The sequence below is a fragment of the Anguilla anguilla genome, chromosome 14 (assembly GCF_013347855.1).
Source record: "Anguilla anguilla isolate fAngAng1 chromosome 14, fAngAng1.pri, whole genome shotgun sequence".
Taxonomy (NCBI): Eukaryota; Metazoa; Chordata; class Actinopteri; order Anguilliformes; family Anguillidae; genus Anguilla; species Anguilla anguilla.
This window is the reverse complement of record NC_049214.1, coordinates 29,730,115-29,800,202: the sequence shown is the minus strand read 5'-3', so window position 1 is coordinate 29,800,202 and position 70,088 is coordinate 29,730,115. Positions and strand designations below refer to the sequence as shown.

Below are 70,088 nucleotides of genomic sequence, written 5' to 3'. Positions count from 1 at the left end.
TGGTATTAGATAGGTGTATTTATTAAAGTGGCCACTGACTGTATACATGTATACACACACACTTCCCATAAGGAACCCCCTCACTGGGCTGGTTCTAGGCATAGTTGACAATGGTAGTTGCAAGGGGCACCATCCGTCTGGGAGAGAAGCCCCCCCCCCCCCCGGCGCTTTAAAAAAAGGTTGGGGTACCAAACAAAGGGGGGGAAATACACAAAACTCCTCCGGTGTTTTTAGATTCGAAGTACTGCGTGGAACCCCCAGTGCCAGGTAGCGTACGCACCACATAGCAGAAAACGTGCATAGCTTATGAATGGCTGTGGTTTGATCTAACAAGCTATTACGAAAACCAATGCGAATCCAGGTTGTTGAAATTCAGAACATGTTCTAGATTGGTTGCGTTAGTTTTCTCACATCACCTGGCCTGTAAATTATTCGTTGCTATTCGTTCCAGCGACGAGGCAAGTTGCTGCACTGCTTTTTTTAACGGCCAACACTGTACAGCCCAAGAACGTCAATATTTAAATAAATGCAGTGCGCATTATTCGTCCCATTATTTCCACATGGACACTATCGGCTCGAGCGATTTCAAAATTCATCTAAAGAACTGATGTTCTTTTTCTTATTCCTGGAAGGGTTGGGCTTTTCGTGATTATTTCATTGACATCATTATATTTTTGTCATCCACATGCTACGTTCTAACGCCTTCCTTCGGTGAAAATGACAACTATCTTTTGTCCACAATTGTAATCCACTTTTAGGTAACAACGAAGCTCCTTCACCTCTGGCTGAAGTGAGTTTGACGCCTATTGAATGAGTCGGGATCATCACAAACAAACAAACGAACGAAAAAAGAAATAAACATTCGGAAACACTAAAATCATGGAGTGATTTTTGGTGAGGCCAAATCCTTCACACAGGCTATGTTAAATCTGTAGGACATGTATAGGCTAGTGAAAATGATAGCTGATCTGTCTACTATGCAGGTTTTTTATCCGGTTTTTAACCGGAGCAAGAAACTCCCCATGTACAAGCATTGGGACTGATCAAGCATGTAGTGCATGCGCGCGTATTCCTTGCTTGCCATACTTTGTGCTGTCCTCATCTGGGCTCAGGCGCCAAAGTGCGTGGCCTCCTGCCCCGATTCCGGGCGGCGTCGCTACTTTTTTTTTTCTCCAACGCTGAAGCCACCTGATGAGTCACTGCATTCGTTTTCAGTTGCAGTAAAATTTGCAATGCTCGCGCTCAAGCAAGTAGCCTAGAAACGTGCAGCAATGAGTCGTGAATGCAAACTAGCTCGCCCTCAGTTTAGCCACTAACAGACCAAAACCATGGCAATTTCCGCATGATTATAGCCACCTCAATACCTTTATGACAGTATTATAATCCCTAAACTATAATAGTTTCGTATATTCTTGAATTTATCGTCTCCAAAATATAATCGTGGTCGGCATTTTTTTATTTTTAGAAATTATCATTATTATGTATATTAGACCTCAGAGGCTTTATCTTAATTGTCTCAACTTGTCAATGGTCTTTCGTAATGTACCTGCATGAAACAAACTGAGACTCCCACAAACGTATGCGATAATGTTACATCACGCAGGAAAGTTTATATCTTTAAAATGCATTCTAAACTGCCTATTTATATTTTTTTAAACTAAACTTCTAAAAGCACAACAGTACCACCCTGTGGTATTTTGACGCATTGCACGTATTACTAAAATAAGTTCTTGCGGCTTACCTGGACACTTTTCCATTTACTTTTTTGTTATAGCATAAAAGAGACATGATCCAACACTGCCCATGTAAGCTAAAAAAATATATATATATATTTGCACACCTGTTTCCTTATATCACTCCCCCGAGACAGACAGACAGAATATTTGCTTCTAATTTAAATTTCTCTGCTATATAATGATTATATTCGGGAAACGTCAAATTAATGTAAATGTGTTAAAACTGTCTGTATATTGTAAATATTTACTGAAATATTAGTGTAAAAACATGGACTAATGGTGAAATTCTGTAAAAAATGATTTTTAAAATGAATTTTTCAGATATACAGTATGTTAAAATAACATAATTTATTGTGATTTTTATATCTTATCTTTATATATTCATATCGACTTTACAAATGTATTTTGAAGTTATTTATTTTTATTTGATACACTTATTTTAGTGTGTAGTTCCACAGCAATAGCAGTTATACGTCCAGAGCATCTTTGCCATGTACAATCGTTAGCCAGACAGGCGATAGCCTGCTTGATCGTAGTGTACAGCTTTGCAGAGTCCCAGTTAACGCGTTGATCGCTTCACGGAGGTTAAAAAACTGGATGTATGTATATAACTGATCAGCAAAGGTCCTGCTGCCAATTCATCAGATTTTTCGCATATCATATTGTCACGTAGGTATCTTCAAAAAGAGAAATACGTGACGGCGCATATAGTTTCAATTTATTATGAGGATAAGGATATTTTTTTTCAGCTAATTAGAAAGTCAGATTATGCAGAAGTTCCCTACACGTCATCACTTAATTGTCATTCTACTATAGTCCCTTGATCAACTGTAATACTTAGGATCACTCGTGCAGAATTTCCCCATAGCCGCCGCTAAATGCTTATGGCTGAAAAAACGTCCGATGCTTTGACCTGCAGTAATTCTCCCCGAAATCTAGGTCTGTACGTAGCCGTATAATCGTTTGCTCAACTTTTAAGGTAATACGTGAGATTTGACTTCATTTGGGTCATATGTGTATGGTGCAGAAAAACCTGGGTCTGTCTTTCCTGGGGTATAGTACAGAACAGAGGTATCCACTGGCTCTGCTTAAGACACAAAATAAAATTTCAGAAATACTCATACTCTAAATTTAAAACTGGGCTGCTCTGTATTCTGGTGCTTTCAGTGCTTGCCTAGAACTGCTCCATCCTCCAGCTGACTGAAAATGCACCTGAACAAATTGCATCTTAGTTGAACAAAATCTAGCCCTGTACTATCCTACGCTGGGGAGAATACCTCTGGAAATATTTGTGCTACATTGAACACAGTGACCTACCCTCAAAGCCTCGTCACCATGTCCTCAACCTCCTTATTGCATCTACAGCACTTAAAAGTGTAGGCAAATTTAGTGATCTCAGTTTTCAGAATAAATACCTCAGATCAAAGGAGGGAACCCATTAGCAAGCAGCATTCACTGCTTGTTTATCTTCATTTGTTGTTTGTGTAAGGGAGCGTGGGGTGAGGCGGTCGAGCGGTAGGCCGTGTGAAGGAGCAAGGCAGGAGGCAGTCTGGTTGGTTTGGTTATTGCTTTGATTCCCCCAGGTGTAGAACTGTAGTTTGGCTCCCTTGAATAAGGTGCCTTACCGGAATTAATTCAGCAAATTTACAGTTAGATTAATCTTATGTTCGACATTTTAAACCCTTGCCAACTCCGAAGGCAGCCCGACTAAGAAAACAAATGGCTACGAGAATCCAGTGTTTATTGCCACGCACACCTCAGTGAGTACAGCACCCCATGCTGATACACAAGCACCACGTGGTTGATTTTGCAGACATGGTGCATAGCTCTGCTACAAGCTACCACAACCTGACATGCTATTCTCGACTACCTTTTACGCTGTTCTGCAGAGTTCCAAAAAAATGTACAATATTTAATGCTAAGTCAGTGGAGAGCAGCTGGCTGGGAACAACTATCTGAGTCTTATTTTATGTGAGCAGGATAAAAGCTGCAAGAATGGAATTTAAGAAAAAAGAAGTATTAAATTAATAGTAATCTACTAGACAGCTCGCAAACTGATAATTGCCTGGGCTTCGTACCAACTGGCTGGGGTGCAACACAGAACATTTGCCAAAAAACACAAAAAACAAAAACATTATTCTTTGTTCCTTTAGTATGTAGATTGCTGATGCTGTTAGTTCATTCAGCTGGCACACCTGCATAGTTTGGCCTGAAATCCCAGCACATTATCATGAACTGTGGAGCTACCAGGTAAAGAGGATGAGGTAAAGTTGACAAGTTTTTTCAAACCTCTCTCTCTCTCACTTTCTGTTCCTTGGCATTTGATGATAACTAGAATTCTTCAATATCTCCAGGTTTCTTGGAAGTCTTGGAGGTAATCCCCAGTCAGGCTTAAAATATGCTTGTCTGTAGGCAGGCAGAATTTGGAAGTCCCAATTTCTTTACCTTTGTCCCAAACATTTTGGAGCTCACTGTATATATGTAAGAAACAAGAATTACTATCACTGTTGTTGATAAAGCGGTTGATACACACTTGATGTGTATTTTATGGTGCAATAATTGGTGAGTAAACTAACAGGTTGGCATTGCATTTTTATGAATATTAAGATGTAAAGTGTGTAATTCATTTGAGACACTTCTGTTATCCCCACTTTCATACAGTGGTAATTTCTCATGTCACATAAAATTGTGCAATTTAACATTTGGCTAAAATAATAGTTCATATGGTTTGGCTATGTGATCCTGCCCAGTATACATTTTCATATTAAAAAAATATAAATTCATGAATATTTTTTAAAGGGTTAAATTAAACATATATCTACACAACATCCTGTGTCTGAATGACCCATTATGGTTATGGTGCCATGTCATCCCATGGACGTATATGATATGCAGGCGTGTCCTTGTGTTGGTGTCACAGAGATGAAGGTCATGATGTGATTACTATGTGGAGAGACTCAGGCCGACCCCACCCCACTCCAGCCCCCCTGTTTGTGTTGCTGGACCTCAGTTGATGGCAGACCTGCTGTAGGTAAATGTATGAATTTTAAACACTTTAACCCATTATATGCCAGCCAAATTTACAAACCCTCCTGCAGAATCCCTGAGAATGTTCAGCAAAACATGTTAATAATGAAAACATACAATCAACTGAAAGAAGAACTTTCAGAATATTGATGAAAAAAAAAGATGTTTTGGTTAAAATTGTTGATGTTCTGAGTAGATTTTACTGGTGGTCCCTGTAATCAGTTGAATCATGCTTGTCAAACAGGCCAGTTGCTTGGACAGGGGGTGGAGAGGTGGGGGGGTGGGACATTCAAAAACACTCCAGTTCCCTTGAACACAATGGGCTGAAGGTGCATTTTCCAGTCTTGTCAAACAGTACAGGCCAAAGGTATTAAGCCACCGAGGAGGCTATTTTGAGGAAAGTCATGTCTAAGATTATTTTTTAAGTAACTCATCATTTTGTGTTATTGTAGGTAGAAATGAAAACTAAATGCTTATACATGAATGTGGACACTAGATAGAAACTATAGATTTGATCTGATATTTTATTGTAATTCAGTGTAATTCAATCCCGAGGTAGGTGTTTTTAATCACGTTTCTCCTACAATTTGTAATAATGTTGTAGGAAAAAGAAACTTTTCACTTTTAATATACAAGAAGTGCTTAAGCACAGCCCACGATGCACTGCAGAAAGACATTTTAAAAGAGGTTCTTTTGCCGGGTGTGGGATGAGGGGATCCAATGTTGAGCAGGTTGAAGGTCTTGCAGCTGAGAGGTAAATGTGCTCACCCCGCCCCCACACCCACACCCCAGCACCGCAAACATCCCCTTCCCCCGGCCCACACTGAAAACAGGCTTATAGGGAATCAGTCATCATCAGTCAGTGGCAGGTTGTCTGAGCAGAAAGGAAAATAAGCTACTTTATTACAATAGTCATACAGCTAATTTTATTATACTCACAGAGTTCAGCTCTCCTGTTCATTCGTTGAAGTGACTTTATACTGACACTGCTTGTGCATATGAGCGACAGGCAAGAAATGCACAGAGCGAGATCGATCAGGAAACTCTTGCTGCAGCCGATCATTAGTCAGCCTCAAATACCACATGTTCTCATACTCAACCAATCACAAACACACATCACTAATGGAGCACCTTTTTTAAACCGACGCTCAGACCTCTCGGATGCTGCTCGATGCCTGCGCTGCTTTTTGCACACTACGCTTGTTGCAGCTCACATAATTGCGCTCACCCTCCACCACCCCAGCTTCCACCTGCTCTTTGGATCAGCTTGTAGGTCTGGGGGGTTTTGGTATTTCTCCTTTTTAGCAGTGCATGCTGGTACGTGCAGAGACATATCTAAAGCACATCCATTCAGCACCAAACCAAAAATAATTACTTTGCATATTTGTTTATATATTTAATGTAAATACGTGAGTTGTCCTGACTGAAGTGCTATGTTATGACAGAGAGAGAGAGGGGGGGGGGGGGGAGGGAGGGGGGGTTGAACCAGAGCAGAAATGAGGCAAGTGACACTTCAGGAGCAGAATGAGAGAGCGAGAGAAGAAGAGAAGAAGGGGAGGTGGGGTTGGTTTGTGGCTGGTGCTGAGTAAGGGTTATTTGAAAAGTGTTGATTTCCACTCCATTTCTTTGGCTGTTTTGTAATTCTAATGAGCGGGAGAGTGTCAGTAGCAGGGGGAGGACTGGGGGAGTGCAGATCAGATTAGATATCGACTGGCTTCAGACCGTATGACACCGACAAGCATTGGACTGAGTCATCGCTAAGCTCTGTGCTCCGCCTGCAGTTCTGAAGGGAACAGAGGGAGGGAGGGAGGGAGGGTGGGAGGGTGAGAGAAAGAGACGGAGAGAACTAACTGAACAAAAACTCTGAGCATTACAACATCACACAGAAGTAGGGAACAAGAGAAAAGGAAGAAGAAAACAAGAGGAACTAGAGAGTGAGAGATTACTGACTCTTATACAGGACGACGTTAAAAAACCGTGCTGATGACTTGCATCATTGGTTCTCTTCACTAGCGAAATGCAACATTTCTTTTAAAACAAGTAAAAACAAAAATACAAAGACTATGTTGAAAAGACGTTTATGTTTCTACATTCACACTTGATTCACCAAGGATTTTATGCACACCCTGTCACAGAGATGATAATAGAAACTAGTGTACCGCATGCAGCATTTGTAAGAAACAACAAACAACAGACTCTCATTAGGACATATGGCACCCATTTACATATGAAAATATATTCTCTGCATCTGCTCATTCATATTTTAGCATGCTTTACTTTTCCTATTATGAATATGTCAACTTAGTTATGCATTATTCTGTGGTGTTTCTGCTTGCTTGAGCATTTGTTAAGCTGCTGTTTCATTCTTAGATATCAATCAAATAGCAGCAGCCGTAATGTGAATGGCAATGGTGGTCGACCACAGTATGTCCAAAGACATGCAGGTTAGGTTAATTGGAGAGTCTAAAATTGCCCCTAGGTGTACTCCTGCCGTTGCCCTTGACCAAGGCACTGGCCTCGGAACTGGAGTTGGTCCCCAGGCGCTGCACTGTGGCTGCCCGCTGCTCCTAAGTAACTAGGCTGGGTTAAATGCAGAGGATGCATTCCACTGTATGTACGTGCATATGCACGTGACAAATAAAAGCCGCCTTCTTCTTATTCTTCTTCTTCTTCTTCCTCCCTTACTCCTGCTGAGATTTGTGGTGGAGTCCATAGGGCAGCTGGCTCTCAAGACATCAATGAACCCCCCTTGTGCAGATGGGGGTTTGATAATCCAGGGCTTCCATGGCACCTTCTGAGTTAGAATATTTTCTCTATACGTTACTCTTTCTGCTTTCTGCATCCATCCATCCATCCATCCATCAATCCATCCATTATCTATACCTGCTTATCCTGGTCAAGGGGGGTGCTGGAGCCTAAACTAGCGTGCATTGGGCGAGAGGCAGGAACTTCCTGCTCTCTCCCTGTCTGAATAAAGACTGCTCTTATTTTCTTTTAAAAAAAAAAAGGTTATATATGTTGTGGTTATATATCTCTTCGATTCTCAGTATCCTTCAGGCATTTCAAGAGAAGTAAACCTGTTTGGTTTGGAACAGTTCATATTTATAACCATGCTGTGGGCAGTTACTGATTCATTTGAACTCAATCCCACGGCTTAACGGTTGTAAAACATCTACTGTAAAATCATTTTGTGTGTTTGATGTGTTTAATTACTCTTCCTGTTGTAATTAGCTCGCAAAATCAAAGAGCCATTTTGATCATTATTGCAGTTAATTCAGCTGCTGTGCCTGGCGATGACTGTGATAGATAATGAAGCTGCAGTAAATGACCAGCTACATGCAATTTGTGCACAGCTGGGACTACTGGAAATGTTAATGATAAAAAATTATTTTGTCAAACAAATAAATAAAAACACAATAAAACATCACAACAATGGAAAACCATATGATTTCATTCTTACAAATTATCAATTCATTATCAATGTGAGCTTCATTCATTGGGTTGATTACTAGAATTAAAGTACCCCTTGCAGATGTAATTTAAAACCTTTAAAAATATTCGATATTGAATAATAATTTGTTTAATATGTTTTGATGTCACAGTGCAAGTTTACAACTCAGATTTCAAGGACGTGTGGAGAAAATCAGTCTACTGTGTAAGATTGTGGGCACTCTGGTGGCAAGTTCTGCACAAAAATCTATCTTTATGGTGAATGTCATGCTTCCGAGAGTTAACCCTAAAAAAAGCACGTTTTTTAGTGGAGAAGGTCTTTAAGAAAGTCTTCAGGGCAGAAAATAAGGCAAGTACTGCCACATTGTGGTCACATTAGGTATGACGTCCAAAGGCAATGTCCCAAAAGAAAAAGACGCGTTGCTCTAAGGGAGGAGCTATGCTTTTTAAAAATGAAAATCAGCGGAACTTTAGGCTCTCCAAGACCGGGTAGAGGACCCCCTATTCTAAAACTGTGATTTGGACATATGCCATCTTAGCTCACGTCCCAAATGAAAGATTATATGAAATCTGGCCCTTCTAAGGTTTTATTATTATTGCTTAGTCTTTACTTAACCAGGTAGGCCAATGAAGAACTCAATTATGTTTTGCACTGATTACCTCAAGAACCAGAAAGAGGACTGCTGTGTTATGGCTCATTATGTTAAGGCACTTCTCCAGTCCAAGGCCCTTCACGGTCTGATATCAAATCCATGCAAAGCTAGTACCAACTGTTGCTATTAGCCACACAGAATGATGCTAAGATGCCTTTAGAATCGCCTCAGGGATGGGAAGGTTTCAATCAGCTGGAATGACTGCATCTCACTGTTCATCACTGACACCTGCTGGCCAATTGGGTGCCTGCAAGTCTGCATTTTAAGGAGGAAGTTCAGCCTAAAAATAGATATATATTCTACTAATCAAACACTAGAGTCTTTGCTAAGCACCTTGATTAGTATAATCAGGTGTGTGCACCCACACTGGCCCTGTCTGGATAAGACTGGGGACCCCAGCTCTAAAACATGAAAAGCACCTAATTAAGAAAAATTAACAGCTTGTTAAAATTCTGGGATAGCAGTTGAGGTCAGAATGAAAACCAGCATACACAGTGGTCCCCCAGGACCAAGTTTGAGAACCACTAGACATCCGTTTCAGCTCAGCTTGTCTCAAGGGGGCCAACGTGTGTCCCGCACAAGCACCAAAGATTTACATTAGAAAAGCTTAATAGCACAATCACTCTCCAAATATAATAACATCCACAGACCTTGTTGTGTATGGTTTAATCGGGAAAACTACTTTCTAATGAAGTAGGGTACTCCAATCCGCAAAAAGTCTCAACCTAATACTGGGGCGCAATGTCAACCTTGTTTGAAAACATTGTTGTATCCGCCCGGTTCAGCGGCAGCAGAAGATATCCAATAAAACTCGTTGAACCTCAGCAAAACTATCTGGATGGATATATAGTGAAAATATAGCTTTATTTTATTTTGAGGCGAACTGCCCCATTAGGCTACGTAAGTCGCACATCACAAGGTGCCTTCGTCCAACTCGTGTCAATCTGAGCCTAACTTGCAAGCTGTTGGCGGTAAGAAGCGGCGGCAGGCAGCGTGTTCTTCTGAGAAGAGCGCACGGTTGTCTGCGCTATCGTAAATATACGGAGGTTGTAATGCGTGTTGCAGTGTGAGGGTGGTTGGGCATTCTAAATTGGTTAGAAAAAATAATAAATTTGGGAGGGGGGATAATCACTGCATTTTAAAATCAAAGTATGTGAGATAGGAGCATGGTCCCACACCCAGTAAAAGCTACATTCGGACACACTCACAGATACGTATGCTTTCACAGCAAGAATGCACTTACCTCTCGCTGGTCCTCAGAATTAATCTCTCATTTTGTCTGCCACCAAGCCGCTATCTGTCTTTGTTTCCATGGTAACAGTACATTACGTTCACTAAGATTCACTTAGCAGACCCTGCTATCCAGAACATCAGTGTCACTCTCAGAAATACGAGTGTGATATCACCAAGGCACAGAAGGCCAATTTATAATATCTCTGTAACAAACACTATACAAATAATATTCAATTGACTTGAAAAGACAATACAATAACCACAGACGTGTTTATAAAACCCATGTGTTACAATCTGCTAAACCACAGCCTATATACACGCTTAAGTTTTGCAAATGCGTACGTGACCCTGATCTGACACACACGGAAACTTTTTGGCAACGGTCTCTGCTGCCTGGACTCAAAAGCGCACCCTTGAGCATACTCGTTCGGTCAGAGACTGCACGGCACGGCACATGCGCAAACTAAATAAGGAAATGACGTCGTTGGAGAAACATTCGGCAGCGGTCTCTGGCCAGATATACGTTAAGCGGTTAAAAAAGGTACAGTGCTTCGCAGCTGGTCGGTGTCATGATTGGGAGGCTGTAGGGACTGGGAAGGAACAGTAGCTAACCAACTCTGTGAGGTGAGTTGGTAACTTTTTGATTTATACAGATTAAGGATGTCTGTGAGTTTAATAATTGCTGGAAGTAGTCAAAAGCTGTACACAGCATGGCACTACGTTATGGGGGTCATTTTATTTAGAGGTGGTGTCAACACGTGCTGCTGTTCATCACTTCTATAACGCATGGGTAGCTGGTTACTGTGGAGTAGCCTACATCCCCCGTTGTCTTAGAAAACCATTCAGTCGGCTATAAATAAAGCGAGTTGGGCAACATTATCTGAACTGTTGCAAATCCCGCGTAGCTATAGCTAGTTAGTTCATCCTCTTTCGACGGACCTTTCATGATTAGTTACGGACCGACTCGCTTGTTGATACAATTATGTGTCTACCAGAATCTGTGACTTTCTCATTAATCAGTGCATGTTTGAATGTTTCGCTAGTCGTGAGATCTTGTAGTTTAGCTACGACTATCCTGCAACATTTATGTTCTGTTGTTTTATGCTCTAATGCTTGCCTGTTATTAATACCAACTAGGCTGGACAGACCCCGCTTGGTATTTTTAATTGTAAGTGGAGGTTACTCTCTTGGGTGAGGTGGATAACTTTGTCAGATTGTCAGTTTGAGTGTACAGCGACAGATACACAGCAACCTGGCAAGCAATCATCCAATTACTAAAATAACTTACAGTAAGCTCGTCACATAAGTTTCTCGTGTGACTAGCTAAATGAAATATGTCCTAGCCAGCGATCACACGTCGTGCCCCGTTTTGACCCGTTGTCACAAGATTCACGCTGACGACTGACAGCTGTGACAGGGCCAGATTTGGCTTCTGTTGAAAACGAGACTGGAATGCCACAGCGGGTGATAGGGCATACGTTTCAGCTCCTTCCACGCCACTACTAGGGATAGGTGTTACGTTACAGTATGTTTACCCCACTGAATAATTTTAACTCACCAACGACCGATCAGTGTCCTTGCCAGCCCTAATCCCACACTCAATCTTGTGTCAGATCAGTCAGTTGATTTAAGATAAATGAGAGATGGAGTATGTTTGGATTGACAGTTGATGAAACTGGAATGGAATTGATAACAGTGCATCATTGTTTTTTCCAATATTAAAATCATCAAAACTGCATGGATACAGCCCAATTAAGGAGGAATTTGCATACTGAAGGCCTTAATATGCTAACAGAAACTAGATAATTGATGCCTATACTGCAGATTAGGTGTGGAAAGAGCTATAAACTATCTTTACACAGTTATACATAGAGCATTATCCCAAAAGGAAATCTAAAGAAAGAAAGAATGTCCAAAGAAAGAACTAAAAAGAAAGGAAATCTCCCAGGGGTCAGGGGAGCCATGGTACAAACTGAAGAGTGCAATGTGGCAAGTCTTCAGAGGATGGGCAGGGTTAGGGTTAGGGTTAGGGTCCTGGCTGTAGTGGGACGCTCGTTTCACCAGCGGGGTGTGGGGGGCAGGCAGAGGGCAGAACGGACAGGAGGTGTGTGACCTGGAACTGAAGGTATGCGAGGGGAGGAGGGGGGTTGGGGGACGAAGGGGCAGAGGCAGCACGACAGACAAGTCTGGTTGGTGTGAATTCAATAGGCAGAACTGTTACATTTCAAAAGTTCCGTCTACCGAACAGGAAGTTCACAGCAGTTTGCTGTGTTTTGCTATGTTTCCTGGGCTACCGTGAGGGTGGGAAGGTGGGCTCATCAAGGTTGGTGGTGGGATAACGTATTGTAAAACTCCAATGTTATTGGCACAGGAGGGGAGGGGGATTCATGAAAGGTTGAATAAACTGGCTAACCTTTAAATAAAGCATGGCAGCTGACAAAAATTGCAAAGTGAAAAGGTTTTTGAAATGGTTGTTATTATGACCAAATATATAATTTCATCAGTCACAGTGTGAAATATCATTTTTCCATTTCAAAATTGCCATTATGTGAACAATGGGCAACAGCAAATCAAATAAAAAATAAATTTGTTTAGGTGAATAGTGGCAGTGTTATAGCTTTAAGTTCACCTGTGTTCAATGCAATGAACAGACAACTGTCTGTTATAGCTTGTCACTGTGTAGTTACGGTACGTGAGGTGAATTAGTGCGCTATTCGAAAATCAGGCACATTTGAGAAGTTCCTTGTTACCTTGCCTCAAGCTCCCATAGTTACTTGTGAAGTCTATCAGATGCTGAAGAAAGGCTTGATGGGAAATGTATTGCAGTTCCAAATAGGGGGACCAGTATATACTGACCGCGACAGAAATATAAAAAGCTTTAGGCTATATTTAAAGCTTATGAAAATTCATCAAGGTATTTGGTATACGTTACTACTACTGTAAATATTCTTGTGTTTGCATTGTGAGTCGCTCTGGATAAGAGCATCTGTAAATGCAAGCACAGTAAAGCCAGCCCTGGGGCTCGGGGGTGGGTCTTTTCCCCACCGCACTGCAGACAGGATGGTGGACACGGTGGAGGACAAGACTACCTTCTACTCCAAAGCGGAGCGCTACTGGCAGGAAGTCCCGCCCACGGTGGACGGAATGCTGGGGGGCTACGGCAGCATCTCCAGCGTCGACATCAACGGGTCCAGGAAGTTCCTGCAGAAGTTCCTGGGGGTGAGTCACGCACGCGCACCCCTCACCTGCAGTAGGGTGGCCGTGCTTGTAGTTTGGGGAGAGGCGTATTGTAGGTGCTGACGCTCGCTCCCGCTCCCCTCAGGAGGGCAAGGGGAAGACGGGCACGGGGTGCGCCCTGGACTGCGGGGCGGGGATCGGACGCATCACCAAGCGCCTGCTGCTGCCGCTCTTCCGCACCGTGGACCTGGTGGACGTCACCCAGGAGTTCCTGGACAAGGCCAAGTCCTACCTGGGCGAGGAGGCCCAGCGGGTGGAGAACTACTTCTGCTGCGGCCTGCAGGACTTCAAGCCCGAGCCCGGCCGCTATGACGTCATCTGGATCCAGTGGGTCATCGGTGAGTGCTGCGGAGGGAGAGAGGGAGGTAGGGAGAGAAAGAGAGAGAGGCGGTAAACTGCTCTGTTCTGCCACAGATTTTCTATACGATAGTCCAGATCATCAACTCCATGTTCTTTAAGTGAGGCACCATGTACTCCTATATAAATACAGGTGCAAGGTAAAAACAGAGTAAACAATGAGGAAATACGGCACTTGCATCCTCTGCTGCAGTAACTGCTAACTTGAGTAGTGCGTTCGAACACGGTTTACAAAATATAGAAATGGTAAAAGGACAAAAAAAGAAGGGCATTCAATGAAATAAACAGTGGCTTCAGTCTTTTCCTTTGCTGACTTTATTTGAGGTAGGTAGGTCACTTGGTTTATAAAAACGGCCATTAAAATGGCTAATTAAATGTTTGTGACCCAATTATTATTATTTGACCCACTGTTAGTTTGGGCCACAAACATTAGGTGCAAAAGGTGCATTTAACACGGTAAGCAACCCACCACTACAAACAAGAAGAGCTCCAGTCTAACTAGTGCTTTTGTCAATATTCAAAATAAAGGGAGAGAAGGGTTTTCTTGACGCATCCTGCTCTGTGACTCCCCCCCCCCCCCCCCCCCCCCCCCCCCCGACAGGTCACCTGACGGACGATCACCTGGTGGAGTTCCTGCGGCGTTGCCGCGGCGGCCTGCGGCAGGACGGGCTGATCGTGGTGAAGGACAACGTGGCGTACGAGGGCGTGATCCTGGACGAGGTGGACAGCAGCGTGTGCCGCGACCTGCCGCTGGTGCGGACGCTGGCCCAGCGGGCGGGCCTGCAGATCGTCTGCGAGGAGCGCCAGGAGAATTTTCCGGAAGAAATCTACCAGGTCCACACCCTGGCCCTCAGATAGGATGGACGGACGGACAAACTTTTTCACAGCACTGTCTGAGAGCCCTACCACCTCTGTGTGTGTGTGTGTGTGTGTGTGTGTATGTGTGTGTGTGTGTGTATGTGTGTGAGTGAGTGAGTAAGTGAGTAAGTGAGTGAGTGAGTGAGTGAGTGAGTGAGTGAGTGAGTGAGTGAGTGAGTGAGTGAGTGCGTGAGTGCGTGTGAGTGCGTGCGTGTGTGTGAGGGCCTGCAAACAAGTGTGTTCTGTGTGTGCGCTGTTTGCATGTTAAGCGGTGTCCACTGATGTTGGTCAGCAGTTGTGTGTGCATCAGTCTGCGTTTAGTCCTGAGTGCGTTCAGTGCCCAGCTATGTGTGTGTGTGTGTGAGTGTGTGAGGAAGGGGCGGGGTCTGCGGTTCATCTACACGTGTACGCAGGGGTCGCTCACACAGAACCTACCTCTCCGGAGTTCCCAGGTGCACGAGCGTACGGAAACTCCAGTGCCGCCGTGGTTACGCACGCTCAGGTTCTGAAAGAGCGATCCGTCACACGAGAGGGAGGAAACGCACAGTACTGTACTCTGCATGTGTGGATCATGCAGAGCCGCCAAGCCAGCCTTTTAACTCCTGTTCACATCGGACCAGAGAGCACAGAGGTCTGCAACATTCAGGAAGTGGTTTCAGTGGATTAGGAATTCTAACAACTTTTTATCATTATCAATATTTTTTTGGGCGGCGTGAACGGGAGGTTGGAGAGAAATAAGTTATCAGGGGATGTGTCTGAAATTCAGAAAGGTTTACGGTCATGTGTGCTTGTTGATTTGCTCAGTCTGGCATTGAATGTACCATGTAGTGAATCTGTACATAAAGCTGCACAGAAGTCATCAAGTCATGTTCTGCGTGTCCTTGTCTTTTTTTTAAACCTTCATTTAACCGCATAGTGCAATGAGTGCTGCATCGAAATTTACTACCACGGAAATCAAATATTCATTGAAATTTATTTGTCCAGGGGGAAGAGCACCCTCTACTGGCCTACCGATATCACTAACTAGCACAATGCCCAGCCCTGTTTAGCTTCAATACCAACCAAGCCCAGCCCCGCTTAGCTTCAATACCAACCAAGCCCAGCCCCGCTTAGCTTCAAGACCAACCAAGCCCAGCCCTGCTTAGCTTCAATACCAACTAAGCCCCGCCCTGCTTAGCTTCAGCTGTTTGACATGAAAAGGCTACATGGTAGTAACATGGCTGTTTGCATTGCCTCCTGTTGTCATGACGATTGGGCACAATACACACATCCCTGGAGATATCAACAGTAGAGTACCATGCCCCTGTTGCTATCAACCAAGTGTGAACCACAAAAGAAATGAGTATGCCCATGAAAGTTTACGGTAAGGTGTAGGGTGACGGGCGACTACCCAGGTAAAGTACATTTCCTGCAGGCGCTGTGTCCCTCCAGGACGGGAGTTAAATCTGCAGGCACTATGTCCTTCTAGGGCTGTAGTTAAACCTGCAGGCGCTGTGTCCCTCCAGGACTGGAGTTAAACCTGCAAGCGCTCTGTCCCTCCAGGACTGGAGTTAAACCCGTAGACGCTGCAACCCTCGAGTTTGAGGCCCCATACAGTTACTGACACAAATGGAAGAAAAAAACCTCACTCCTTTATTTGCATAGATCAACAAACACGTACAGTAAGTAGGGGAAAGAGAAGTGAACACACATTTATTACAGCAGCTCAGAACGAGGATCTTGCCAATCGCAATGTTCACGATGCTCACAACAAACAACATGTGAAATACCATGATATGGTTGTGTGCGTGTGAAACGCTCTACAGCACTCATAGTCCAAGATTACATTTAAAAAACAAAAAATACAAAAGAATACTTGAGACTTGTGTCGGGAAAAAAAAATTATAGTTTCATTTAAACTCACCCACCAGCAGAAAGTAGTTTTCTAGCTTTGCATCAAACAATTACTAAAAGACTGGGTTTGGGCCATTTTAATATAATAAAAAGCAGAAAACCAGTTCTGACTTCATGGTAATTAGAGTAGAGATCCTGAGGCCAAACACCTATTAAACCCCCAAATATGGGGATTTAGGGAATCACTGAAATGCTTCAGAGGAAGCAAAACAGGAATTAAATGTAGACTGGGGTTAAAAAGGTTGTATCGGGGGGTGGGGTGGGGGCGGGGTGGAATCTATTGAATCTATGTCTTCAGAAGTCAACTGAAGATAGGGGGAGGAAGGAGGGATTTATTAATCTGGCAACACTGACTGACTCCTCCCACTGCAGTTTGTCTGGCTGCCTGCCACATTTGGAGGGTACGGATGGACAGAACCTAAACCGCACTACAGGGCAACCCAAATCTGGGACTCCCATCATTCCATTACTATGGAATGGGGCTGGGATTCTACAGGAGGGAAAATGGACACAGCAATTTAAGAGGCAGGGGAATTAAAATACACATCTTACATTCAAACATATCAATCCTGGCCACATTCATATATGTTCTCTGTGCATACAGTAGACATACAGAATATATAGTATAATATGACATACACATTTGTCGTATATTTTTTCAATAATGAGCAGAAGAAATTGGGAGTTCTTAAAGAAGCACTATACACTCACACATATAGTAATCTGTAACATTTCTCCAGAAATATAATCAAGATATATTCCTCATATTTGGGATTCAGAGACACATATGGAAATATGAAGGGCAGTATAAAAGCAGTATGGCGGCAGTGAGAGATGGAGAAAGGGAGAGAAAGGAAGAGAGAAAGCTTGCAATATTAAAACAGAACATAAAAAAACATTAAAAACATGATCTAAACCTGATATAAACATGATTACACCCTGAAGTACTTTAAAGGGGATGCCACAGCATGCTATGCTCTTGGGACAGGTGTGAGCTATTTGGAAATGTGTTCTGTCCTAGCTTCAGATACGCATGTGTGTGTGTGTGTGTGTGTGTGTGTGTGCACGTATGCGACAGCTTTGAATGCAAGCTCCAGCAGGTAAGACTGTTTTTCTGCATCAGGCATCGGAACACACTGAAGTGACTGAGAAAGCACTGAGAGAGGGTGGCAGTTTAAAAGGATTCAGATGTTTCACTGAGTCCATGATGCAGGGTCACTGCTACATGTTTCTATGATTGTTCTCAGCGGATTACAAAGGCTACTTTGTCATTCAGGGTTCCACCATGTTCTGGCCAAAATTCCCCATCTGGCTCTCTCAATCTGGCTGCAAAAAAGGCTTTGATAAAGGCGCTATATAAATGCAATTTATCTGCAGCGTTCTTTTTATGACGTGGTGTCAGGTGACCTGCTGAACGTGAGCCAATCGTGAAGTTCTGCTGAAGAAAATTCTATTGGCTGATGCACTTCAGTGGCTGAGAGCAAGCAACGGCCGACATCATTACACTCCGCCCCCTTCATTAGGCTCAGGAAACTCGTCTCTCACGACATCACCGAAACCATGCAAAACCGAAGCCAGCTCGAGTCCTCTTAAAAAGGTCATGACCCCACTATAGCCGATCATTTAAACACATAAATAGTTAGTGATCAAGAGGTCCGTACTATCTAGCAACGTTAATCTTTAGAGTACAGTATGAGCTTTGGGGAATTCCCTTCCCCCAGCATGCAGGATTTAAAAATGTCTAAGTACACTTGCATGGAAGGTTTCAGTGTGAGTAATTTTTGGGAATGAGACACTGATTACATTTAGGGACAGCGATTATGGGCTAGTCTTAGTTTTGGGGCGAGGTGACAGATTGAGGAAGCTCAGATGGAGTGAGGCACTATTATGGGATGTGATATTTGGGGTTGTCATGCTGCTAGTGGATGGGTGGGGGGGTGGGGGGGGTAGAATGCCATAACGATGCAGCATGCTGTGCCATGCCCGCAGGCCCCGCCCATCTCAGAGCTGACACCTCCGACCCCACAGACCCGTTACGCCCTTTAGTCAGCCAATCAGATGAGAGGATAAGAGGGAAAGCGTCACAGGGAAAGCGATGCTAGACGCTAGAAGCGCGGTGCGGTCGAGAGGGTCGTCGCCCGTGACAGCGCCGAGCCGAACCACACTGCCGCTCTCCCGAGCCCGCAGCGCCCCCTCCCGAGCGCACCTGCGCACGCAAACCACTAACGGCTCGCTCTGTCATTGGGCCAAGGTCACTTTAACGAGGTTAACGAGCAATTTAACGAGTCCTTTACAAGCTATTCACCCTTCATTCTACAAGGTTAACGAGCTGTTTAACGATGCTGACGAGTCCCTTTAACGAGGGCCTGAAGGACAGGTGCTTGTCAGCCACCCCGGGTGTGAAAGGAGGGGCCAGGGGGCATTCACAGGACCCCCCCCACCCCCCACCCGCCCACCCAGCGGGGACGAGTGCGTGTGCAGGACCGGATGGAGGGATGGATGGATGGAGGAGGAGATGCGGGAGGCGGGGGTCCCCTGCGGCGCCCCCTAGTTGCGGTAGAGGCGAATGCGCTGGCCGATGCCACTGCGGCACAGGGGACAGGTCTGCAGCACCTCGCTGCACACCTGGCAGCAGCACACGTGCCCACACGGCAGGAAGATCATATGGGGCTGCAGAGAGAGAGAGAGAGAGAGGGAGAGAGAGACAGAGAGAGAGAGAGAGGGAGAGGGAGAGGGAGAGGGAGAGAGAGAGAGAGAGAGAGGGAGAGAGAGAGAGAGAGGGAGAGAGAGACAGAGAGAGAGAGAAAGAGAGAGAGGGAGAGAGAGATAGAGAGAGAGAGAGTGAGAGAGAGAGAGAGGGAGAGAGAGAGAGAGAGAGAGACAGAGAGAGAGAGAGAGAGAGAGAGACAGAGAGAGAGAGAGAGGGGGTGGGGGGAGGGAGGGGGGAGGGACGAGGGGAGGGGAGAGAGAGAGAGGGAGGGAGAGAGAGAGAGGGTAAGAAATCAAGGAAGGGGGAGACAGGGACAGAGCGAGAGTGTGACGGAGAGAACAGAAAGAGGAGAGTAAGAATAAGGGGGGTAAAGAGAAGAGAGATCGACAGTCAGAAGAGGAAAGAGGGCAGCAGAGAGAGAGAAACATAATTACATTTTTAATACACACAAATTTTTTTGGCTAGACCTATCATGGCAATTAAACAGTTTGAAGGTGGGAGGGTGTGGGGGTTGTTGAGTGTGGGGGCAACAGAGTGTGGGGGTTGTAGAGCGTGGGGGTTGTAGAGTGTGGGGATTATAGAGGGTGGGGGCTGTAGAGTGTGGGGGTTGGACGGCGTGGGGGTTGTAGAGTGTGGGGATTGTAGAGGGTGGGGGTTGCAGAGTGTGGGGGTTGGACAGCGTGTGGGGATTGTAGAGTATGGGGGTTGCAGAGTGTTGGGCTGTAGAGTGTGGGGGTTACAGAGTGTGCAGTGTTGTATTCTGAAGGTGGGGCGCAGGCATACCTCCGTCTCCATGCACACCACACACTCAGAGGCGCCGGGTGAGTCGTCAGGGCCGGGGGCGGTGGGGGTCAGGGCCAGCTCGAAGGAGCCCGGAGACGATGGGGGGCTGAGGAGCAGGGTGGGGGCAGAGGGCTGGGACGGGCCTGCCAGCTCCTCCTGTGCCTCACACGCACCTGCGAGCTCCTCCTGTGCCTCACACGCACCTGCGAGCATGGGACAGTGTGCCTTTAAAAACACCCGTCTGTCTGAGCAACCTGTCTGTCTCTCTCAGAGGACTCTCACTGTATGAGCAACCTGTCTGTCTCTCTCAGAGGACTCTCACTGTATGAGCAACCTGTCTGTCTCTCTCAAAGGACTCTCACTGTATGTACAACCTGTCTGTCTCTCTCAGAGGACTCTCACTGTATGTACAACCTGTCTGTCTCTCCCAAAGGACTCTCACTGTATGTACAACCTGTCTGTCTCTCTCAAAGGACTCTCACTGTATGAGCAACCTGTCTGTCTCTCTCAAAGGACTCTCACTGTATGTACAACCTGTCTGTCTCTCTCTCAGGACGGAGTGTGGCACAGTGGGTAAGGAACTGCGCTTGTAACCGAAAGGTCGCAGGTTCGATTCCCGGGTAAGGACACTGCCGTTGTACCCTTGAGCAAGGTACTTAACCTGCATTGCTTCAGTATATATCCAGCTGTATAAAATGGATACAATGTAAAGTGCTATGTAAAAAGTTGTGTAAGTCGCTCTGGATAAGAGCGTCTGCTAAATGCCTATAATGTAATGTAATGTAATGTAATGTCTCTCTCAAAGGACTCTCACTGTATGAGCAACCTGTCTGTCTCTCTCAAAGGACTCTCACTGTATGTACAACCTGTCTGTCTCTCTCAAAGGACTCTCACTGTATGTACAACCTGTCTGTCTCTCTCAAAGGACTCTCACTGTATGTACAACCTGTCTGTCTCTCTCAAAGGACTCTCACTGTATGAGCAACCTGTCTGTCTCTCTCAAAGGACTCTCACTGTATGAGCAACCTGTCTGTCTCTCTCAAAGGACTCTCACTGTATGTACAACCTGTCTGTCTCTCTCAAAGGACTCTCACTGTATGTACAACCTGTCTGTCTCTCTCAAAGGACTCTCACTGTATGAGCAACCTGTCTGTCTCTCTCAAAGGACTCTCACTGTATGTACAACCTGTCTGTCTCTCTCAAAGGACTCTCACTGTATGAGCAACCTGTCTGTCTCTCTCAAAGGACTCTCACTGTATGTACAACCTGTCTGTCTCTCTGAGGACTCTCACTGTATGAGCAACCTGTCTGTCTCTCTCAAAGGACTCTCACTGTCTGAACAACCTGTCTGTCTCTCTCAAAGGACTCTCACTGTATGTACAACCTGTCTGTCTCTCTCAGAGGACTCTCACTGTATGTACAACCTGTCTGTCTCTCTCAAAGGACTCTCACTGTATGAGCAACCTGTCTGTCTCTCTCAAAGGACTCTCACTGTCTGAACAACCTGTCTGTCTCTCTCAAAGGACTCTCACTGTATGAGCAACCTGTCTGTCTCTCTCAACGGACTCTCACTGTATGACTTACACTTACACTTTGTTGTACGTCGCTCTGGATAAGAGCGTCTGCCAAATGCCTGTAATGTAATGTAATGTAATGTAATGTATGAGCAACCTGTCTGTCTCTCTCAAAGGACTCTCACTGTATGTACAACCTGTCTGTCTCTCTCAAAGGACTCTCACTGATTGAGCAACCTGTCTGTCTCTCTCAAAGGACTCTCACTGTATGTACAACCTGTCTGTCTCTCTGAGGACTCTCACTGTATGAGCAACCTGTCTGTCTCTCCCAAAGGACTCTCACTGTATGAGCAACCTGTCTGTCTCTCTTAGCATACTGAGAGGCTCCTTTAGGACAGCAGGCCGAAGCGCCTCGCTCTCCCTGCTCACCTTCAGCAGATGGGCTGATCCGCTCCTTGGCCCAGATGAGCAGAGCCTTCTGTATTCCCACCTCACAGATTCCCAGCTATGAGACAAGATCAGTGTCAGCACAGTAAGGCCCTGTCACACACACTCGTACCTACACACACACATACACACGCACACAAACACACACACACACACACACACACACACACACAGTACATTAGAACTTAACCACACATGCACACACACCTTGCTGAGGTCAGCGGAGGTCATGTGACGCAGAGCTTCAGAGGTGATGTGGTGGTGAGCGATCACAGGGAGGTAATGCTGAGCAGACAGCTTGCACAGGAGAGACACCAACTGCTGCTCTACTCCAGCCTCCTGCAAGGACACACAGATCTTACACAAGAGATACACCAACTCCACCAGGGACACACGGAGCTTACACAACTCCTCCAGAGACACACAGAGCTTACACAACTCCTCCAGAGACACACAGAGCTTACACAACTCCTCCAGGGACACACAGAGCTTACACAACTCCTCCAGGGACACACAGAGCTTACACAACTCCTCCAGGGACACACAGAGCTTACACAACTCCTCCAGGGACACACAGAGCTTACACAACTCCTCCAGGGACACACAGAGCTTACACAACTCCTCCAGGGACACACAGAGCTTACACAACTCCTCCAGAGACACACAGAGCTTACACAACTCCTCCAGGGACACACAGAGCTTACACAACTCCTCCAGAGACACACAGACAACTGTTCTACTCCAGCCTCCTGCAAGGACAGACAGAGCACAGCAATAGAGCAGGAGTGTGTCGTACCTGCATGCGCAGGGACAGTGGTTTGGAGTCCAGGAGTCTCTGGTACTGAATCATCCAGTAGTTCTGCTGGTTTGAATCGCTCTTCAGCTCCATCTCCGTCTGACAGGCACACACACGGACAGACAGACAAACGGACGCATTGAGTCCCCGAGCCTCAGAAGACCCAGAGAAAATGAGGCTTCTTCTCCACCCTGCCGTGACCACGCCCTCCCGACTCACCAGGACCTGCCGTAGCTCCACCTCTCTCTGGTCCTTCTGTTTGAGGAGCTGCTGCAGCAGGTCTGTCAGAGCGGCCCGCTGGTCTGCCAGCACCTCCTGAACACACACACACACACACGCACACACACACACACACACACACACACACACACACACACACACACACACACACACACACACACACACACACACACACACACACACACACACACACATGCACGCATACACACATACACACACACACACGCATGCACATACCACACACACACGCATGCACACACCACACACACACGCACGTACACACACACACGCACGCACACACATACCACACGCACGCACACAGACAAGCACACACACACACACACACACACACACATTAAACCATTTCTTTATCCAGGTGTATTGATCCAAATCTTACAGACAGGTGGCCTGAAATAACAAGTTCACAGCCGATGTGGTTGTGCATGTATGTGTGTGCGTGAGTGTATATGTGTGTGTGAACGTGTGAAATAGAGAAAATGTATGAGAGAAGCGTGTGTGTGTCTCATTTCCTCTTCCTCTCTTTCTGTGCGTCTCTTGGCGATGGAATGAACGTGTTCCCAGAGTTCTCATGAAAGACGAGCGCAATGGAGGGAGTGAGAGAAGCCGAAGAACGAAAGCAAAACAAGTTTTACTATGGGCTGGGCAGAAAGGAGGGCTACAGGAGCGCAGAGGGCGGGGGGAGTGGGTATGGCAGGGGGGGTCTTCAGAAACAACCCTAAAATGTTCATGTCAGAGGTACTTTACACAATTCCCAACACCTGAAATAACTGATCCAGCTTTTGAGCTGTGGATTGTGCCGTTACTCCCAAATAATTATTTTCTAAACCTCATCTATATTTTTTTGCTTCTGCGCCTACAGTACATGTGCAGAAGGAAATGCATGTTTCTTGGAGAATCAAACCATTTTGTCCACTGAAACTTTCCCAGGAAAACCAAGACTACGTTGAGTACTGGGGTCTACAGATTACCTTCTACACCAGTAGCTCTGCCCTGTGTCCTCTCCAGTTCTCACCACATTCAGTCATGCAACAGCCACCAATCAGGCCCCGCCCCTTCCTCTAGGTAGAGGCAGGCCGTGATTGGTCGGCGACTGGCCCCGCCCCCTACGAGCACGTACCTGCAAATTCTCAGCGTCCAGATCTCGCCTCTTTACCTCCAGCCTAGTCAGCTGCATTAACTCAGCTTCTATTAGCCTAATCTAGAAACATGAAGATAAGAGGAACCATGTGTGAACCACCAGCAACCAATCAGCACGCAGACCACATAAAAAAAACGAAAAACAAAAGAACAGTCATGGGATCCGTGTCACAGGTCCCTCCCTACCTCAACCACAGGCTCTTATGTAGCACGACACACGTAGACTTAACCAACAGACTAAGCCTGTACACAAAAAACACAAGATTCTTCTGCTGGCTTGTGCAGTGGTGGAGGTCTACTGATGTGGTCTTTAGACTCACAGCTGATAATTATAGTTACATTATTACACCAAATATGTAATATGTAATATGGAAAGTAGATGGTGTATGCAGTGGATCTGAAGGCCGCTCTTATGAAACATGAGATCTGCACAAATTCGTCTGGGTGTTGCGGCATCCCCTTCCTTCCGTTTGTCAGGCTCGTGCTCAGATAAGTCTCAGTCAGACCTGGCTCAAAATACACACTTGAACCCTCCAGATGCCAGAAAAATCACTATCTCCACCAGATGGAAAAAAGCCTCTCGGTTTGATGCCTTCCCTGCTCATACGGGAAGCTGACTGGATGAGAGAGATATGGAGAGCTGCAAGGGATTGGCTGAGACAACAAGAGGGCAGCAGAATTTCTTTAAAAAAAGAAAACAACAAAAAAAAGAAAAAAAAAACGGCGCCACTTGGGGAAAAACAAAAACGGTGGGAGAGCAATGGCTGGAGGTGCTGAGGGTGCTGCCCCCTGGTGGAGGAGGGTGGAGGATGAGCATGGTCTATGTATGACTGCTTACAGCCCTTAGCCACCCGCATTAATGACCTTAGCTGCAATAACAGGGGCTGCACTAGCATACTACTGTCAGTGTCAGCAATGGAGAGAGTAAAACCCTCTCTAATATCCAACGACGTGACAAATCCTCCCGCAGCCCTGTACGATATGAGTCAGGGATAGACCCCGCGTCCTACCGGGTTATGGAAAGCGGTCGCGACCCACCTGCTTGCGAATGAAGCCGTGCATGCTGTCCTTTTTGAGATGCAGCGCCTCGAAGGCCGCCTTCTGCATTTCCTCCTACAGAGGGCGACAGAGAGCAACAATGCTGTAGTAGTGCAGCACAACCCAGAGACGGCGGAAGGTTGGCCATCAGGGGCGCTAGCTCTGCGAGGGCACGTTTGTGTGCGCGTGCGCCGCTGTGCGCTTTACCTCCTGCAGGATCTGAGCTATAGCTTTGGATTTATCGAGCTGCTGCAGTGAGAGCACCTGGTCAAACTTCCTGTCCAGAGTCTCCATGCTGCCAGAGGGGGAGAGAGAGAGAGAGAGAGAGAGAGAGAGTGAGAGAGAGAGAGAGAGAGAGAAACAAACGGAGCGCGTGCGGCCCGCGTTCGCTCTGACCTGCGGCACGTCTCCGTCACCAGGCTCTGCCTGCGGGTCTCGCACGTCTCCTGCAGCAGGCGCATGGAGTAGCCCTCCGACAGCATCTTCTGCATGGCCGCTGCGCCCACAGAGAGAGGGGGGGAGAGGGGGAGGGGGAGAGAGAGAGAGAGAGAGAGAGAGATCCACAGTGTTAACCATTAGAAATCTGTGACCGTTACATCCATGTTACTACTCTTTATTACTGTGTTATTACTTTAGTGACCTTGCAAACTTATTAACACATAATTTCCCCTGGCAACATGACATGGCATATCTGTCATGCCAATAAAGTAAAGTGGAGAGAGAGCAAAAAAAGAGAGGAACTGAGAGGGGGAACAAAGAGTATTTGTTTCCAGATGACTGATGTGGTTTGGCACCCATTTTAGCACCAATAAAACGCCTGAATTGAATTGAACTCAACTGACACTGAAAGACAGACAGAGGGCAAGAGAGGGACAGAAAGCAAGACATGAAGGTGGGGAGGGTGGTGGTGAAAGAGGAACAGAGAGGGGGGAAGACAGAGGGACGGACATAGGGTGAGAGAGGAATAGAGATACAGAATGGGAGTGAAAGTTTAGTGCATGTTTTCAGAGGTTTACTAACATTGTAAATTTGTTTCACATGCCTATGCTCTGCTTCAAGAACAATGAGCAACAAGACTACTGAAACCCTACTTCACCATCACCACAAGTCAACATGTCCTTCATCCCTACACTGTTGCTTTGTGTTGTGTGCAAGTGAACTACATCTCCCAGACTCACCTGCCACTTCCCTCTTGCGCAGTGAATCAGCTTCTTCCTGTGTGATGGAGGTCAGCTGCTCCATCCGTATCCTGCCCAAACAAAGAGATCCGGCCATTATAACAATGACTCCAGCAAGACGTTGTGATTGGCTCTGACTGTGGTATTCTCAAGAGAGACGATGCGTCCACCATCCTTCCCACCAAGATGCTTTGAGACTGTTTTAGACTGCAGTCTCAAAGCATCTCAGACTCAGACTCTCGCATCTCAGGCTCTAGCGCAGTGATTGGCTGACAAAATGACATCAAAATTCTGTGATTGGCTTAGGGCACAGTGGTCTAATTTGGGATGTTGCAATTGGCTTAAGAGCACAGTAGTCGAAAATGAGATGGTGTGATTGGCTTTGACAACAGTGGCTTTTCACTGGAACTCACCGGTCCTCCTCCAGAGCCTGCAGGAATTCTGTAGTCTTCTTCTGCCTAAAACACCAGAAACACACAGGCAGACACATCAGCACCTGCTGCATGGTTCCCTCGCGGGTAAAAGGGTACATAAACACACACACAAGAAACATATAGTCACACACAGCACCACAAACCACACACACGCACATACGAACATTCACCCCCTACATACTACACAGAAACATACGGTCACACACAGCATCACACACAACACACACTCACAACCACATGCACACACGTACACGCCAGCACGCACACACACACACGTACGCACACACACACACACACACACGCACACACACACACACACACACCAACACGCATGCAAACACACACACACACACACCTCTTGTTCTCCAGCAGCAGGCAGGAGATGCGGCTGGTGATGCTGGTCTCCGCTATCCTGACCTGTCCCAGCAGCCTCTGCCTCTCGAGCTCTAGCGTCCTCTGCTGCTGGGACAAGCCCTGCTCCAACCGCTCCTGCTCCTGTGAGGGAGGACCATTAAGGCATTTAGCACACGCTCTATTCAGAGAAACTTACACAACTCCCATTCCCACCCGGGAATCAAACCTACGACCTCACAAGCGCAGTTCCCTAACCATTATGCTACACTGCGAGTCACTGGTGGACCTGCCCAATCAGAGTAGCTCTCCTGTATGTAAGGGAAGACACTCTCCCTTACATACACACCCTGCTCTAAACACTCCTGTTTGACGGACAGGAGGATGTCCTCCTATTTTACCTGTTTCAGGGACAGAAGGATGTCCTCCTATATTACCTGTCTGACGGACAGAAGGATGTCCTCCTATTTTACCTGTCTGACGGACAGGAGGATGTCCTCCTATTTTACCTGTCTGACGGACAGGAGGATGTCCTCCTATATTACCTGTCTGACGGACAGGAGGATGTCCTCCTTGCGGGAGTTGTTGAGGAGGAACAGCTGAGTGTGCTCCCGCTGCACCTCCTCTAGGCGGCGCTCAAACTCCAGCTTCTCCTGCTGCTTCTGCTCCTACAGAAAGAGACGGGCACTCAGGCTCACTAACACCACCCCAACACCACCTATATACACCACCTAAATTCATCTACACACACCACCCAAACACCACCTATATACACCACCTACATACACCTACACACACCACCCAAACACCACCTGTATACATCTACACACACCACCCAAAAACCACCTATATACACCACCTACACACATCTACACACACCACCCAAACACCACCTATATACACCACCTACATACATCTACACACACCACCCAAACACTACCTGTATACATCTACACACACCACCCAAACACCACCTACACACATCTACACACACCACCTATATACTGTACATACACACACACCACCCAAACACTACCTGTATACATCCACACACACCACCCTACTCACACCACCCCAGCTAATGACACTGCAGTAGAAAAAGCGCAGCTCCTACCTTTTTCTTCTCATAGTCCTGAAATTTACTCTGCAGTCAGAGAAAGACATACAGAAACAAATAGAGAGAGGAACAGAGAGACAGAGAGAGAGAGATTGTGTTTTAAAATGCTTTGCAAACTCAATCCTGTTTACCATCATGCCAAAAAGGCCTACTTGAACTTCAGACCGACAGACGGACAGAAATAGAGGGGGGGGGGCCTACCTGCCAAGCGACCTCCTCCCCGTCAACGCAGTCCTCCATCTGGGCACAGCCGTCGCTCTCCAGCACGGGCAGCAGGTACTGAGAGGGGGGGCAGTACTCCACCCCCAGCTCTGAAAACACACAGGGGCAGGCCTCAGACCAGCGCACGAGAGCAGGAGAGCTCAGCCACGGCGCCGGGGAGCCACAGGGGGGCGCTGCTTTTCACTGCTATTCGGCTCAAAGTCAGATCGCCTCACCTTTAAGCGCAGACCCGGGGGCTCCCCAGAGTCAGGGTCAGGGTCAGGGGCCCTCTGTACTTCAGAAACCGTAAGAGGCCTTCCTCCTCTTACTATTTCTCACCTGTGCACAGGAAGCGCTGGATGACCTCAGTGCCGCCGCCGCACACAGAGGCTGGAGGGAAGGACATCTGAGCGGCATCCAGCGTCAGGCACTGACACGGACACACACAGACACAGACACAGACACAGACACACAGACACAGACACAGACACACAGACACAAGCGCAGAATTGCACACAAAAATACCAAACACACACAAATATGTTAGAGGTGGTAGTAAAGGCTGGGGGAAGGAGCAGGAAAGAATCTGTAGCTTTCCTAATTATTAAGCACAGCATGTTGTAGTTATTAATATTATTACTGTTATTATTATTATTATTATTATCATTGTAAAAGGCCGCGCCCGCACACACTCACCTCCAGCGTGCGGATGTTGGCCAGCTCCGTGGGCAGCTCCCTCACGCCGTTCTCGCTCAGGTCCAGCGTGCGCAGGCTGCTCATTTGACCCAGCGAGGCCGGCAGCTGGGTCAGACTGTTCCCTGCGAGGGACACCAAGCCACAGAACTTCCCTCTGAGCCTCGCGCAAGGACACGGTCTTAAAATGGAAAAATCTTTCCAAAAAACAGCAACTAACGGACCGCCTTCCCTAATCACACTTTGGACTAAGTGATATTTGGGAATATATGGGAAATTCTTTCTGGCTGCACAGCCTTCAGAGTGTTTCCGTGAGAAGAGCAGTTGTATCCCTGCTTAATAACATTGCACTCGCTGTAGAGTTGGTTCCCAGCTACAACAGTATTACTTGTTATAATACTAATACTTGTTGCATACTGGCGGTATGATATTTATAAATCTGTGGATGGTGTTGGTAAGCTACATAATGCCAGGACGCACACAGCTGCAATGAGGGAGAGGCTCATATGAAGGCCTGTGATCAATCTAACACAATGGGGTACTGCTTGGGCCGTAGCTACTAATCCAATTGAAAAGCCATCAGACTGTTTAGGATCCGCAGAAAGCTATTCCAACTCCTGCTGTTCAGCAGGGAGTCATTTCACCGTACAAACATAACACTGTGTTTCCAGCTGTACAGAAGGAACAAGTTATAAAAAGAACCTGAGTCGTTGATCATTAGCCGTTAGCCACTTATGTCAGTCATTAGCTGTTAGCCTCTTATGTTAGTCATAAGCCGTTAGCCTCTTACGTTAGTCATTAGCCATTAGCCTCTTATGTTAGTCATAAGCCGTTAGCCTCTTACGTTAGTCATTACCTGTTAGCCTCTAACATTAGCCATTAGCCTCTTACGTTAGTCATTAGCCATTAGCCTCTTACGTTAGTCATTAGCCGTTAGCCTCTCACGTTAGTCATTAGCCATTAGCCTCTTACTTTTCACATTGAGGGTCTGGAGGAGCCGGAGGTCCCCGATGGAATCGGGCAGGGCTTTTATGTGGTTCTTCTCAAGGTTCAGCACCTGGCAGGTATCAATAAACAACAGAAGAGAAGAACTTTAAAAAATAATAAATAAAATTTTGTGTAACAGATTTTGGTCTTAAAGTAAAAAGTTGCTAAAGAAGTGTTGGGGTGCTTTTCAACCTGCAGGGACTTGAGCTGTCCAATGTCATCAGGAAGTGACGTCAGCTTGTTCTCATGCAGATCTAAAACCTGGAATCCCAACGAGCGGAAGGGGGAGAAGGAAAGAGAGGGAGAGAGAAGATGGAGAGAGGTATACATAAATACAGGCCATAAACCATATTATTTCAATCACCTACTATCTAACAATCTCATTCTATTTAATTTTTTTAATTCTACTTAGTACATTTTAACATATACTGTGAACACCCACATGCACACACTGATTCCCTATTTTATGTAATAGAGGGTTCAATGATTATGATTGCATGTTCTTTGAAAAACATTGCACATGGGCAATATATACAAAATGTTCTGACAATACAGCACATCCATTTTGAGAGAGTGAGTGAGGGAGTGAGACGGAGGGAAAGAGAGACATACAAACAGGGAGGGTCAGTCATGGAGAACTGCAGTATCTGCTGGGTTTCGTGTGCTCCAGCACCTAAGAGCTTAATTTGACTCAACAGTTGGGTTAAAAAGTCCACAAGGCTTAAACACATAAGGACTGGAGTTTGACAACCCTGTTGTAGACAGGGATTCACCTACTGGTCAAATAAACCCGTAAAGAACATAATGCTTCATGTCTGAGACGGCGTCCCTAGTTCTCCAAAACGTGACAGAAGCGCATGAAGGTGGAGACAGGGAGGAGGCAGGAATCAAAGCGACGCAGGCATACGTCAGGCAGCGCCAGCCTTTCTCAGACTGACCTTCAGTGTCGCCAGGCAGCTGATGCTGCATCCTTTCGGCACCAGAGACCTCAGCTCATTCCCATGGAGAATGAAGACCTGTGCGCGTGTGAAATGAAACACACGTAAGCATCTGGAGATATAGGCAAGTATATCAAAACCCCACATGAACATGCTCAGTTAACAGGGCGATTGATACACTTGTGTCCATTTCTCCTGGATACCGCAGATTTCTGCTCCCCTGCCCGTTTGGCCGACCCAACTCACCTTCTTCTGCAGGACCCTGCATATGGAGAAGGCCGTGGCAGGGGCCTGTAACACAGAGACAAGAGGCGTGAAATGGGGGCCACATTAGCGCTGGTGCCTGGTCACTGCGCTCACACCAAAACTCAATGACACAAACACAACACTCAGCCTGTCAGTTGGGGCATGTGCGCACTTACTGAAGTCTGGAATTACTTCAAAAAGTACATAGAAAAACATTTAGGCAACAGACAGAAACGATGCCAAATCAGGCCGCAATCAGAATGTAAACCTACAAGTGATTTAAGTAGTAAATGGATATGAGGTTATAGTGCGACACATGTTGGGTAATCCGGTAAACCGGTAATATATATGCTCAGAGCACAGTGTTGTGTAAGTCGCTCTGGATAAGAGCGTCTGCTAAATGCCTGTAACAGTGGTATTTCAGTTTAGATGCAGTGTAAACAGGTGTGTTTTCACAGTAACTCTGCTCTCCTGATTGCAGAGGGGCTTATTCCACCACTGGGGGGGGGGGGGGGGGGGGGGGGGGGGGGGGGGGGCAGAGTCGAGCACGTCGAACATGACTAAACGGAGAATCCCCACCTCTGAGAGCTCACAGTTGGAGATGTCCAAGATGTCATCGGCACCAGCCTCTTTGGACTGGAAGAGGAGAGAGAGGAAGCAGATCAAAAAGAGAGGAAGTCCGGATCAGAGGAGCTCCCGCTGCTGTTACAGCTCTTGAGCCTGCTCCCAGTGCTGCTCAACGTGCTCATATTTAACAAACGCTATGCGCATCAAGCTGTTATTCTCAGTTCACCTGCATCTGCAACAATGTGCACCACCTTCCCCTCCCCACCCACATTAGCATGTGCATAGCATGCGCATTCCATACAATGGAAAATTATAATGGAAATATTACTTGTCACAACATGTACATTATAAGAATATTTAGACGTTAGTCATATGCCTTAAGCAGTGTCACTGGTTGTAGTAGTCAGAATGTAAAACTACAATATAATGATAAATGCCAGAATAGCTGCAAGAAGGAGACTGTGGGTGCAGGGCTTTTAAGTAAGTAGGAAATGGGTTAGCGGGGTATAGTGACAGATGTAGTATAAGAAGGGCTAGTAAACTCATGATAAATACTCAAGTGTTAGCTGAACCAAAAAAAATGTAAACAGGTGTATTTTCAGTCTCAGCTTTCATTCAACCAATATGACAATAGTGAGTATTTTTGTTTGATTAAGATTTACAGTGAAAGTTGAGTGGGGGGGAAGACACAAAGACACTCCTGACACCCCTGGTCTCTGTCATTATGGGCAGCGTCATGGGCGGTGCTGTGGGTGGGGCCTCACCAGACACAGCTGATACTCCAGTCTCTTCTTGGAGTCATCACTTGGCTTCCTCTTCCTGAAGAAAAGAGGCATACTGGTCCCTATATCCTGTCCCTGATCCCTGTTCCTGTTCAGTTCTGCTGTAGCCCACGCACTCCTCCCTGCACCCCCCCTCCCCCCTTGGTTCTGCAGACGCCTAGGGGTTGCTGTAGAGCCGCTGGAGAAGGTCACAGGTGGGAGGGGCTTGGGTGGATATCACAACACTGAATAAGGAAGGGTGAAGAGAGAAAAACAGCAGTTAGTCATTAACCTTCCATCTGCTCTCTAGTCTACAGCAGAGCAACCAGGTTGCTGTACAAGATGGTGGTGATAAGCAGGTTACACTACATCCAGCTAACAACCTGAACATCAACAACACACACACACACACACAATGAATCCTGCCTATGTATATCTATACATACATCCCATGTTTTTCTGTAATGGCATGCATTCATAAAACATCCCAAATTATTTATTTTTCTTATGTCCAAGTTGAAAAATTCATGGAATGTCTTATATATGTCATGATTTATACAACTCTTTATCCATGACATTTCTTAGTTTAATCATGGCAATTTAAGCAAATGGACAGTTCAATAAAGGTACTGTAGTTTCGCGTCATCATTTGTTTAGTTATTTAATTAATTTAACGTCAGTCATTTTACGGGCATACTGCGGGAAACTGCATGATGTCATATGCAGCATATAGCACTTACAATAAATCTAATGTAACGTTACCAAAACACTGTAAGAACATACTGTACTCAGACCAATTGCACTCTAACATGTTGCTCTAAGAAGTGCTAAGAAACGGTATTCAGCAATATTGTTAGCAACAGACATCCGTGGGATGACGAAGCCAGAAGACATTTAAGCAACACGGCAACGTTAACCATTAACGTCAGCAATTATACAGAGATTTCGAGTACAGATAATGCAGAATCTACCTTGCCAGCGAACCGAATGGCAAATATAAATAAATCGCTGACTAATCTCAGCTAAATAATTTGTTCCGGAAGACATAAAGTTACGTTATTTAAGAAGCTAACGTATTTTACTCATCTCCCCAGCCCATCAACTTGCCAGCCAACGACATGCCGATGTTTTGATGATAGAGTAGGTATCAGTCCAACTGGTTAGTTTGCAAACTTAGCAAGCAGTTAGGCAGCTGTCAAAGCAAAACGTTCAAATAAGAAAGACATGTAGCCAGCTAGCTTAACGTTAACTAAAGTAAACTCGCCAAACGACTGCTTGACATTTAGCAAGCCGACTGTGTTCAGTTAACGCTGGCTATGGTTATCTAGCTAGCTAACATACGTAGATTACCTTGTGTATCAGCAAACGTTTGGCAATCCAGAAAAATTCAAGTGAACAGCCACATATGTACCGTAGATAGCTATCGGCCTCCTAGTTAGGCTAAACAAAACATTGAATAATAAAACAAATAAATATAAAAACAATGTTATTGTGTCTGAATGTGATATTTTTTATACGCCTTCCGATTTGTTTCGACATTTAACATCGCGATATCTGCGATCTCGTTGTAGCCAGAATGGGTTTGACACACACATTGTGGCTGGCTTATGACAACTTGAATGCCGCAACAAAGATGGCTAACGTAAATCTCGCGTTATTTTGTGATCACTATAAATCCGCACGCATGTGCTTTTATCTTCCTTTCATTTCTCACGTTAGACGGTGAAGGTGCAACAGTTTTCGGTCGTCCCGAATCCGGGTTCATCCGACACCCTCACTGAATCGAGCTGAACTGATTGAACCGACAGCACCATGCCTCCTAAATGCGACCCAAATGAAATCAAAATCGGTACGTGTGGAAGTTGTGATTAAAAATGCCACTTTGAGGATGTCATTTGTATAAGGCAGATTGAATTATGTATGTCGCTGGATCACGCTAACTCTATTGACAATGGACAGGCGTGTTTCCAACAAATAAGTTTGTAATTTTCTTTAAAATTGTCTATTTTTGACTAGATGTTAACGTTTGCTCATGCGCTGCGCTAGGCCGCAGGCCGCTAACTATCGTTCAGTAATTTAGCTACTAAAGCTGGAAGTTTGATGCACCGTTGTGACGGATAGTATAAGGAATGGATTTCAAACCACATTAGACAAGTGTTCGAATGTTTGGACTTTATTCGGTGCAGATGAACTATGGCTTTGCCAAGCCATGTTTTTATTATTTAACTATTCCAATTTTCTATTTTTATATCAACACGTGCTGCTATGCTATAGTGAAGCTATCGTTTCTTAATCGCTAGTTCGTAAAGAGTTCTAGGCCTCAATTTTCTCTAGCAGCGTCACTGGAAAAAATAGTAAGACTCATTTTTAATTCAGGTACGAATTTTAAAATAATATGCAGTGATCACCAATGCGAAGTTTGTTAGCGCGCTAGCTAAGCTAACGTTAATCTTTAACTTGCAAGGGATTTTTAGACTTAAATCATAGTCATGGCGCACAGTGACAGGCCAATTCACTGACAATGATGTGCACGTGTTCACAAGGTCCATCCTCGGCTGGGGTTATTTTGAAAATGCAGTCGTCACGACAATCAACTGATTCTATGTAGACTGCTGGAAAGGATATATACTGTGAATTCCATTTGAAATGGAAACTTAATACTCAATTTTTACATTTAAAAATACTACATTTAAGAAACTGTGCTGAAGAGTACTTAGACTAGTGTTAGCAGCCTAGTACAATATACAGTTTGGTCTCCACTAAAGCAGAGTGGTTGCATATTTTATTTCGTCACAAAATGGGGTAAAACTCGATTTTTGAAGTCAAGCTTTTTTGGAAGGGTGTCCAGAACAGTCTTGATCTTAATAGTAAGTTGTTTTTTGGCCAGTTTGTTTCCCTTGCCAATATATATCAATAAATCAAAGGCACTGCAACATCCCCCCCCCACCTGGGGATTGAACCTACATCCCGGGATGGAATTCCAGTTCCCTTAACATTAATACACTGCCACACACCCAAATCGGAAGATATTGGCTTTGCTATTCAGCTTCTGTATTGTAGCCATTGCATTCAGGTCCAATATTAAGCAGGAACTTGAGTACCATGCAAGTCCCAGTGAGCGCAGGTTTCATCAGGTTTTCTTCCCTTCTCAACGGCAAAAGTGGGATTTTGATCCACGCCAGTCCTTGCAGGCCAGCTGCATGCAGAAATGCCACTCTGGGCTTTGTCTTCTGGGTCACGTGGGCCTGCACACAGACGTGCAAGTGATAGGCTACTGCTGAAGTGATAATCATTACAAATGCATGTATATGAATATATATATTCATGTATACATACGTTGGGCATGTATTACACACTTTACACTTGGTGTGGGTGTGTAAATGTATGCTTACATTTTTTTAAGCCTACATGGTTGAAATGATAAGAACGTGTTGCTTTGTATCATGGCTTTGACATTTCTGATAAGACCAACAGATTACCTGCACAGCAAATTGTGCAGTGGTTGTTGATACATTTCTCAAGTGCTCTCGGACGCACACTTCAGAATAGAGGTAATACAATTATAGTTGGGCGATGGGGTTCATAAAATGTATTGTGCCCTACCCGCCATACAGGCTTACAGGGGTTGTGTTCAGTGGCCTTGGGGCTGTTCGTTTGACGGTCTCCACAGTCTGTGGTCAGGCCAATATGTCAAGGATGCTGTCTGTATAAACCAGATTTAAGTTGCGAACTTGGCAGTTTCTCAAGAATGGAGTTTTCCTTCATGAAACACTGTGAGCATGCACTTGGGGATTAGCGGTTTGGCTCTAGACCTGATGTTTTTTTTTTGTTTTTTTTAACAGTCTTGTCAGTAACACATTTTTCCAGTAAAATTGTGTGTTCTGGTCAAAGTGGAGGTTACGGTTAAAGCACTGCACATGAACACAATTTGTACAAAATGTCACGATGACACATGCACAATAGCAAAAAAGACTTATTCCAGTCTTTTTGTTTGTAGAAAATTAGGGTGGGCCGGTTGCACTGAATGTGAAACTAGTGACAAGTGACACTCACTAGGGACACTGCCTTTAGATGCTGAGCCAACCAGGCTGTTAACATGAATATTTAGAGCCCCCAGCTGGATTAAGGTACAAGTCCTCCTTGATAAGATTGTCTCCCAAGCAGGAAACGTGTTGAAGTTTGTTATCCAGTGTGGTTGGAGATTCAGTGCAGTGCTGTTCAATATAGCAGTTTGAAATGTCTGAATTTGGTTGCTGATATTTAATGTGAAAACAAAAACACCAGCAGGTCTTTTTGTTTTTCAGTATCAAGGCTACAGGTCACTGAAGTGCCTCATTTGTGTTTGGTAAAGCGCAGGGTTCTGTTAGCCTGTCCTGTTTGGTGTGGAGACCTCCAAATGTCCTAACCCTGCCCCCTTATTTTTTATTGTCCTTTGTTCCACAGTGTACATGAGGTGCACAGGAGGAGAAGTGGGTGCCACCTCTGCCCTGGCCCCCAAAATTGGACCCCTGGGTCTGGTGAGTAACACTCTGAGTTTGGTCTGTTATTTGAGTGACTTAGCCTCCCGCCACTATACCTGTCTGCCTGGGTGACTGGTGTACTCCAGTGGGGGCTGAGAGAGAACCAGCTCTAGGAAGCAGGCCTGCCCTACACATGGGCATCTCTGTGCCGAAAGATCTGGAACATTCCCAGTGTATTTATAATGGTTACTATTTGTTTGTTGGATTGGAGGTACCATAATGCTGCTCTGTCACCTTTCAGTCTCCCAAGAAAGTGGGTGACGACATCGCCAAGGCAACTGGTGACTGGAAGGGCCTGAGGATCACTGTTAAGCTGACCATCCAAAACAGGCAGGCAGCGGTAAGACGTTGTTGCCGTGGTAACATATTGCCAGGCTTCTGCGTGCGCTTAGCTCAGTACTTTAACTCTTGTTGGTGGTCAAATTTAAAAAAATGCTTGAGCAGATCCCTATGAATTTACCCACACTAGCACATTCTCTCATGCTTGTACTCGCTCATACTCTCACACTGACACTTAATAAAAGATGGAAAATGCTGGCTACTGAGCCCTACAAAGCCGGAGCAGTCCAGAGCAGCCCCCCGCCACTATACCTGTCTGCCTGGGTGACTGGTGTACTCCAGTGGGGGCTGAGAGAGAACCAGCTCTAGGAAGCAGGGCTGCCCTACACATGGGCAACTCTGTGCCGAAAGATCTGGGACAAACGCCTGTGAGGAAGCCCATCTTACATTATACCAGGGCTGCTCTACGTGGAGATCTACCATCCTGTAGGCTTTTATTTCAACCCTAATTTGGCATTTCAATTGAACATATTACTAATATTCATAAGAATTTCGTTTGGACTGTTGGCAAAAACGTGTCCTTTTAGAATGGTCTAAGTTTCAGCAGTTTGTCTCAAGGGTTTAGTCCTTTCAAACCTAACAGTCCCCTGGTGTAATTACTGTATTGTCCTTTGGGTCATCTGTACACTACCTCTTTATCCTGAGCTTTAAAAAACCGCCAGTCGCTAGTTTCCCCACTAAAGACGTTTCCCCCGTCCTCAGCTCCTCTGTCCTCCTTCCAGATTGAGGTGGTGCCCTCTGCCTCCGCCCTCATCATCAAAGCCCTGAAGGAGCCCCCCCGTGACAGGAAGAAGGTCAAGAACAGTGAGTTCCACTTGTTTCTTTTCGTTAAAACACCTTTACCCTTTTCCCTAAATGTGTATTGGAGCCGTCAGGATCAAGGAGTGTGCAAAATCATGTACAGGGACAGGTGATTCGTGAAACTAGATGCGCACACACGATAAACAAACTCGCACTCCCTTATGCCGCTCATACACTACAAGACTTCCAGACAACTGAAGTCTGACATGCTCTCACATTTAACAGGAATCATGGGTTTTTACTCTTAGGCCAGACATACTCTAGTGTTGTCGTAACATTGCTGAACCTCTTGCATTTTACTGCCTGTGATTCCCGTCAGTCTTAACTGTGCACACGCTATCAGCCGGGGCAGTGGCGTGAGGTCGCACGTTACAAGAGGGTGACCAGGGACAGACATTTGCACGTGGTGGTTGCCAAGTAGATGAGAGGGTCATAATGGATGAAGAGCAGCTGACCGTGTTTTTTGTCTGCGACTATAGCCTATGCATAAAATGTAAAATTGTGATTGTCGATAGTTGGTTGATGTGGCCAAAACAGTCAGTACTACAAAGTTGTAGGTGGGGGGGGGGGAAAAAAATGATGATAATCAGGCTAATAGATTAATTCGTCACATTTTAGCTACAATTCTTATCTTAGCAGTCCAGAGCAGCCCCCCGCCACTATACCTGTCTGCCTGGGTGACTGGTGTACTCCAGTGGGGGCTGAGAGAGAACCAGCTCTAGGAAGCAGGTCTGCCCTACACATGGGCAACTCTGTGCCGAAAGATCTGGGACAAATGCCTGTGAGGAAACCTATCTTACATTATACCAGGGCTGCCCAACCCTGTTCCTAGAGATCTACCATTCTGTAGGTTTTCATTTTAACCCTAATTTGGCACGCCTGCTTCTACTAATTGGCTGCTCGACAACATCTGTAGCTGTTGAGTGAGGCATGATTTGTTAGTTGGAATGAAAACCTACAGGATGGTAGAATTCTGTAGGACAGTTGGAACAGGGTTGGGCAGCCCTGCTTCACACCTACAGTATATATTACGTGCACTGTAAAGGTTATGTAGATGTGACCTTCATGCCTATGGGTTTTTATTTTGTATCCTGTGTGCTGCAGCAGCATTTGTTCAAGTCGCATGATTCTTGCAGGAAGTTAACCAACTTGGATCTGGGGTCTATAACCCTGTTCCTGGAGAGCTACATGGTCTGCTTTTAATCGATTAAAGCAGTTAATCTCATCTCTTTTCTGTATCCACATTGAGTTCTGATTTTAAGGTAAACTGTTTCTAACTGTTCAAAATGAACAGGCTTCTTTTTCGGGAGGCGCTCTGGCTAACCTGTTGCCCCTCTATGTTCCCAGTCAAACACAGCGGCAGCGTGACCTTCGACGAGATCGTGGGCATCGCGCGCATGATGAGGGCCCGCTCCATCGCCAGGGAGCTGTCGGGTGAGAGACCGCCGCTGAACCCCGGACCCCGCTCACCGTTAGCCCCCCGCCACTACGCCTGTCTGCCTGGGTGACTGGTGTACTCCAGTGGGGGCTGAGAGAGAACCAGCTCTAGGAAGCAGGGCTGCCCTACGCATGGGCAACTCTGTGCCGAAAGATCTGGGACATTCTGAATACAGCAGAGATTTCTAATCCTGGTCCTAGAGGGCCACGGCACATGCTTGGATGAATATTTGTTTTCCGTTCCCTACTGCTAACGAGTGCTTTTGCTGGCTTTAGTCTGATCTCGTGGAAACTGATTGCAGGAGATGTTGCTAAACTGAACTTAATTTTTTAAATTCCATCTGTAGGAACCATTAAGGAAATCCTGGGCACTGCCCAATCAGTGGGCTGCACCATTGATGGCCGTCCTCCCCATGACGTCATCGATGACATCAACAGCGGTAGAGTGGAGTGCCCATCTGTGAGTACATCCAAGGCTCTGTTCTTCTGCGTGTGTAGTCATTTTTTTCAGACCCTTGTTCTTTGTATTGATTTGGATGTTTTTCTTTCCCTTTTTTAGGAGTAAGTTGATGGACCAAGAGGAAAAAATAAAAATGAACAAAAAATCATTTGTTTTGCATTCTTTTGTGGCACCTGTTTGATTGTACTTCCGCTTAAGCTGAGCTATTGGAGGCTAAGGCTTTTGCATCTGAAAACAATGCAGTACCCAATGAGCATATTTACATCATTTATTAGCCAAATGTATAATTATTGGGATACAAGTACAAATTTGTTCTCGGCACCCTTAAAAAAAAAAAAAAAAATGCAATACTGATGTAAGGTCAAAGTTTGAGTGATTATGAAACCATAAATTTCATCGGTTGCACATTTTTACAAAAGAACTACACAAGTAGGATAACGGAACAAGGTTTTACTCAAAACTGGTTGAGTAAATTGCATTTTTTATAAAGCCTTGAAGTCCTGAAGTGGCAGCTAGCTGAAGGTGTGAATTCCTGACCCACCGGTTTCCATCTGTGCTCTCCAGAAGTCTCAGTGCTAGTGATCCTGCCCTGTGCTGTCCAACATGCCAGAGAGGACTGGGATTCCTTTCCCGGCAATGCGTCTGGACGCTGTGCCCATTAACGTTCCCCGAACTAAACCTCGGAAGCTTGCGCTTAATTTTTCCATTATGCTCTCCCAGAACTCGCGAGGCGGTGATTCCCAAAATCTCTGACACGCTTGATGAGCAACACATTTAGTCTGAACCTGTCATTTGTTAAAAATGCAGCTTTATGTTCAAATAAGAAATTGGAACCATAACATCAAAATGGTACGTGTGGTCTGCACAAGGGGTAGTGTTTAATCTGGCCTCAATGTTACTTTGTCATAAGTTCACAACCATAGTGTTATAGTCCCCTTAAAAGTTTGTAAACAATGACTTAAACATTCTATGGGGGAAATATATAAAATGACATTACTTGATGGGAGTTGTACAAGGTAGCCAGTGAAGTCAGATGTAGATACAGCGATTGGGCTAGCATCCAAGGCTTGTCGCTCAAAGTCTACCAACACAATGATCTGAATTAACATGGACAGAAAATTCATGCTGAATTTTTATACCAGAGGGGTAATTAATAATTCTCAGGACTTTAAACATTTTTTAAAAGACAAGTGCATGGCAAGTGTGTGGCCACTGACAAGGGTGGAAAGTCCTGTCGAGTTTCTTCCACCCATTAACACAGCCAGCTGATTTTATGAATTGGTTCTACCTCCAGACTGAAGAATTGTGAAAATGAGCAAATCCCGGTGATTGGAAAAAAATACTGGGGTGGGCTTTTACTTTCCGAATTTGGATTTTCCGTTGACCAAGTGAGATATTTTGATGTTCCTTTTTTTTGCATGTGTCCCACACCCCAGTGCAGTAGGTGGCAGTATGTACCTGAATACATTCCTCAAATGGGAAGAAATTCTACATTGTAAAGCACTTTCTTTATTGCTTGTTCAAGTGGTTGATATAGTGGTTGTCTAGATGCCTAACACTTCAGCACAAATAAGCAAAGGAAAATGTGGTAATTTCCTTAAGATACAACAGGTGAAACCATTTCTATGACGTTTTTCAATCTCTTTTTCCTGCGTATAACTGCATTATACGCACTCTGCAACGTTAATTTTTGGATTTTGTGAGTGACCACAGATGAGGATAGAGCCAATATTTCCTCTCCTAAAAATATTCTGGATGTTAGTCCACATAGGTGCAGTGGCGTTGTCCCTGGTTAATCATCCATTTAGAATTGTGGTAAGCATGGAAGTCTTGAAGTAAAGAATTATCTCACCCAACGTAAGAAACAATCCCTGGGCTGCATACATAAAGGTCATAGCAACTTCATTTATTCATCCAGTTATAAGACGGTCATATCAACATACAGAGAGCTCTATCAATGACAGAGTACATTAGTAACAGCCATTTGAACAACACCAACTGTAACCTGAGGATGCTTTCTGCCAACTCTCTAGTAAAGTCCACAGGCATCATTGAAATATACCCAGCCAATAACAAAAGCAATAAAAAGCATCTGCCAATTACTGTCAGTGTTGTTCTATTAGTTGTTAGCAGTGTGCTCCATGATTGGTGGAGCTCCGCTCTGTTTTCTACCAGTAAGGTCATATCATGACTATCTAATCCCTATTTTATCTTTTCCATTTTCATCTGATATGTAGAGCATGGACAGGTGAGAGCAATACGGTAGTAACCTCACCTAGTCAAGCAGTAGTAATTCAGGCCATTATTAAGGAAGGGAGGGAGGGAGAATGCTACTTGAGAGTATTTGGACAGGTCCACTGTCTCCCACTCCACAGTCCCGCTAAATTACATGGTCGCTAAAAGCCCAGGCCCTTCAGTGGGGTAGAATCGGGGCAGAATGTCCTGTTCCCCCTTGTGACTTAACCCTGCCTGACAGGCACGATTGCAGCAGTAAAATGTGGGTGAGACGTGTGGTGGACTCTCAAGCCACATACGAGTCCTCGCATGGATGAAGGCAATTTGACATTTTATAAAAATATCAAAAGCGGGTGGACTGTCTGCTCTCCTTTATTTTAAAAAAAGTGTAAAATCTGGACCAAGTTCACTAGATGAAAAGTCACACCAATGCCACTAGTCAGGTTTCTGTGCAGTAAGGTTTCAGTTTACCACATCCCTCTACTGTAATTTGCATATCATTGCATAGTGGACCATGATAGGTTTGATATATTTTTGTATGGAGAAACTCTGTCTGCAGTGGAAGAATGTGAAAAAAGGTGACAAGTTCTGCACAAAAATTAATCTGTATAGTGAAAGTTTTTAAAAAACATTTTTGAGTGGAGGGGGATTAAACTATCAAATGAGCGGAAGTCACGCGTGCTGTCGGTTTTACCCGTTAGCAGCACCTGAGCAGCGAAGGAAGGGCTGTTTGGGTTGTCGGGGCGGGCGGGAGCGTGGAACAGCGCCTGTGATGGATGAGTGGAAACGTAAAGAAGTGGGTCGCGCCCCCAAAACAAGCGGCTGCCCTGTCGCTCAAAAACATGTGGGTCAGACAAAATAAACGTGCCAACGAGGCCAGTACCTCTCAGAACTATGTGAGAGGGCCGGGGGTGGTGTGGAGTCAGCGCCGAGGAATTATTTCTGTAATGCGAGGGTTCACTGGTGTTATCACACTTTTGAATTTCTGACACTATCCAAAATTGTGAGCTGCTCTGGATAAGAGCTTCTAGTAAGTGAATGTAATGCAATGCAGTACTTGGAGTGCCTTTGTTACTGTAGCTTACATTAGGCCTTCATTGTAGGCCCTTGGCAGACCCTCTTATCTAGAGTGCCCCGCTGAGCGAAAGTGGAGAATATCAGTGCTAAGATCAGGACTGCAAAAATGTGGCAGCTGGATCATTCTGGCGTGTGGGAGGAGGGGAGGGACTTGTGTGCTTGAAAAATTAATTATATGGCACACAAATTAATAATATGGAATAACAGCTACTGAGTTGTCCTGTTTTAATATGTCTGCTGCCAACTACTAGGGCAAAGTTTAAACCTGAAGTCTTTACCAAACCAATGAGACAGCATAGCTTAATAAGGACTGCCAATGGGCGGAGCTAGCACACGTTGCCAATCAGTGACTTGTATACACCTGTCAAAAGAATGTTCCTTATAGCAGACCACTTTGATTGGTTTGGATCAGTGAGTCAGTAAAAACGTCCGATGGTTTCACACATTTTGGGGTTACCATATTTGCTACCGTTCGGCTGCACATTAATTGCTGTGAAGCCGAGACAGGGAATAAATAACTTTTACTTCTAAATTCAGTTTCATATCCTTATGGTTAAGAAAGAAGACGGCAGAGACAAGGCCGAGCCAGATCATGTGGTCAGGAATCCAGCTGGCTGGGAACGGAGGTTTGAGTTGATGGGGTACTTCCCTACCTTCAGCACCTCGTCTGGTTCAGCACAAGCGACTCATCCTCATCTGTCTTGCAGTCGTCCTGCATAGTAACTGCACAGCTTAGCTCCTGGAGAGGAGAGCAAACTGAAGCACTGGGTGCTTCACGCGCACGGCTCACGACGGAGTATGCTGCAAAGTCGGGGCAGTCCTGCAGTTATGACATTCCAAATTTGGTGAGAAAGGAATTTTTTAAAAATGGTAATAAGTGACACATTTTCGTAGGCATGGTTCACATTCACATACATTCTTTGTATATTCTTTATTTTCCGTATTATGCGTTCTAAAATCATGCGCGCGTGTATTTTAAAAAGTGCCAGTTGATGAGAGGTGTTTATGTGAATGCCCTTGTGCTGCCGTCTCCATGGTTCCGTGGTAGTGTGTGGCCTTGCCGCTTTAACAGAGCTCATAACAGTTCGGTGCTTTGAGCTTTTCACCATAAACTATTAACATAAACTCAACTGTTGCTGCGTTTCAATCAAAAGTAGCAGGGATTACGTTCTTTTTCATCTCCGTGGCCTAGTATTTACATTATTACAAAGGGCGGGGGATTACTGTGGCGGCTGGGCAGAATTTCCATGATCTTTTCGAGGTATTCTGTTATGTTTTTGCGTCCTTCGTCAACTCGGAGTCGCGGAGGTTAGTTTCGTGTATTTACTTGGCGTGCTTTAATTAACGCAATGTGATGGTGTTTTATTAGGAGCGGCGCGCTTTGATTCTTTTTTCCACTCCCTCAATGGCAGAAAGTGATGTCATCAGCAGTCACACAAAGCCGCCCTTTTTCTGTTTGTTTTTTCTTTTTTCTTTTTTTCTCTCTCGACGGTCGCCGGGGAGCTTTCCCGACCAGGAGTGCTACCGTCGCTCCAGGAAGCCGCGATGCGCGGCGCCACGTCCTGTTTCCGTCAAATTTGTATGGAGGCAGTGGCTTAAAAATCGCGCCCTTTTAACCAGAAGACTGTTGGTTTGACTCCCTGATGAGGTGCTGCCTGAGGACAAGCCACACTGTAGTTAAAGTGAATCTTTTTCCCCCCTTTTTGTTGTTGTTGTTGTTGCTTTTACAGGTACCAGTAGGCAGTACGGTTTTCAATGTTAATTCAACAGAGTTTATTTGAATCCAAGTGGGATCAAATGTCCTCTTTGGGAGACTTGGTGTTCAAAACTAGTCTGCATTCAGTACCTTTCTGGAACCCTAGGGAGTTGAGGTCCAAACCTTCTTTAATGGCTGCACGTTATGAGAGTAAAGTATTTGCTGTCAGAGTTGATTTAACACCGAACCTTTTTGCTGTGTAAATACTGGCTTATCTGAGTTTCACACTGTGACTAAAACCAATTTGTTTCCCACCAGAGGCACTGCCGTAGTACCTTTATGAGGGAGAAGTGTGTGTGTGTATCGCTGATGCTGTTGTTAAATCCAAATCCAACACCCGATGTTCATAAGAGACAACAGGAAAGTTTAAAAAAAACTGGCAGAATTTATGCAGGGAGCAGAGTGGAGCTTTCTCTTGTGGCATTGGAGGTGCTTTTATATGAATTTATCCCACGGCGAGTGTGAGTCAACAGGGCCTCCTCCCTCTGTGGAGATGCAGATAGCTGAACATGCAGTTTGAAATCAGCAGTCGATCACATTATCAGTGTGTTCTCAGGCCAAGTGATCCTACGCACACAATAAAACGAGGAATAACATTCTCACGGTGTGAAAGGATGGTGTGCTAAGTGCAACGGTGGCAGTGTACCCCTGAGCAGGCGTTCCCCTGAGCGGGCGTTCCCCTGAGCGGACGTACCCCTGAGCAGACGTACCCCTGAGCGGGCGTACCCCTGAGCGGGCGTTCCCCTGAGCGGACGTACCCCTGAGCAGACGTACCCCTGAGCGGGCGTACCCCTGAGCGGGCGTTCCCCTGAGCGGGCGTTCCCCTGAGCGGACGTACCCCTGAGCGGACGTACCCCTGAGCGGACGTACCCCTGAGCGGGCGTACCCCTGAGCGGGCGTTCCCCTGAGCGGACGTACCCCTGAGCGGGCGTACCCCTGAGCGGGCGTACCCCTGAGCGGGCGTACCCCTGAGCGGGCGTACCCCTGAGCGGGCGTACCCCTGAGCAGACGTACCCCTGAGCAGACGTACCCCTGAGCGGGCGTTCCCCTGAGCAGACGTACCCCTGAGCAGACGTTCCCCTGAGCAGACGTACCCCTGAGCGGGCGTTCCCCTGAGCAGACGTACCCCTGAGCAGACGTACCCCTGAGCGGGCGTTCCCCTGAGCGGGCGTACCCCTGAGCAGACGTACCCCTGAGCGGGCGTTCCCCTGAGCAGACGTACCCCTGAGCGGGCGTTCCCCTGAGCAGACGTACCCCTGAGCGGGCGTTCCCCTGAGCAGACGTACCCTTGCTTCGCCGGAGCTGCTTTAGCGCAAATGGATCACTCGCACAAACGTAAGCTGTGAGTGACGCTCTCTGCGAGAGCCAAGCAAATAAACCCGTATTTCTGTTATTCTAGCTCTTCCGGCGGTAGTTTTTCTGTAGATCACCATACTCAGCAATAACGTGATTTATATTGGTGTGAACCTATCGAGAGAATAGTCACAAACTCGGATCCCCGTAAAAGATATCTGTGACCATATAACTGTGGATAGTCTTTCACCGATGGTCATATAAAAGCCCCTGTGAAAACCCCCTGCAGTTCTGCGCATGAAATCCATACGAGTGTGGGATGCTGGGAAACACCAGGCATCAGCGATGGTCCAACGCTGCTAACTGCAGGCTTGTCCTTAACGGGCAGCCAGTGTCAGGTCTCACCAGCCCTGCTACGCTGCCTGGCTTTCTGCTGGAGCAATAGCCCATTTCTCTCCGTTTCGAAGGTAAACTTCAGGAGGATGTTAGTGAAATATGTTTTGCGATAAATATGTATACAAATGCAAAAAAAAAGAAAGGGATAAAACACATCAGCTGTCACAGCTGTCAGTTAATAATGGCTTGGGACTTGTGATCTGATGTGGGTGAAAGTCACATTTATTTTCGAATACGGGGGTCTTATAAAATAGGATCATATGTTGACGTGCATTTACTTACATTGACATTACACTATCCAGAGCAATTTTAAAATGAAGCTGGCCTGCACACTTGCTTAACAAAAGGAATCACGAGAGCCTATGTACAGAGAAACTCCTTTCCAGGCACCAGGCAGGGGTCATATGTAATTCAAAGGAAGGAAACAAAGGAAAACATTTCCCAAAACCGCTCAAAATGCTGTAGCACACAAAGCCTGTGGCCTTTAATTACGCGTGTCCAAACTCTGGTTTAAAAAGGCTGGCACCTCATGCTCAAAGCAGGAACCCTGCAGTCTGTGTAACTCGGGGGCGGTTAAAAAGCACAGCGCGGCCCCGCAGCCAGGAGCCGAGCGGCGCTTCAAAGGGCCGATTCTGAGGCTGAGCCGGCGCTGTGGCTCCTCCGCCAGGCTCTCGCCCTTTGCTTTCTTTCAACCGAGGCAGAGGCAGAGTGACTGTGTCACCACCTTAGCAACCGTCATAACGACCACAAGCTACGGTTATACACAAACTCCGCGACGTGAATTACGCCTCTGTTACGAGATTAATACGGTTCGAGCAGACGGGCGCCGTGGTGATTATGTCATCTTCATTTGAATGCACCTGTGGTGTTCCTTGCATGATGCAGAGAGGCTAGTTTGAACATACACGCCGAAGAAAATAAAAAATATGAACTTGTATGTGAAAAATGAGTAATAAAATAAAAAATTACACATTTAAAGATGACCATCATGACATAACATCAATAAAGTTCAATAAATGAACGACATTGATATCGTGATTATAAGATTGGAGCTGTTGCTTTTTGCCCTTCAGTGAAACATAGATGCGTGATGAAATGGAAGGACGCAGAGTGTCTCAGGACAATGATGCAAGTGCTCCATTTTTTTCCCCTTTTTAAAAAAAAAACAAAACAGATTTGACCTTTAACCTTCCCCAAATAAGGTATTATTTCCATGGGATTTGGGGGGGGGGGGGGGGTTGAAAGAGGACAGGGATGACACATTAGTGCAGGAAGGCCCTTCTCTCTGGGCATGCCATCAGTACTGGTGCACAAAATACGAAAGTTGCCAAGTCCATTTTCCACTGATGTCTGGGGCAGCCCATGAAAATGTGATTACCGATCAGCCAGATCATCATTTGGAAACTTATTTTTTTGAGGAAGGGATGCTGGGAGAGGGGAGGTGACCAGTTGACCCTGCTGCACCACACACAGAAATCCCTTTAGTTCTAACCACCCGGTAAAGCACTGTTCTAAACAGCATCTTGTTTAAAAAATGGTCGTCATGGTAACCCCACCACAGTAATGTCCCGGGGGTTATGAAGTCAACTTTTCTCCCCTTTTTTGGGTGTTTCATCCCGCACCCCTCACATGCGACATCCCATAAAGACTGCAGCTTTTCATTAACTAGCGTTTATGTTTTCTCATTAATTTATATAATTATTAATTTACAGTACAATGGTGGTTTGTCCACATGGAAAGCAAAAGTTACCAATGATGACAGACTTGTTTTTTTCTTGCCGGGTCCGACAAACACCGCTTGTCTCTGACGCTGACTCTGAAAGTGCTAATGGAACGTACGGCCCAAATTTAGCCGCCGCTCCGCCTCAGTAGCCCCCATTCAGGGGGTTTTGGTTTGTATGGAAATGCCTGTAACCGTGTTTACCGTACTAGCCTCATCGCGCAGGAACATCTCCTCTCCTCAGTCTGAGCCCTGCGGCCCAGCTGAAGCATACAGTGCTCGTCCGCGCGGTGACTGCGCAGCTCAACTGCCGGACTGCGGAGCGGTGACTAAATCGCAGAAAAGGAACCTGAATTGTATGACCCGGGGATGGTTACGGCCCGAAATGACTGCATTATGACTGGCTCTGCGAAAAATTAAATTCATGAATAACACTGTGTCTGTCTGCTAGCATGAAGAATTGTCTGGGTTTCTGAGGAATTGAAACAAGATTTTCACTTCCCCCCCAAAAAAAAAAAATTGCATTCGGGGAGGGGAAAAATAAGAAGACGAAATATAAGGAACCCAAATTATCACCGTTCCATGAAAAATATTTCACACGTAGGTTTAAGCATGCTTACGTAAAACTGAGCTGCTGTCAGCAATTTTCTCTGTGGGAAAATTAGGCAAATCAAAAATGTCTTTGAGTCACAGACTGGTGTGCATGTACATTGAGTGGAGACTACTGTGTGTACGTGCGTGCGTGCCTGTGCATTGATGTTGCTGTGGGTATGTGTGTGTATGTGCCAAACATTCACAAACTGTTTATTTGATGATCTTGCATGTGTGTAAATACAGTAGATGGCGTATTAAAATATGCATAGCTACGACTTATTATCCCATCACCAGTGGGAGGTATGCCGACACTATGCAGATGCAAGTCTGGACATTGTCAAAATTTGTGATGCCTCTGAATAAACACTCTGTTTTCGACGCTGGCCCCTGGGTCATCAGTTTGAGGCATTCTCCAGACGTGCAGAAGGCAGGGGCCATTTAATGGGTGAGGCCCTCGTGCCATAGGCTCTATGGGGCCGACAGCCAAAGAGGAAAATTTAACAGAATTCTTCAAACAGAATCACTAATGTGCAAAGTAATACCTTTTTTTTTTTAAATATTGGCTATAAGATTCTGTGTTTGCATAATGAACTGTCATTGTGACCTCCATCTCCAGTTTAAATTAAACATAGTTTGTCTGCGGTGCTCAGACACTACTGATCAGGATCCAAAACAACTTGTGCGAGGTGCAGTTTCACAAGAACGTTTTAGGATCGGAAAAGAAAAGACTTGGACACTCACTTGATACTCCAAAGAACTTTTAATACTGTTTATTTAGCCATGAAAACGGTTAGCGTTTCGAACACATCGATCTCCGTCAGAACCTTCTGATAAAGACCAAAGTGGTCAAAATGTTAACCGTGGTATTATATTTTCAAATTTTGAATGTTAGCTCAGATTCGCACATTAGCATTGCGACAGCCTGTACAGCTATCCCAGCGTGAAGTGGGCTCGCTTGGTGGGACGCCCGTGAAGCGGTTTCATGAGCCGAGCCTCGTGGGCCACGCTGTGCTAACTTGCGGTACGAGGGAACACAGCTTTGGCTGATTTTTGCCTGAACTAAGCCACGGACAGCAAGCCTGATCCAATCGGCTGTGCCAGGAACAAGGCCTCATCAAAACGCTCCTTCCTGTGCTTACACATTCCACGCTCCCGAGGGGCGAATTTTATGAGTGTGACAGGGCGAGATTTAGGAGGACGCCAGCGAGGTGGCTGAGGGCGGTTAATGACATCACTAAGCATTTTTTTTCACAACTTTGGGTGGCCAGAACCCTGGGGTCCGTTGGGCATCGGCACAATTGCTTCTAGCAGCTCCGGTTCCCCCGGCCTGCCGTGCGTGACGAGGACACAGTTAAGACGCCATTAGCGATGGTGGCAATGTTGACTCCAGGGGAAAGTCAGCGCCAGAACTGAACACCCCACTAAAAGGCAGCCGGGGTAGCCCTGGGGGGGTGCCCTCACCTCACTGCTAAACTGACTAACACGCATGATCGCAATCCCTACTGCTCCCCAAAGGCTTTGTTTGGGGGGGGGGGGGGACATTGTGGGGGGGGGGGAGACATTGTGTTTTTTTTTTAAATTTTTTACCACTTTTCAACAAGGACTGTGTATGAGGGTGACGGCGTGTGACAGAATTTTCTGGAGCTCCCAGAGCTAGGGTGGGGGGTTGGAGGGGTGGTGGGTGTGTTGTAAGCCAAACATCAGGCCGAGGGCCCCTGGTGTCGTGTCTAGTTATGTTTTTCAGAATTGTATTCATCACCTCTCTGATGTCCGTGACGCGGGCGCCTCCCGCTGTTTCTGCAGGCGCGGGTGCTGATTGGATGATTTACGAGCGACTCGGCGGCTCTAAAGCCACTGAAGCGGGGTGTTTACGTTTTTTTGTCCTGGAGCGGTGCCGTTTGTTTAACCTCCATAAAATGTTGGCATGTGGCATTCACTTCACTGTGCGACCTACGCCTATGACCGATTGGTATATATCTTCCAGCGTCTTCTCGCATAAATAACCCAATCAGCGAGGGCGCCAGATGCCCAGCCAGAGGGAAATAGTGTCATTTGTCTGACGCACGACTGTAGGTTCTCATATTTATTTCCTAAGCTTAGTCAGTTTATTTTACACACCCAGGTCTGAGGCAACTTGCCGTCGCAGAGGTCAGAGACCTGAGTTAGCATGCGAATGTCTGTTGCAGACGATGACTTCACCCCTGGAGAAGCATTAAGAGTGAAAATAGTTCTCTTAGCTGGGGGCCTTGGCCTTTAGCCGGTCAGGTTAATCTCTTGTTGTGAAGAGCAGCCAGTAAACAGACCTAGATGGATATTTTGCAGGTATTGTTCAGCTAACATTTAAAGGCTAAACGTTTGGTTACCACAGCAGAGCGTGCTCCGATTATGAACCAGTTCAGACTGAAAGCACAGATTAGAAGTATCGCCCAAAATCCCCAAATGCAATGCTGGGGATGTTCGTGTTTTTGTCCCGAGTAATCATAATACCCAATAGTCTAGCACCTATTGTTGGTGCCAGCTGTCAGTCCACCAGCATTTAGCAAAATTGCATCACGGATCATTCACCAACCACATTGCATTCTTTCAACAGCTGATCCTCATCTCAACTGCCTCGGCTCAGTTGTAGCTCACAGGCTGCTGAAGTGCCAATTCACAGAATGGTGGGGGGCCAATAGCCTTGCAACCTAAATATAATAAAATTCATGCATTTCAATGTTTAAATGGGCTGTAGACAGTTGCTGTTGTGTAACATTGTGAGATCTGTGAATTTGTTTGCTGAGAGGTGTTAGGTGTAGCGGAGATTTTAGTAATTTCTCTCTTGAAATAGGCAAATCTGAACAGCAGGTTTTCGACATAGAAAACGGACTTTGCTTGAGTCGACCAATCATCTTTTACCTGCTGATTTAATATCCCCACCCATCTGTAATTTGGGGCCACCCACACTTTTACGTAAACAACGGAGCAATGGCTACGAAGAAGGACGCTAGCAGTAAATTTAAAAGCAGATCTTTACGCCAGCTCCCTATGGGTCCAGCTGCCAAAGATCAATGGCGGCAGTTTATTTTTAGTTCAAGCCCCCCTGCCCAATTTAGCAAACAAGTACTTGTTTGCCCAGGGAATTTCTATGCAAGCTGTATTCTCAATGAGATGGAGTGCAACGCTGGGTTTAGTAGTATAACTGGGTGCAGGTATGCTACATGATTCTTTTTTTTTTTTTGTCTTTGCAGGGTGGGGGGGGGGAGGTGATGGGGTAGGGGCTGGTTAGACTACTCCAAAACAACAAATGTAATGGGCCAAGAATATAGATATAATTTGTTCAATACTAGGATACACACGTCCCATTGCTGAACTAATAAATCATCAACGCCATGATCCTGTAGAGTTCTCTCTGAGCCAGTCGTACCACTGCGATACAGAGAATGAAGTATTGTGATTGATGGTGCATGTTTTCTGACGGTGCATGTTTGCCTCACCACAATCTCCATCTCTGTTCCATTTGATGATTTTTTTGTTTTGTTTTAATTAAGGTAATGTGAATACGTGATTTAGAAACCAGATGAGATAGAATGGGGAGCATCGGTATGGTGGAAAAAAGCAGGTTTGATCTTTTTTTTTTTCCCCATGTCCTCATATGGTATTTTATAGAGTACTTAGGCAAACCTCAGAGCATTTTCCACTTTTTAATCAAATGAGTGCCTTTCTTTAATGTTGGAAAAGAGGACTTATGCATCACATGTTTCAGTGGGGCTTCCTGGCCTTGCGTTTCGATGGTGACGTGGTCGGTCGGTTGTATCACAGTGCTCACCATCTGAGTTGAGCGCATGACAGGCACACGCTTGCTGTTTTTCTGTGTTTTTGCTACATTATCGGGGTCAGGATTTCATAGCTCCTATCAGAGAACCATGCCACCAGGCTGCGTGTAAGACACATCAGTTAGCCTTGCAAAATGTGAATCAAATGTTGGATTGGAATCTCACAGGATGAACTCAACCTGCTGTGTAGCTCATTAGAATGTAGACCTGTGTTACATTGTAGACTTTGCAGACTTGCGTTAGAATGTAGACTTTGCAGACTTGCGTTAGAATGTAGACTTGAATTAGAATGTAGACTTGCATTAGAATGTAGTCTTGCGTTAGAATGTAGACTTGCAATACAATGTAGACTTGCATTAGAATGTAGAGTTGCGTTAGAATGTAGACTTGCATTAGAATGTAGACTTGTAGACTTGCAGACTTGCATTAGAATGTAGACTTGAATTCACTCATAGTCAGAGATGGATTACAAAACACAAACAGATGCAGTGAATAGAGGGAGAGTGAACTCCAAAATTTTATTGAAATAAAAACTCTAATACCAGGGAGACCTAGATGTATTTTCACTATTTTCACTAACTTTTTGTGTAGTATTATGATACATTTTATGAGAGGTTTTGGTTGCAACTATTGTTATTTGCTTAAGTATGCATTTAGACAACTTATTTTGTTCATTTCATTTTATGGACTCCAAAAATGTAAAAACGAATTTCACAAAATGGGAATTGGCATGATTAACTCACATAAATTCACACTAATTGCAATATGGCTATGTACACATATAGGTGACATTTACATACACACATACATACACACACACACACACAGTGTCTCATTGGTTCCCTAGTTCGTCTCAACCTTGCCCTAGTTTGCAGTATGCCCGTGGAGGTATGCTGAAGTATTCATAGTTTTGTTTGTTTATATTTGTGAGTCACACGTGCTTTCCACCAGTGGCCTACTGTGTGCAGGACTCAATTACAGTTATATAAGCCGCCCTGGAGGCAGCCATGAAAACCCTGAAACATCCAAAAAAAAAAAAAAAAGAAATCTAGTAGTTCTTCTGGCTGTGGACTCAATTCATGCTTCAGGGACTCTGCTTTACTTCAGCCATCTTAGCATGCAAATGATGATGATGATAATAATCATCATCATCAACATCATGGTAACATTCATCATACTGTTCATAAGTATGACACTAACATTAATAATACGCTTTTTTTTTCATTCACCTTTTTTATTTCAGACTAGTCTACAAAGAGATCCATAGCAGGAAAAATGAAAAATAAATCCAACCATGACAGACAGATTGCAATAAATGACAAAGTCCTCATTTGTGGCCCATCTAAAAGGTCTGCACTAAGGCTCCTAGGCCAGTGTCAGCACATTTGACTGCAATGGAGCACAGCTGTCAACACCTCAGTTATGGCACCCTTTTACTCAACCAGTCGACACATACATTTATACATGAGATTCCTTATAACTGCATGATCGGTAGGTACCCCAATATTAATTATTATTATTATTATTATTGTTGTTGTTGTTGTTGATATTATTATTATTATTATTAGTGTTGTTATAAAATTGTATAAACGCATTGTGTCATATTGTTATATTATAAACATAGTGGCTGAATTTGGTGCCCAAATAAACAAACAGCTGTAGTTTTGTGGGCATACTTGTTTTGTTCCGATTAGCGGTTCACTTGCAGTTGTACCACCAGTGAAATAAATTCACGAAATAATAATAATAATTTTAAAAAATAACATCACTGTCACAATTTTATATGTCAAAATAAAGATTCAGGAGTAAAGCCGTTTCTTCATGGCCTGGATCTCTGAGACGTGAAGTTGTGGAGCTGTACTCTGGATGTGTTATTTGCTCTGGGGGCTCACTGAAAACACGGCCTCTATGAAAAGCGCTAAAGGTGGTTTAAGCTCCTCTGGGTAAAACAAACAAGTCTGCATTTGGGGGAAGGCTGATGTGCATGACCCCGTCCAACGAAATATTTCAGAATACATGAAGCCTTGTGTACCGTCAAGAGTAGCAACAGGCCCCTCAGCAAACACAGACACACACACACACACACACACACACGCACACACACAAATGCACTCGCGCATATAACCGCACACATATAGGCACGCAGAGAACTGGTCACATGTCAAAACAGACCCCCACAGAGACGCACACATACACACATTCACACAAGGAGAGCCAGTCACATGCCTGAACAGATTCATATACAAACACACTCACTCATACGGAGTCTTTCGCGTGAAAAAATAGATTCTGCACACAGGAAAATGCAAACATATGTACACACACACACACACACACACACACACACACACACACACACACACACACTCACCTTGCCTGCCAGCTAGGTTTATCAGTAAGAGGAGATGAATCATTGCAATCATTGAGATCTCTGCAAGCTATTTAAAACGGAGTCCTAGGATTCCTGAAAGAATTTTTCCAACGGCATCTTTGGTATCTACCGGCAGGACATGACTCCTGAGATCACTCAAATCTGACTCGTATTGGATGCAAGACATTTTCCACATCAACGTTTGCCTGCAAAATGTCACAGAAACATCCTGACACAAAGCTTGTCTGTGTCAGACAAAAATGAAAATACATGTTTCAGGAGTTAATTTTAGTATGTGTGGGAAGTCCTTTTTCCAATAAGGGGGAGACTTCCACCACAGGAATGTTGTTTTTTCCCCCCCTAGTCCAAGCTACTAACAAAAATGCACAAATTCCATCCTACACTGGGGGGGGGGGGGTGTCAGAAGAGTACCCCGTCTCCTTACCCCCCTCTTTCTCCATCCCTTCATCTCTCGATCCCTCCATCCCTCTAAAACCAACAGGCTCTAATTCAGCAGTTGGCAACCCTGGTCCCCGAGAGCAGGGTTTGCTGTTTTTCGTCATGCCTCAGAACTCATTTTAGCGATTAAATTTAATTTAGCAATTGGCAGTTGTCTGCTGAATTTAAAATATAAGGAAAATCCCAACACACCCTGCAGCAGGACCGTTTTGTCACGAGTCACGCGTGACTACTACGGGGTGCTACATGTCAGCAGATTGAGGGCAACAGATAGTGGAAGATGGACGCTCGGAATGCTAACATTCAAATCTGATACGGGTGGAATCTGACCCAGCACACCTCCAGAGCTGGTTCATTTCTTACAGTCATTGAACGGAACAGGAATGGGTTTTTTTTTCAGAGAAATTTGGTTTATGTTGCATGTAAATGGAGGCATTGTACTGGAGTCTCCTAGACCTTATTTTTCTCCACCGTATCCTGTGACAGGGCTCACTACAGGTCCTGGTTTAAAAAAAAAAAATATTAATCTCTTTATAGACTGAACAAAGTTTCCATTAAGAGTCACTGCTTTGCTTCAAGCGGTTACAGATGGTCAAGGATGACACTGGGCGGTATATGGTACATTCAGCAAAACTCTTCCTGTTTCTCTGTCTGTGTTCTCCAAGCTAAAGAATGGAAGGAATGCTGGAGTTGAGTATCTGGCGGGTCTGTGTAGGATCTGTGGCTGTCTTGTCTCGAGAGGACCCAGTAAACCTGGGCCCTGTTTCACGTACGTCGCTTAAGCAATCCAGGATAATTTGACGTACATCTTATCAAATCATCTCCTTGATTACAGTTTTTACGCCGGGCTTACTCCGTTTCACGAACGCGAGTTAAGATTTGATTCGTTAATCTGGGATGGAATCGTCTCAGATAACTGCGCGCACCTGCTCTGCTATAAAGGGGAGATGAATCACACGCCGAAAACAGGATCGCACTCCTTATATGGACATAAAGGGGGGTGGCGCTGGCCTTTGTGCGATCACAGACAAAAGAAGTATTTTTGGAACTCTCATAATGTGACCCGTGTTGTTATTTTATTAATTTTGTTTTGATGTTGTTCATCACAAAACTATGGCAACACTGGAGAAAGAATATTTTGTCTCCTTTTCCTCGAACAGGAAGAATTCTGCGTTGCATTTTATGCATGAAACAAAAGAAGTTTATTATCAGGCCTATATTTTCAGTGTCACAAACAGCGTACAAAAATGGAGCAGGTGTGAGGAAGTGGAGCTCAATACAGTGTCTGCATCACTTCGATCTGAGTTGGCAGTGTGCACTTCTATTAATTGCTGGAGGCAATGAATGAATAATTCCCTCACAAATAAATGAAGATATCGTAAACAGGTTAAAGGATCTTGTCGGTCCCTGAAAACACGTTCCCTGGAGTTTTGCAGGTTTGTGCTTAAGACTCTGTTGCCCCGGTAACCAGTCTGGCTAAATTGTGAACTCGCTTTGTGAAACTGATGATCCTGAATTTATGCCAAAATGGCAACAAGTAATCAGGACTGAGTTAGCCACATACGTGAAACGGGCCTCGTTTGGGGTGCAGCTGGGATTCTTAGGGGTATAAACCTGCTCTGGGTGCAGCTAGAATCGTTGGGGGTGTAAACCTGCTCACGGTGCGGCTAGAATCGTTGGGGGTAGGCTGAAGTCTATAGCAGCATCTGACCTCCCTGACCCTGCCCCCCAATACCGGCTGTTGCCCCGGAAACGGTTGTCTGGATGGCTGACAATGGCTGGCAGAGGTCCAGCAGCGTGTCTGCCCAGACAGCCCCTCCCACCAATCCACCTCCATTAGCGTGCCACGGGGGGTTGAGCATGGGATGGAGGGGCACTTGGCTTCCCTTTCAGAGCTGAACACTAACCCCACATCCTCCCTACAGGAACGGTACCATCCTTCTCCAACAGTGCGCTCCGTCTCCAGTGTTCCTTTTGTGCGCAGAGGGAGGAGTTGTTTTTATTTGTAGTGGTTGTGTAAAACTCCACATCATTCTGGTGTCATTACAGTACCCTGGTGTGTGTGTGTGTGTGTGTGTGTGCGTTTGCGTGCGTGTATGTGAGCAGGTGTATGTACAGGAGTGTTCCTTTACGTGTGTCTATGTGGGAATGTAAATCCCCTTGTGGGTGTCAGTGTGCACGTTTGTCTGTGTTGCCTTCGCTTTAAAAACACAAAACATGAATTTCTTAGACTTGTTGGTTTTGCCAAAAGGCCGGTTGGTAGCAGAGAGACCTGCGGAGGTCACGGAGTTCCCCGTGCCGCCGCTCTTTCTTATATAAAGCCCTCGGATCCACCCCGCTCGCTCTGGGGGGGAAAAAAACACACACGAGAAAGCCCTCTCTGGAATTCTGTCGTCGCCTCTTTTTCCGAACCTGTGCTGAAGCGGAGCGGCGCAGGCCGGGACAGAGGGGGCTCTGTGTCGGCGCTCGCCGGACGCGTTACGAAGGCGTGATGGCGCAGGGGCGCAGATATGTGCCGTGTGCGTGCAATGTTCCGGGCCCGGCGTGATTGACAGGCGGTCGGCTGCGGTGGCGGGGGGCTGGGGGGAGGGGTGTAGCTCCTCCATCTGGAATGATACGCAGTAAATTGCGCTTCCTGCGTTTCACAGCACGGTGCACCCAAAACCGCACGTACCTGCTTTCTGTGCTCGCGCTGGTTTTTTAACACAAGTGTGATGGCAGTGGGAACATTTTGTGTGTTTTTTCTTTTTTAAATCTCGCTCAGGCATGAATGGAAGGAATGTCAGGATACTGGGGTTTATAGCAATGTTGTGGTTAATCCCAGCACTCTGAGATTTCAGTTATTCATGTAAACCTTTTCATCTTTGTTCCAGCTGCCTTAAAAGTACTGTCTTTTTTTAGAGGTGCTTCCATTACTTGCTTAGTAATCATGAAGGCAAACATGATTTGGGGTGAGGGGAAACCTTGCTTTTCTTCAGTGGCCTCTGGGAGGCAAGCCACAGAATGGCAGTCAGTGCTGTCACCCCCCAACCCCCCCCCCCCCCCTTTCTTTAACAAACACATTTACATACAAACACATGCACAACAAACACAATGAAATGGAGCAGAAGTGTCCCCATAGTACACGCGCACACACACACACACTATTACACTTCCCTTTTCCCATAAGATATACTTCTATTCCCACTATGAACCCCCTAAAGCCTTCATCACACAGGAATAATTTTATAAAAGTTCTGCCAGGGTGTTTTACCTGGCAACTCGAGCCTACACAACCTCCCACTCCTGGACTACCTGCGTACACCCTCACCACGACCACACCTTGGGCACCTGTAAGAGCACCAAAATGTCACCTAAGCATCCGGTTGCCGGTCTTCTGCAGATATGGCAGCCGGTTGCGGATGGTCGTGTGCAGCGTGCATTGTTACCTTGCCAACCAGCCCAGCGGAGCTTGAACATTCCAGCTCCCGCGAAACATCGCTCGTGAAACATATCCCAAGAATTGTTGCAAAACGCTGTTCATTGACCTTCCCGCTCACGAGACGGAATGTTCTGCGCGTAACAGAATGTTCTGCCCACTGAATCGGCCTCAGTTTGGCTGGAGTTAACCACACCTGGGTTCACCGTGCGACTTGGGAATGGGATACTTAATCATGGAACTTTTTTGGCAAGTCACTCCAGACGGTCACGCGAATGTACAGCACTTCCTGTTGCTGCTCCCAGGCAAACACAAAATTTGGCAACCCTTTAACTGGAAATCTGCACTGTATAGCCTCCGTGATGCCATCGTAAACATGACAACTGACATAACCAGTCAGAACAGAATACTGCAGATCGTGTATCATGGCAAATGTCAAATGTTGGGCAATTAGAAGTTTTATAAGCCATATTTCAAAATAACTACCATCAAATGATAGCTGCATACATTATCACATTATTATGACGTGTCCCCAGTTGTAATAAACACATTGCAGAGGAGTTTTTTTTTTTTTTTAATTACGATGTTTCTATTTGTTTGCATTACTTTTTGCAAAGTGAATTGTTTGAGCTGTATTAACATACATACAGAATCGTCCGGCATATAGTGGCTCCCAATTGCCACAGATCATTGGAAACCAAATAAGCAAGTGTTTCACAAGTTCTTAAAACAGTAGGCACCAAAGAAATAACATCACACTAACATTGTTGCTCTGATTTGTCTTTATTTTGTGTTTCTGATGTTTTTGTATGACAATCTTGAGGTTAGAAAGACACTTTATAAATAAAAAATAAAATTCCCACATCATGGCATCACATCATTTTTTCAGTTCAACTATTAATTTAAATGATCAGTTGCCACAAAACATGGCATAAACATCCTTCTGGATGATCGAAGTTAACAGTTTTAGATGTAAAATTGTAAAGAAATTCTCTCTTGGTTGGATTTATTTCCATTCCTTCTCACCCTCTCTTTTTTGACAGCTCCCCCCCCCCCAAAAAAAAAGTCTGTCTTACTTTCCCCAGCCCCCATCAGTCTCTCTGTGCGTACCCCCTCCCCCTTCCGTCTGAGAGGGGCGGTGATGTCAGAGGGGGGTTGTCTGACAGCCCCTATAAGACAGGGTGCCGGAGGGGGGATTTCTCAATGAAGCCAAACCACAGTCAGCTCCTCAGGAGAGAGCAGAGAAAGAGAGAGAGAGAGAACACCACACTGCCGTACTCCTCCACGGACCAACGCACCAGCTGCAGACAGACAGACAGACGCACGGCGGGACGGACGGACTCCTCTTTTGGATTGACAGAAAAACGAGATTCGGGACTTCAGCCGCCAGCTAGTCCTTCAGCCATCACCATCCGCCAGCTAGCTCTCTTACCCACGGCAGGGTCGCTGTTGGTGGTGTTTGGAGTCTTTTTCTCTCTCTCTGAGGGGGACACAGCATAGGGGTCATGTTTTCTGCTTGTTTTCTGGTTGTCCTCTGCTGCGCTGCTCTGACGGTGAGTTTTTAAGAACCTGGGGATGCACACGTGTCTCTCTTTCTCCTGTCTGTCTGTCTGTCTGCATGTCTGTCTGTCTGTCTGAACTGCAGATCTCCTTATTGTTTCCCCAAAACTGTGTGGCTGAAATTGCGTCCCCAGGCGCACACATCACCCTCTCAGCATGTTGGAACAGCTCAGTGGTGGGTTGTAGGAACTGGGCTTACGTCCAGGTGGTTGCAGGGTTGAATCTTTAGGCACTGGCATTGCCACTCTTTGATGCTTTTGTCCTTGGACCCGTCGCTGTAGAGTGACAGCGCAGTATAATGTTGAAGAGCTGGGCTCGTAAGTCAGAGGCTGCGGTTTTGATTCCCAGGTGAGGCACTGCCATTGCATCCCAGAGGATACAGTGAACGAGGTGCTTTGCCTGAACTGCTTCAGGACATATCTAATTGTGTAAATGGTTTGAATGTAAAATAGAGCAAGCTGTTCTTATCCAGAGCTAAGTTGCTCTGGATAAGAAATAAATTATTATTATTATTATTATTATTATGATGTATGTCGCTGTCTGTATGTGCTACTGGCATGGTCTCCTATACACACATGCTGTTATTCATTATATTATGAGCAGCCTGATGTTTGACCATGCGGACAAGGGTCTCTTTTACCCAGCTATGTTCACCTCAGATCAATACAGCTCTTTGCGCCCTGTGAGAACTTCACTTGAAAAAAAAAGAAAAAGAAAACTTTTCTGTCCAAGTTGCAGATCTTCTAGCACAGTGATGGCTGTGTGAACATGGGGAGCCTTATGCAGCAGCTTGTTTATTTTTGCTTTTTAACGGCAGTTCAGCCAACCTTTCAGTTCGTACCATATCAGGCACTCAACATAGGGTTGCAATAACGTTTTCACGCACATTTTTAAATTTTGAAGAAAGTTTTCAATTGCATAAAATCTATATGATGAGCAGAGAATATGAAAATTACTCTTGAGCAATGGACTTATATTTGTTTATATATGGGGATTTTATCGGTTTGTCTGTTTATCTGTGTATATATATTGTGTAAAGCCCTTGTTGTCATGGGAGATGGGCTACATCCAGCTCCTCCCTGTCCGCCACTCTATGATGTCATGATTTGGAGATGTGTGCGTACAGCAACATGGCTATCATATACTTACACAGGCTTTCACATGGCTATCAGGCACCTCCATGTTCTAGGTCTTGTGTCTGCTTTTGTCTCTTGGGCTTGCTTCAGGCACATGCCCTGCTCAGAGATCTTGTATGAAAAGTGCTTTATAAATAAAACATTATCATTATTATTATTATTATTATTATTATTATTATTATAGTAGTAGTAGTAGTATAAATAACTAATTATTATTGTTTTTACTTCCTGTTGCCCTCCCCCCACTTCCTGCTTCCTGTTTCCCAGGTGGAGGCTGGTTGCCCACTCGTGTGCTCCTGCCCAGCCTCCCCTCCCTCCTGCCCGCTGGGGGTCAGCGCGGTGACAGACGGCTGTGGCTGCTGCAAGGTGTGCGCCAGCCAGTATAACCAGGACTGCAGCCTGACGCTGCCTTGTGACCACATCAAGGGCCTGCGCTGCCACCTAGGGGCCGGAGGAGACCCTGCACGCGGGCTGTGTCGAGGTGAAAGCCATCACCCTCACAAAGGCTGTAGATATTCAAGTCTGATTTTCAATACCAGGAGTTCTGCTGTGTTCTTTTGTATCTGACTGTGACTTGACTGATTAAGGTCACTGATTGGCCAGATGTCTCAAGATCCCAGATCTATCATTCCCCAATTGAAGAATGATAATGAAACAGCACTACTGACATCCAGGGCCAGATTTCAGTATCTCTGATCTAAGCTGTGTGTGAACAACATAGTAGGTGCTCTATCACTACCAGATGGTCAGCTCCTGTATTCCTTTAGACCTTCTCTACCTTACTTACCCTTGTTGGAGTTTCTGGTGCTAAGTACATTGCAGTTCTTGGATATTTATTAAAGAGGCACACTCATGAGAAGGTTCTAATCCCAGCCGGGGCCTTTTAGTGTAGAGTTTGCATGTTCTCTCGTGTCTGCGTGGGTTTCCTCTGGGTACTCCAGTTTCCTCCCACAGTCAAAAGACATGCAGGTTAGGTTAAGTGAGGAGTCTAAATTGCCCCTAGGTATGAGTGTGTGAGAGAATGGTGTGTGTGCCCTAGCAATGGTTTGGTGAACTGTCCAGGGTGTATTCCTGCCTCTCACCCAAAGCATGCCGGGATAGGCTCCAGGACCCCCTGCAACCCTGACCAGGAATAAACGGGTATAGAGAATGGATGGATGGATTCTCATGAGCAGAACATCCAATAGTTATGCCATTTCAAGAAAATTCACAGGATGCATCAAATAGAGACAGAACTTTCAGTAAAGAATAGAAAGCTGGCCATCTGGTTAATCTAGGATATCTAGTCTAACAGCAGTGTGTTTTGTCCTGATGTTCCAGTAACAAAGTAAAGCAAATTTAATGAAGTGGTTTGAAAGCTAAGATTGCACGGTGCTGACAGGGCTGCTCTCTGTCGCCCCCTGCAGCTGAAGACCAGGGCCGTCCCTGCGAGCTGAACGGGCGCGTGTACCAGCACGGGGAGGACTTCCAGCCCAGCTGCCAGCACCAGTGCAGCTGCATGGACGGGGTGGTGGGCTGCATGCCCGTCTGCCCCTACCGGGTGCCCCTGCCCAACTGGCGCTGCGCCAGCCCCCGCCTGGCCCGCCCCCCCGGGGGCTGCTGCGAGCAGTGGCTCTGCGACGACCCCAACCACATCAGCGAGGACACGCCCCCTCCCCGCCCCAACCGACACCCCGACCCCACCGGGAACGAGCTGCTCCTGGCCTTCGCCCCCCACAGGGCCAGCACCGCCATCCCGCGAGGTACGGGTCACCTGCGCTCCCCACACGGGGAACCCCTGGACCACGGGCCTGCATTACAGCTGGATCGGCTAAGCCTAATGGCACAGATTTGGATAGCTGTTACAGTTGTAATGCAGTTCTGTGGCTTTCAGCTTTAAACCACAGGTTTAAACTCCTGTTAAGCAAGCTGCAATTGACCCCATAGCTCACCAGTCACACAAGGAAACAAGCAGTATTCAAAGTACTATACTATGGAATAAAAAGACAATTCATGAGGGCAAAAATGTTTCAAACTTCACAAACCTCACCTTACCTTCTACACACATCCACACACCTCTCACCTCACCTTCTACCTGCACTTGTATCGGTCTCTCACAGCTGTCCCTGTGTTTGTTCCACAGATTGGATGTCTCTCTCTGAGTCACATGGTCTGGTCACATCCAAGTGCTTCCCGCAGACCACCGACTGGACCCCGTGCTCTGCCACCTGCGGGATGGGCGTGTCCAGCCGGGTCACCAATAGCAACGCAGACTGCCGGCTGGTCAGGGAGACGCGGCTGTGCCAGATCCGGCAGTGTGACCTCGCCCTGGCCCCGCCCCTCCGGGTAAGATGGCAGAATGTTCCGGCCGCAAGCCATGGCACTGCCCTCATGACTGACCGCTCAGCCATGTTGCAATCACATTCTACAGACGCCACCAGTTACTCTCAAAGCTCATAATGTTCCAAACATTAAAAGTTTTGGTCCTCTACTGTTGAAGCTGAAACATTCCATTTTGATCTTCTAAAAATTCTCTGACTGACTGAAATACTGTGGCAATGGACATTCTGCAATATAACCTGCACTATAGCACTGTTACCAACCGGAATCTTCCATGGTTAAGAAGCAAAGTAGTTGAGAGGATGGAACAGGAACACAGGAGCTGAGTATCAGTTGTAAGTCCTAACTTCTTTCTAACGCTCTTCTCTGTCTGTCTCCCCCCCTCTCAGAAAGGGAAGAAGTGTCAGCGGACGGTGCGGCCGGAGAGGCGGGTGCGGATCCACTTCGCGGGCTGCTCCACGGCCAGGCGGTACCGGCCGCGCTCGTGCGGGTCCTGCGCGGACGGGCGGTGCTGCTGGCCGTCGCAGTCACGCACCGTGCGCCTCCGCTTCCACTGCCCCGCCGGCGACAGCTTCACCCGCGGCGTCATGTGGATCCAGCGCTGCAGCTGCAGCCGTCGCCACGGCGACCGCTGCCACGGAGATGCCCGCCGGCCGCCGTCTGCCAGCCCGCACAGCGACATCCACACCTTCCAGCGCTGAGCTCGCCACTCCTCCCCATGGCCACACCTCCTGGGGCGGGAGGGACTGTGGCTGCGGGGTTGCGGTTGGTTGTTTGACTGACTCTGGTAGGGGTGGGGTCCATTATCCCCAAATCCCCCCCTCCACCCACACCATAGCAATCCCTAGGCTGACCCCCTGAACCACACAGTGCAGTGTCCCCTCCGAACCAGCAGGAGGCCCTCATCAGTTTACCTGCTGTGTCCCGCTGTACTTCAGCGGGCCTCCATTCCAGCTGGAATGCAAAACTTTGGGCTCATTCCAGTCACTTATTATATTCGTCCTTGTCTCCGTCAACCGACCCGGAAATCGTTTGAGGTCCGCCATCTTTGAGGACATTCCAATCCATTAACTGCTCCCTGGAGAAGCAAGGAGCTAGGAGGCCTCCGGAGGATACTTCAGTGAGGACACACGAGTGCATCCTCACTGCAGAAATGTTTTTGGGGGAAGTATTTCCAGGATGCCTGATACACAAACGGCCGACCTGCGGATCCACCTGTCCACATCTCTAAGTGACGTGGCTTCAAACTGACGCTTGAAAGAGCAAGGACCTTCCATTTGCCGTATACATCTTTCCTCGATTCCTCCGTCCCCATGTCCTTTCCTTGCATCCTCCGTTGGGTGGAGCTAAGGAGTGAGAAAAGGATGCAAGGAGTGAAAATAAGCGATTGGAATGAGCCCTTTTGCTTGCACTTTAGTTCCCTGCTGTACATCAGTTTCCTAATTGGCCCTGGTAACTTGGACATGTGAATGGGGGAGAGAAGGTGTGTAAGCATAGCGGGGTTCTTCTCCACCTGTTCAGTGATTCAACTGTATATGAAAATGTATCTGAATATATGTATTTACCTGGCTTGAACATCGTACGTTGAACAGTATGGAAGTGCGTGTGTGTGTGTGTGTTTGTGTGTGTGTGTGTTTGTATGCCTGTGTATATACACATGTACATATGTGTTTTTTGTACTTCACTTTTTGTGGAGAGAAAGTTTTTGAGGGTTTACTTCATTTTTTGAGGTGTGTATTAGGTACTGAACAGATAACTGGAACGTTTTCATTTTGTAAAAATTGTAATTTGTATATTTAAGACTTCTATTTTGTTTAATTAAACTTATTTTTAAACATTCTTTCAGTGTTAATGTCCTCTTTAAAAAAAATTTGAGGGAGCACATCGGGCACCTTATAGGCCTGCATTAAGCACCCACCACAGTCATGAAGCTCAAAAGCCCCCAACTAAGAATCTGCCAAATCGATTGGCTGAATGATCCGTTCACATCATTACTTTTCCTCATTTTCTTACATTCTTATGACAGCTGTTGGCTGATGAGGAGGGAGCAAGGCTGTGTGAATTCTAAAACGGGTGGAGCTATTTCATATGTTGTCAGTGATGTGCAGCTCGTTGGAGCCAATCACAGTTTAGTTGTGCGTATGTGAAGTCCTTTTCCATTTTCAAAGTCTTGATTAGCTTTGTCCATGTGGTAACCACACGAGGTTAACGAAGCCTCCGTATCCCCTGGCAACACAGGCCTCAAGTGTCGGGCATGAGACGAGCGCATTTAGAACCACGCTCACGCTCACATGCCCAGCTCCAAAAATCTCATGCATTTCAATGCTAACATCTGCGCTAGTTTAGCTGCGAATGCGTGGTGTGGATCCACCCCCATGCTGTCAGCAGTTCTGAAGCACTTTCAATCAAAAAAGAAAATGGTGCACTAGGCCCCGCCAGACCAGCAGTCACTCCCATTGCTGGCCTCTACTTTTTTTTCCAGGTGGACAGAGGGGTGAGGTTCTGTGCTCTTGGCTTCTGTCCTGAATTGTGATCCAGCTGCAGTCCAAATCCAGCCCCCCCCCCCCCCATTCAGGATTGTACACCCCCTCTCCTCGACCTGGCTCAACAGGGCAAACATCGCGGCGACATCACAAATTCCACACTACCCCCCAACCACCCTTCCAACCCTATACCCACGCGGCCCGTTCGCCCCCCCACCCCCGTCACCAACCCTCGGCAGTCTGGGAAAACACTAGGGCGTATTCAAGAGCACCAAAACATTGCAGGGGTGACCGGTTCACTCCTGCTAACCTACGTCACGTGCTTATCCTGTGTGCCCGTGTGAAAGAAAGTTTTTTCCGCCCTTTTAAAAGGCACAATTACGCGGGTTTCCCATAAACCTGCAGGCCTGCGCTCCTCACACACACACACACACACACACACACACACACACACAGCACAGAGAGAGCTCCACAACCACACTGCAGCCTGGAAAGCTTCAGGTCAGAATCCAGCCCTCTGGCATGTTGGCCATGAGCAGTAAGTATGGTTACCGTGACTACCTACCTGGCAGTTCCTTTTCTAACTGGAATGCTGCATTCTGGTAAACAGTATATCAGCGGTTCAAGGATCTGTTCCATTTCTGTCCAGTCAGGTCAGGGAACCGAATTGAAATGAAATTCACAAAATGAAAGAATGTGTCCATAAATGTTCCCCAAGTATATTCCCATAATATGTGAATGCATGAAATTTGACCGAATTGCCATAGAACTGACTCTTCCTCATCTTGTCCGTATTGTCACCAAGTTGGTCGCTGCCTATAAAAGGCTTCATCCAGATGGAAGGGCAAAGGCAACAGGAGGGGGCTAAGGGTTATCCAGCCACGGAGGTGGAGAGTACGGCAGCAGAGGAAGGAAGCAGACGGGGGGAGCAGGTGCTGCCCATATTTGCAGCAGTGGTGCGCAAGTCTCTGCACCTGCCTGAGAAAGAAAGAGGAAGTGTGTCGGCAACCGCCTGCTGGAACTGGAACGGCGTTACTGGGCTGGAGATGTGTGTGATGCAGAAACATACCCTAAGGCTCCTGCACACCTTTTCTGTCAGTGTTTAATGACCCTGACCTCCCCAGCCCACCACACCCCCACCGCTCTCCATCCCCGCCCCCGACAGCGTTTCGCTTCAGGCGGCCAATCAGAAACTGGCCCCGCCCTGCCCTGGAACCCCCTCTGTCTGGCCCCTGGTTCTTTGTTCACATTCATTCAACCACAGTCGATCCGAAGTGGCTCGACGTGTCGCACATCAGTCAGACGTGACGCCTGACATCTAGCAAAAGACACCCGATGTCCAACTGCTGCTCGTATTCACTCTGCTGTCCACCAGCTCACACACGCTCGGTAGGAGAGGGATGCTTCCTCCTAACATGTGCAGGCAGGCTGAAGGTGCACTGGTGTTGCACTGTGAAACAGCAGCTCGAACCCCTCCATCGCCAAACAACACCACGACCAATTATGTGCTGCCATGCTGACAGACACAGCCAGGACTGGCTGGCTAAATCTGAATTCGGCACCAGAACTTTCACACAGAATAAACCAGTCAGGAGCCCACACTAGAATATATTGATGTAAAAATACATAGAAATACAGCAATAAATGGGATTTAAAGGGAAGCTTTGTATCCTCAAGAAAGCCTTTTCCTAATTTCAGCGCTGTCGCACAGGAAACACACTCTCTATGGATGGGTGAATTTGGATAGAAATCCTGTGAGCGTTAGCGGTTAGCCAGACTGTGGTGCCTCCTTGCGTCTCATCAAAGAGGTTTTGAAGCCTTTTTTAAAACAGAAAGATTTAAAAATAACTGCACACATCTCTACATGAGACAATTTATAATTTATTATGTAGACATATAGCTGACACTTTAAGGTGCGGAGACTGGCAGAGGATGCATTTAAAATAGAATTCTGTACAATTAAATTTAATTGCATGGTGTTCAGAGAAAACAGACAGTGATTCTGGCTTCCTGAGTGGGGAAGGTAGTTCCACCAGCAGTGCACAAGGGCAGAGAATATTCCAGCCTGGGAGGAAGAACGCAAAGAGACTACAGCTAAAGAGCCTGCATTTGTAAATTACTCACAACTGACAACAGGACAGTGTCATGGAGACCAGTTCCCCACAAATCAGTAACTAGAAGACAAGGAAAGAGAATAGAATAGAAAGTACTCCGTTAGCTCACAGACTGACTTACTCAAATGATCACAGTCATGAACCAGCCAGCAGGCATCATTGGCTGATCATTGGTCACATCATCTTCCTTGACTGTGACCAGATTACTTTGTGATATCTCTACGAGGAATGCATGAATGCAGTTGCGTTGGTTTACCGATACCGATGCAGGTGCACAGGTGTGGTTCATTGATACCATTTTGCACAATGCTGTAATGTTTGATCCATACTCGGTTATTCCAAATAGGTCGGTCGCTTCCACATTTGCTGTGATGCCAAAATTTCGCTTCTAAATAATTGTAATGCTACATTTTCTCCACGAGATGTCGCCCAATACAATCACTTAGAATTTCGTTGCATAGCACAAGCAAACTTGGACTCCAACAATATAACAACAAAATAAGTTAAATGAAAGAACAAATACCGTGCCTACTGACATCAGATGTCTCACAAATTTGGGTTATCGTCGAATCTTTCGGTTTTAATGTGTGTATAGGCTGTAAGGCATATAAAAGGTTTAACGGGACCTTAAACAGGATCTTACAGGATACAACAGCACTCGTAACAAGTAGGCTACTAATAACTACGTCTCCGCACTTGGCCTTGAGTGCTAGGGTTACTTTTAGGTGCCCAGTTGTGCTTATGTCTCCGCTGTTCAAAGGGAAATTGGTTGTTCAAAAAGCTCTCCTAAATAATGTATCAATTTCGAAGTCACTTTTCTTTGTATAGCTTTTTCTTTTTTTTTGCATGTATTTAACTATCCATAACTATTTTTCCACCTATAGCCTTGTTGTAGGCTACATTTTGCGCAGCACCCCTTCAAACCCCACCCCTGTCCGACGAAATTCGTAAGTGCTGTGGAACGCTTTGCAGGACCGTTGCAAGACAGATGTTAAAATTCTCGAATTTTCCTTTTTCGAAAGGGTAGGCACAGCCGGCTTGTTGTCACGAGGTAGCCTTATTAGCTCACTCATGGCCGCCATGGGTCCGGTGCAGACACTATGCCAAATCTGCAGGTGCAGTAATGTATGGCCGTTGCACAGCCAAAGAGCTATTTATAACCCTTCAATTACAGCCGAGGACAGG

General features: G+C 46.0%; 4 protein-coding genes and 4 non-coding genes across 11 annotated transcripts; 7 read left to right on the top strand and 1 right to left on the bottom strand.

Annotated features, from left to right (window-relative positions):
• The first annotated feature begins 10,565 nt into the window (after window positions 1–10,565).
• Window positions 10,566–14,651, top strand: ntmt1 (N-terminal Xaa-Pro-Lys N-methyltransferase 1). Of its 2 annotated transcripts, none has more exons than XM_035390134.1 (4): window positions 10,566–10,723; window positions 13,155–13,318; window positions 13,422–13,674; window positions 14,295–14,650. In XM_035390134.1, exons 2-4 carry the CDS (start codon window positions 13,160–13,162, stop codon window positions 14,549–14,551), a joined length of 669 nt encoding a protein of 222 aa, XP_035246025.1. In that variant the 5' UTR covers window positions 10,566–10,723; window positions 13,155–13,159; the 3' UTR covers window positions 14,552–14,650. The 2 variants fall into 2 exon arrangements, with proteins under 2 accessions (XP_035246025.1, XP_035246026.1); XM_035390135.1 differs by having other exon boundaries at window positions 10,569–10,723; window positions 13,159–13,318; window positions 14,295–14,651.
• Window positions 14,652–16,162: 1,511 nt separating this feature from the next.
• lrsam1 (leucine rich repeat and sterile alpha motif containing 1) lies at window positions 16,163–34,184 on the bottom strand. 3 transcript variants are annotated; one of them, XM_035391731.1, is made up of 25 exons: window positions 33,954–34,184; window positions 32,607–32,848; window positions 31,855–31,911; window positions 31,276–31,320; window positions 31,030–31,107; window positions 30,284–30,352; window positions 30,077–30,161; window positions 29,108–29,229; window positions 28,751–28,841; window positions 28,412–28,521; window positions 28,208–28,237; window positions 27,639–27,761; window positions 27,098–27,237; window positions 26,722–26,766; window positions 26,309–26,379; window positions 25,527–25,626; window positions 25,338–25,425; window positions 25,131–25,205; window positions 24,073–24,153; window positions 22,914–23,009; window positions 22,695–22,793; window positions 22,106–22,237; window positions 21,881–21,956; window positions 19,938–20,140; window positions 16,163–19,114 (listed from the first exon to the last, which is right to left on the bottom strand). In XM_035391731.1, exons 2-25 carry the CDS (start codon window positions 32,676–32,678, stop codon window positions 18,992–18,994), a joined length of 2,211 nt encoding a protein of 736 aa, XP_035247622.1. In that variant the 5' UTR covers window positions 32,679–32,848; window positions 33,954–34,184; the 3' UTR covers window positions 16,163–18,991. The 3 variants fall into 3 exon arrangements, with proteins under 3 accessions (XP_035247622.1, XP_035247623.1, XP_035247624.1); XM_035391732.1 differs by having other exon boundaries at window positions 19,938–20,110; XM_035391733.1 differs by having other exon boundaries at window positions 25,395–25,425.
• Window positions 34,185–34,281: 97 nt separating this feature from the next.
• On the top strand, window positions 34,282–40,308 carry rpl12 (ribosomal protein L12). The gene is made up of 7 exons (XM_035389859.1): window positions 34,282–34,452; window positions 37,047–37,120; window positions 37,365–37,463; window positions 38,185–38,266; window positions 39,611–39,697; window positions 40,048–40,160; window positions 40,260–40,308. Exons 1-7 carry the CDS (start codon window positions 34,416–34,418, stop codon window positions 40,263–40,265), a joined length of 498 nt encoding a protein of 165 aa, XP_035245750.1. The 5' UTR covers window positions 34,282–34,415; the 3' UTR covers window positions 40,266–40,308.
• LOC118213487 lies at window positions 37,167–37,291 on the top strand. Its single transcript, XR_004762437.1, has one exon. It is a non-coding gene; the product is annotated as a small nucleolar RNA SNORA65 (small nucleolar RNA).
• On the top strand, window positions 37,702–37,826 carry LOC118213484. The gene has a single exon (XR_004762434.1). It is a non-coding gene; the product is annotated as a small nucleolar RNA SNORA65 (small nucleolar RNA).
• LOC118213486 lies at window positions 38,916–39,040 on the top strand. Its single transcript, XR_004762436.1, has one exon. It is a non-coding gene; the product is annotated as a small nucleolar RNA SNORA65 (small nucleolar RNA).
• Window positions 39,743–39,867, top strand: LOC118213485. Its single transcript, XR_004762435.1, has one exon. It is a non-coding gene; the product is annotated as a small nucleolar RNA SNORA65 (small nucleolar RNA).
• A 20,090-nt stretch (window positions 40,309–60,398) lies between the features above and the next one.
• ccn1l1 (cellular communication network factor 1, like 1) lies at window positions 60,399–66,092 on the top strand. The gene is made up of 5 exons (XM_035390378.1): window positions 60,399–60,844; window positions 62,255–62,468; window positions 63,394–63,729; window positions 64,110–64,312; window positions 64,696–66,092. Exons 1-5 carry the CDS (start codon window positions 60,797–60,799, stop codon window positions 65,005–65,007), a joined length of 1,113 nt encoding a protein of 370 aa, XP_035246269.1. The 5' UTR covers window positions 60,399–60,796; the 3' UTR covers window positions 65,008–66,092.
• Window positions 66,093–70,088: the final 3,996 nt, after the last annotated feature.

Coding starts and splice junctions, on each gene's coding strand:
- rpl12 (XM_035389859.1), top strand. CDS start 34,416: ATGCCTCCTAAATGCGACCCAAATGAAATCAAAATCG. Junction 34,453..37,046: donor CCCAAATGAAATCAAAATCG/GTACGTGTGGAA, acceptor TTTGTTCCACAG/TGTACATGAGGTGCACAGGA. Junction 37,464..38,184: donor TCCAAAACAGGCAGGCAGCG/GTAAGACGTTGT, acceptor TCCTCCTTCCAG/ATTGAGGTGGTGCCCTCTGC.
- ccn1l1 (XM_035390378.1), top strand. CDS start 60,797: ATGTTTTCTGCTTGTTTTCTGGTTGTCCTCTGCTGCGCTGCTCTGACG. Junction 62,469..63,393: donor TGCACGCGGGCTGTGTCGAG/GTGAAAGCCATC, acceptor CGCCCCCTGCAG/CTGAAGACCAGGGCCGTCCC. Junction 63,730..64,109: donor CAGCACCGCCATCCCGCGAG/GTACGGGTCACC, acceptor TTTGTTCCACAG/ATTGGATGTCTCTCTCTGAG.
- ntmt1 (XM_035390135.1), top strand. CDS start 13,160: ATGGTGGACACGGTGGAGGACAAGACTACCTTCTACTCCAAAGCGGAG. Junction 13,319..13,421: donor TCCTGCAGAAGTTCCTGGGG/GTGAGTCACGCA, acceptor CGCTCCCCTCAG/GAGGGCAAGGGGAAGACGGG. Junction 13,675..14,294: donor CTGGATCCAGTGGGTCATCG/GTGAGTGCTGCG, acceptor CCCCCCCGACAG/GTCACCTGACGGACGATCAC.
- lrsam1 (XM_035391731.1), bottom strand. CDS start 32,678: ATGCCTCTTTTCTTCAGGAAGAGGAAGCCAAGTGATGACTCCAAGAAG. Junction 30,162..30,283: donor GACAGCTCAAGTCCCTGCAG/GTTGAAAAGCAC, acceptor GATACCTGCCAG/GTGCTGAACCTTGAGAAGAA. Junction 24,154..25,130: donor ACGGCTTCATTCGCAAGCAG/GTGGGTCGCGAC, acceptor TCATGTTTCTAG/ATTAGGCTAATAGAAGCTGA.